General features: G+C 43.0%; 2 protein-coding genes across 4 annotated transcripts; both read left to right on the top strand.

Annotated features, from left to right (window-relative positions):
* The first annotated feature begins 10868 nt into the window (after positions 1 to 10868).
* On the top strand, positions 10869 to 28947 carry LOC311125680 (period circadian protein homolog 1-like). 3 transcript variants are annotated; one of them, XM_084199708.1, is made up of 12 exons: positions 10869 to 10948; positions 11083 to 11519; positions 19294 to 20810; positions 20976 to 21558; positions 21745 to 22160; positions 22451 to 22716; positions 23004 to 23119; positions 24945 to 25217; positions 25355 to 26184; positions 26357 to 26552; positions 26757 to 27115; positions 27294 to 28947. In XM_084199708.1, the coding sequence occupies exons 3-12, from the start codon at positions 20037 to 20039 to the stop codon at positions 27573 to 27575; spliced, it is 4095 nt and encodes a 1364-aa protein (XP_084055834.1). In that variant the 5' UTR covers positions 10869 to 10948; positions 11083 to 11519; positions 19294 to 20036; the 3' UTR covers positions 27576 to 28947. The 3 variants fall into 3 exon arrangements, with proteins under 3 accessions (XP_084055834.1, XP_084055836.1, XP_084055835.1); XM_084199710.1 differs by lacking the exon at positions 11083 to 11519 and having other exon boundaries at positions 10877 to 10948; XM_084199709.1 differs by lacking the exons at positions 10869 to 10948; positions 11083 to 11519 and adding an exon at positions 14271 to 14926.
* An 8170-nt stretch (positions 28948 to 37117) lies between these two features.
* Positions 37118 to 55064, top strand: LOC311125679 (procollagen C-endopeptidase enhancer 2-like; the record flags this gene model as incomplete). The annotated part of the gene is made up of 4 exons (XM_084199707.1): positions 37118 to 37215; positions 43195 to 43303; positions 43911 to 44169; positions 54940 to 55064. Coding segments are annotated over 4 exons (591 nt in total), but the record flags the coding sequence as incomplete, so codon positions are not given.
* Between the last annotated feature and the right edge of the window lie 6968 nt (positions 55065 to 62032).

The following is a 62032-nucleotide window of genomic DNA, read 5'->3' as shown; positions in this document are numbered from 1 at the left end:
ATGCAAATTAAGTGATGACGTCATTTAACGACTTTTAGGACAGCCAATAGCTACTTTCCTTACTGAGGAGTTGGCAACACTGAGTGCTACTGGAACAAGCATAACGGAGTATATAAAAAACGGAAGTCAGGGAAACCGGAAAGAGGTATCCTGCATGTTTTCAAGTGAAGTCTCCATTCTCTATTACTCCTGTTGAGTTTACTTCACATTTAGGTAGCTAATGTAATGGATTTGTTTGCCAGCGCAAGTCTAGATAGCACTAGCTGTATTATGCCTACAACAGTGAAGTTTCAGTCTGCTAGGTGTATCTCTACAGCATGGGCATATCTCTGGGTGACGTGGACATCCCCATGCATGATATGACTAATTCAATATTGCACCATCCCATTCTCTGGGCTCTGTCTGCAATCATAAACAGTAGTATACACCAGGAATAATGAAACAGAATAATAATATATGTTTGGTGAATATATGAATGATGTATGACCACTGGAGTCTTTGCCACTCAAAATATTTGTTTATAGAATATTTTTATATTTATTTCATCACTCAAAATCTTGCCAAAGCATATTCTGTAGGAGATGTTAACATGAATGTAAAATAATTTGACATGATTTATATGAATCGGGTCATGAACATATGGACTTAAATGAACAAGGGAGAGGTTAAACGCAGGCTAAGTCTGGCATAAGCTTATTCCCACACTTTACAATAACTCTGTTGGTCTTAGGTAGTCTCCGTATAGGCTATTCCCTCCATCGCGACACCGCTGCCCAGTTGAAGAGCTTGTGATCTCCATGCAGCGCCACAGCACCATGCGCCTTCTGAAAAGCCCTCAGCCTCAGAAGATGCCCTTCTGGAGGCATGCAGTCATAGAGTCATTATACCCTAATGTAGGCCTGTTTGCCTACCAGCCCAATAAAGTGCAGAGCATGATGCGTGCAACTCATCAGTTCAGTCAGTCAGTATGTCATTCATTCTGTCATTTGTCTAAGTTGCAATAGGAACTAAATCAAATAGAATAGAACAGTCTTATCCATTTGTTTTATTGAAATTCATGTGTGTCCAAAATTATCTACATTCTCCAAAGTTCTTCAGCCTATCACTTTAATAATTCAATGTTGAATTTAGGCCTATCCAAATAAAAATAATTGGAGGCATTGCAATTTAGGATATCATTTTTTTGCGTTCTGGTGTCTTGCGGAATAATTTTAGAACTCCATTTGTGTTTTATAACTGTTTTTATTGTAGAACTCCCCTTAAAAAGAGACCCCAGCTCACAGGCCTCTAAATATAGCCTCTAAATACAGGTCTCTAAATATAGCCTCTAAATATAGCCTCTAAATACAGGCCTCTAAATATAGCCTCTAAATACAGGCCTCTAAATACAGGCCTCTAAATACAGCCTCTAAATACAGGCCTCTAAATATAGCCTCTAAATACAGGCCTCTAAATACAGGCCTCTAAATACAGGCCTTTAAATACAGGCCTTTAAATACAGGCCTCTAAATACAGGCCTCTAAATATAGCCTCTAAATATAGGCCTCTAAATATAGCCTCTAAATACAGCCTCTAAATACAGCCTCTAAATACAGGCCTCTAAATACAGCCTCTAAATAAATGTTAAACAAAATATTTGAAGAAGCACATGCAGTGGCTGATAGGGAAAACAGATCTGGCAATAAGAACAGGCTATAGATAGTCTTGACCCCTTGGTTATTTCGCTCGGGACAGGTTCCAGCTTGGGCTGTGGCGGTCACGAAATTTGATTGTCAAGCAAATAACTGTCTGTCTCACGGTAATTGACCGTTAATTAACATAACCACATTTAGCACCTCCTGGGTTCCACACATAGCCACCAAGCCACTGATGCAGACCTTTGGAACATCTATATTTTAAAAAGTTGAATAAATCCATGTAATATAGCCTACACCTTCACAATAAATCCATTATTTATTTTAGACAGGTCTAAAGAAACATGATATGAAGACAATGTAGTCTATTTCAGATGAACAGAATAGCATACTCTTAATTGTCCTTATGTTAGGTCCTGATCTGGCTATGCCAAATGGCTGTGGGCTACACTAGTTCATTTAGCAGGCAAGATTTGCTTAGAATTCCGTGGCATTATTTTATAGTATGAAGAATACAATTGAACAAAGCTGAATAAATTAGAAAGGATATTTTCTCCAAACGATTTGAGGGAGTGCACACATGCGGCTATTCTGTGTTGAGCGGTTAACAAAGAAATAGGTATTCCTATATGCTTAATTTAGAGTTATTCATGTGACTTTAGTTGTTCTACAAACGTTGGGCTGTATGTTTTGATTTTTAATACATTGTAAGGATGCATGATGCAACTCTAATGATGATTAGAAAAAATTAGCTTGAAAGGCATGAGCTGTGCTTTGATTTTTGCGCAGGCTGTAAACACTACATCAGTCACTCATTCACAATTTGACAAGCACTTGATAATGCCTAGAATTTCACGGTGGCATCTCCTTTATATGCCAGTGGCTGTTGTGCGCTTCTCCCGGAGTGCTGCGAGCTCCGTCACGTGATCGGGTCTTTCTCACAGGCTACAAGTGAAGACAGACATATCGGGGACGCAACTGCGCACGTCCTTATCCAATTCCGAGGTGCATATTGAAGATATTGGAAGAACTGTCCACATTTACTTTTCGTCAGCCAACAAGATGAGTAGGCCTAACGAACAGCAAAAGCACTAGCCTATGTCAATCTACTAAGGTTATTACAGGTGTGCTGAGTTGCGGCTGATGATGGTGGGCGTGGCTTCGGTCCGGAGTCCTGGCAGCTGTGGTTGAGTGACTGATTGACTAGAGTATATAAACTGTTTGCAGAGAGAGAGAGAGAGAGAGAGGGAGAGAGAGAGAGAGAGAGAGAGAGAGAGAGAGAGAGAGAGAGAGAGAGAGAGAGAGAGAGAGAGAGAGAGAGAGAGAGAGAGAGAGAGAGAGAGAGAGAGAGAGAGAGAGAGAGAGAGAGAGAGAGAGAGAGAGAGAGAGAGAGAGAGAGAGAGAGAGAGAGAGAGAGAGAGAGAGAGAGAGAAGGTAGTTCTGCCCATGGGAAAGCGGGTTAAGGCTTAGAGTGTGTTAGGAAGGATTAGGTGTGTAGAAGAGGAGGGACATTTTGTTTATTTTCATTACTTGGACCCCGTTCCCAAACATTCCCTTCTCTTACCATCCCTGGTTTGTTTGATTGGTCTTTGTTTTACTACTGTTTCTTTATGGGTGTTGTATATTTCGTTCAGTACCTTACTAAATGTCCCCAGAGGGCTAACATTGAGTTCTGGTTATTGTCTGGTTATTTTAGTTAGTTACACCCCACATTTCTTCCCCATCCATCTAGTTTACATTGTGTGGGTAGGCACAGGCATTTACGTCTCCTCCTCAGACGAACTACACCCATTTTTACATACATTTTAGTAATTTAGCAGACGCTCTTAACCAGAGCGACTTACAGGAGCAATTAGGGTTAAGTGCCTTGCTCAAGGGCACATTTACGTCATTTAGCAGACGCTCTTATCCAGAATGACTCACCAATTGGTGCGTTCACCCTATAGCCAGTGGGATAGGGGAGGGAGAACGTAACACTCCTCCTGACATACTGCTCGTTCTGTGCGTGCTTTCCCGGCAAGACAGGAATGTCAGCGTTCTGCCATGGCTAGCGAAGAGCCCGGATCTCAATCCCATTGAGCACGTCTGGGACCTGTTGGATCGGAGGGTGAGGGCGAGGGCCATTCCCCCCAGAAATGTCCGGGAACTTGCAAGTGCCTTGGTGGAAGAGTGGGGAAACATCTCACAGCAAGAACTGGCAAATCTGGTGCAGTCCATGAGGAGGAGATGCACTGCAGTACTTAATGCAGCTGGTGGCCACACCAGATACTGACTGTTACTTTTGATTTTGACCCCCCCTTTGTTCAGGGACACATTATTCAATTTATTTTAGTCACATGTCTGTGGAACTTGTTCAGTTTACAGTTGAAGTCGGAAGTTTACGTACACTTAGGTTGGAGTCATTAAAACTTGTTTTTCAACCACTCCACAAATTTCTTGTTAACAAACTATAGTTTTGGCAAGTCGGTTAGGACATCTACTTTGTGCATGTAATTTTTCCAACAATTGTTTACAGACAGATTATTTCACTTATAATTCACAGACAGATTATTTCACTTATAATTCACCGTATCACAATTCCAGTTCACATACACTAAGTTGACTGCCTTTAAACAGCTTGGAAAATTCCAGAAAATTATGTCATGGCTTTAGAAGCTTCTGATTGACTCAAATTATGTCAATTAGCCTATTGGAGGTGTAGCTGTGGATGTATTTCAAGGCCTACCTTCAAACTCAGTGCCTCTTTGCTTGACATCATGGGGAAATCAAAATAAATCAGCCAAGACCTCAGAAGAAAAAAAGATTGTAGACCTCCACAAGTCTGGTACATCCTTGGGAGCAATTTCCAAATGCCTGTACAAACAATAGTACGCAAGTAAACACCATGGGACCACACAGCCATCATACCGCTCAGGAAGGAGACGCTTTCTGTCTCCTAGAGATGAACGTACTTTGGTGCGAAAAGTACAAATCAATCGCAGAACAACAGCAAATGACATTGTGAAGATGCTGAAGGAAACCGGTACAAAAGTAACTATATCCACAGTAAAATAAGTCCTATATCGACATAACCTGAAAGGCCACTCAGCAAGGAAGAAGCCACTTCTCCAAAACTGCCATAAAAAAGCCAAACTACGGTTTGCAACTGCACATGGGGACAAAGATTGTACTTTTTGGAGAAATGTCCTCTGGTCTGATTAAACAAAAACAGAACTGTTTGGCCATAATGACCATTGTTATGTTTGGAGGAAAAAAGGGGTTGGCTTGCAAGCCGAAGAACACCATCCCAACCGTGAAGCACGGGGGTGGCAACATCATGCTGTGGGGTGCTTTGCTGCAGGAGGGACTAGTGCACTTCACAAAATAGATGGCATCATGAGGAAGGAACATTATGTGGATATATTGAAGCAACATCTCAAGACATCAGTCAGGAAGTTAAAGCTTGGTCGGAAATGGGTCTTCCAAATGGACCATGACCCCAAGCATACTTCCAAAGTTGTGGCAAAATGGCTTAAGGACAACAAAGTCAAGGTATTGGAGTGGCCATCACAAAGCCCTGACCTCAATCCTATAGAAAATGTGTGGGCAGAACTGAAAAAGCGTGTGCGAGCAAGGAGGCCTACAAACCTGACTCAGTTACACCAGATCTGTCAGGAGGAATGAGCCAAAATTCACCCAACTTATTGTGGGAAGCTTGTGGAAGGCTACCCGAAACATTTGACCCAAGTTAAACAATTTAAAGGCAATGCTACCAAATACTAATTGAGTGTATGTAAACTTCTGACTCACTGGGAATGTGATGAAAGAAATAAAAGCTGAAATAAATCGTTCTCTCTACTATTATTCTGACATTTCACATTCCTAAAATAAAGTGGTGATTCTAACTGACCTAAGACAGGGAATATTTACTAGGATTAAATGTCAGGAAATGTGAAAAACTGAGTTTAAATGTATTTGGCTAAGATGTAAACTTCAGACTTCAGCTGTATGTCTCAGTTGTTGAATCTTGTCATGTTCATACAAATATTTACACATGTTAAGTTTGCTGAAAATAAACGCAGTTGACAGTGAGAGGACGTTTCTTTTTTTTGCTGAGTTTAGATGTTGAAGAGATGAAAAATATTCCTGGAGTAATTGATGTGTGGTGAATGAAGAAAAAGTGAAGTCTCTGTTCTTTTGTTTTTTGATACTCAAGTACAGTTGTGGTATATTAACTACAGATTCAGAGCATATATCCCAAGACCAATGCAGTGTGATCATTGTAAAGCATTTGGTCATGTTTCAAGTGTTTGCAGAAGGGAGAGGCCGAGATATCCAAGTTGTGGAAAATATCATATTACAGTATGTGTTATAAAAGTGATGAAAGTGACATGTTGCAATTGTGGTGGGAACCATGAAGTCACGTCTTTTGAACGCCCCACCAAGGTTAAAGAGAAGGAGGTGGCCAAAGTCAGGGCTATCCAGAGCATATCATATGCAGCAGCTGTTAAAATGGTTGAGGGTTTGAATGGTGCACCTGAAGAGTCCATGGTGGTGGATAGGACTTCACTGCAGGCTGCAGGGGTTGCCTTTCACCAAGATGATCCTGACATTTTAAAGGTTAAGAAGGTTGACTTTGTGGCCTTTATAGCTATGGTGATAAATGTCACTGCCAAGGTGGAGAGAAGGTCCAGGAAGATAGAAATCATAAATAAATAAATAAATAAATATGCCATTTACCAGACGCTTTTATCCAAAGCGACTTACAGTCATGTGTGCATACATTTTACATAAAACCCACAGAAGAAGAACGAGAGACGACTAGTTAGATGTAAAATTGGGCAACTAAGATCTCCTCTGCAAAAACATACAAATTAATGACAGATTTCTTGAGTTACCTTAGATTAATTCTGACTATTTTAAGGAAGACCCTATAGCTTAAATTATGCCTCATTTGTAGCCTTTTTTTATTTTTTATTTTTTTTATTTGCTTTTGTATTTTGGTTTGTTTATTTAGCTATGTTACCCTTTTGTGCTCTGTTTCCCACTGACACTATTTGAACGTATGTTATGCCTTATTGTATTTGATTTTGTACATTGGCAATAAAAACATTAATTAAAACAAACTATTTTGAGGAAGTGTATACTGGCTACGGCGTCTCAAGATGGACAAAAAGTGCTATTGCCGCTTTTTTCTTGTTTTTTCAAGCAAAGGTCTAAGGAATGCACCCCACCTGTTTTCGTGGTGATTTGATAGTGAGGAAATTGACAGGGCACGGTAAGAAGAACACTGACGCTGTGGACATGTCATTTCTGACTGCAAACTAAAGATCAATACATCAAACTAACCCTAGGTGGTGCCCTATCCTTTCCTAACAAGCAGCCCAACGTGGTCTATGAGGGTCTGCACATGCACAGCCACTGCTGCAAGTTGTGGTGCTTTACAGTCGTTGTCAAACATTTTGAGAATGACACAAATATTAATTTTCACAAAGTCTGCTGCCTCAGTTTTTATGCTAGGTACAGGAACTGAAGCAGTCAAATATTTTAGATGCCGGTACTCAGTTCCGGTGAGCTCCTTTCCAAGTCAAGTACTGCTTATAGTTCAATTATCTGAATGAAAGGTGACCTAATCAAGTTTAATCCATTTAAAGGTAGACTCCACGACATGATGTTGCCACGAGCAGCACCGGAGATATTGAGATGAGCGAGATGCAACACTTTGCTCTCACACAATCACACACAGTATCTGAGCACGGGTTAGCTTCACGCTGTTCACAGCCTGGTAGCCGGGGCACCAAAACAGCAGAGAAGTTGAGCCTCACACTTCAACGCTCTTAGTTGTTGCGGAAATTTACCCACTATGCTGTTTACTTTCTGCATCTACGTCATATCGCTGAGTCTACCTTTAAAATGACCTTGTAGGGAAGACACCCTGAGACACTGTTGTGGGCTCTGGCATAGGGGTCTTACTGTTCTCACACCTGTTGTCATGGAGACATGATAGTGAGGAAATTTACATAATTTAATTTTGTCATGAATGATTACCAAACAATTTAGATCACACTTTTTAACATCCTGTCCGGGTGAGACATGTTCATCCGGCCTGTGTGCTCATAATAATAATAATAATAATAATATGCCATTTAGCAGACGCTTTTATCCAAAGCGACTTACAGTCATGCGTGCATAATTTTTTTTTGTGTATGGGTGCTTGGCTAGGGCCAGAACACACTGGTACTAAAGTAGTACCTATGAATACCTCAAATACATAATTTTACTGCTTGAATACTGGTACCGTACCTCTTATAGAATAATGGCTTAATTACGGAGTTCCGGCACCTATTTTCAGTCCATTTCAAGCCTCACAGTCCTATGGTCTATTGGATCATGTTTAGTCAGTGAAGTGAAGAATGTACAAGTAGCTGTCACTTTTCTATTCATGATAAAAGGTATGATAACACGCATCACGATTACCTCTGCACGTTGTTTGTTGCCAGTTCCTTTCAAACAGTATGAAAGTATACCATGATCACCTGTGTGTGACTTGGTCAAATATGTATCAACTTGGGTTGCCCTGCACTCCTTGTTCAAAAGTCAATAGGTGACACTTGACCCGAAAATATAGCTTCAGGTTTGGGGGGCCACTTTCAAGGTCACGCAGGCAAACTACGTCTGTACATGAACCAATTGTCACTTCATTTAGTATTCTAGTAACACATTTGACTTAAAACCCGTAAAATGTGTTACTAGAATGTGTTACTAGAAAAATGCATTATGATGCCGTTATAATGCATTATGATGCCAATTATGATGCCGTTATAATGCATTACGATGCTGTTGTAATGCATTATGATGCCAATTATGATGCCGTTATAATGCATTACGATGCTGTTGTAATGCATTATGATGCCAATTATGATGCCGTTATAATGCATTACGATGCTGTTGTAATGAATTATGATGCCAACTATGATGCCGTTATAATGCATTACGATGCTGTTGTAATGCATTGCGGGGGGGGGCCATTTACACCTAAACCGCTACAGTTAATTCTATTGAATTGATTGATTAATAGTGCACAAGCTCTGCCTGTTACTGTACACATTTACATTTACATCGTTTAGCAGACGCTCTTTTCACAGGTGTGTCACAACTGTTTGATTACATCCAGCACAAAGTGAAGCTAGCCTCTGTTTTAGAGCTCTGTTGCTTATCACCGACTAAAGCAAACTGATTGATTTATAAATACAACTACTCATTATGATTTCTAGGTCAGTCTGATCAGTCGTGTGCAAAGTCGGTGATCAGCGACAAAAGCAGAATTGATCCTCAACATGGTTTCTGTGTTGTTTTGCTCACAAACATGACCTACAATCTAAGTAACCTCTAGGTAACCTCTAAGTAACCTCTAGGTAACCTCTAGGTAACCTCTAGGTCACCCTCACAGGTTCTGTCACTGTCCTCATCTCCTACTGGGCCTGCCCCAGACCGTAATCACAGCCAATTACCCACAGTAAATATCAGCCAAATAATCATTCTACCCGACTTCCAAGGAATATAAAGAAATAAGTAGGACGTGACCTGCATTACTTTTTGCCACACTCAACATAAACAAAAAAAACTCCAATAACAGGTCAATTACAGTAGATGTTGCAAAGATCTAAGGGTAGGTTTGTGGCAGCCCTTTCATTTATTTTTTAATTTAATTAATTAAAATAATTTTTATTTATTATTTAACATTTTTTTAAAGGTGTTTGAATGTAATCATGTTGGGTTCATAATAAAATGTATTCACACCAAAATAGTCGTTATGGGCATGAGTGTTGTACAAAAAAAATACAATAAAAATAAAGGTATTTACACGTCATTTAACCTCCATCAAATGGTATTATGGCAGCCATATTGGATTTCAGACAAAATCCAGGGTGGCCCCAAAGATCATCAGTGGTGGCCCCCTTACAAAAAAAATGTAATTTTGATGTCTGAGCCCACTAGTTTTCCTTAGAGCGATTAAAATAGTCACAACATCAAAAGACGTGTAACTATGTATTTTTGTCACATAGGACCATACAGCACTGAATGGGAGGACATTTGACTTGGAAAGTTGTGTATTAATAATCAGCTAACAAAAAGTGAAGCTTACATTCATCATAAATATTCATAGGTCTATATTTCCAAGATGCATTAAGATGTCCTAATGCTGTTTGTTTGTGTACGTAGGGCAGACAACTAACTATTTTTATTCCACATTTTAGCAATATCGGAGCTTGTAATATTGGCTTACATGAGCCTATGTGGCCCATCCCCCTCAGCCAGGAATTATTCTACACTGTTTGAGTTTAGGGGGTGTGTCATAATATTGTGATGATCTGACTAGATCATAAAAGAACAACTGTCCAGACAGAGGATTGAGTTTACGAATGGACGGTTTATTAAACCAACTTTACACAGGCTACTGTTTGGCCGTAGCCCACGCCAAATAAATGAAAGATAACCCACAAGCCAATCGTGACCTTCTCTTGTGAAGCCCAGACGTAAAAAGAGAGAGAACAAAGGCTAAACCTGATCTTAACTTCCAATGCTCCATCCCTCTGCCCAACCCCCCTCCACGCCACTCCGCCAACCGCCAGGATGCCCGGCATCAGAACATTCCAGGCATTCCCGTGATTGGCAGATAGCAGGTTGATTGACATGTCGGACCCCGCGAACACTGGGTACTGGTAGGTACAACACAACCATCTACTAGCCTAACACATAACACACAGCTGTCTGTGCGGGTCGCTACAATATCTATCAATCTAACCACTTTTGCAGTAAAATATGTTTTCACAACCATCCATTTCATAAATGGGAGACATTAGAGATGTGAAAAACATGGTTGTGTTTTGTTCTAACTCAGGTAGGGGTATTTGTTTTTATATATATATACCTTTTTGAGGATAGGCCACTAGCCTATATGTGACTTGTCTGTCTAGAACATATGGGCAAAGATCTAGTAATAGTCTATAGTCTACAAAATAATTGAAAATTATTTGATGACCTCATATCAGTGCCCTGATCAGGACATGGGGGCTATTCTGCAGAATTCTAGCTCTAATTCACGGTCACATGTCCTTGTTCCTTTCGCACTGCCCTAGTTTTGAGGACTGTTTACCAGAAATACCAGGTCTCTCTCAACCACCCAGCCAGCCGCGTGATTTTCGAGGTGGGTTGGGACAACATTCAACGTCACCATGCTCGTCTTGCAGAGGCACGTTGCCTTGTGCATGGAAAGCCTTCCAGCAGCTGCAAATAATTGTATAGTGGCGCACGTGGAGCAAAACAATTGAGAGGTAAACAAATTACAATGCCACTGTTTTTAACGTACCCGTTTACTACTCATTATACGACGCTTTTTCAGTCAATTCTATTTTTTCAGGATTGCATTCAACAGAATTAATAACAGTTGTGTTTTCGTTGTTTTAAGATGTTATGTGTGCGCCGATATTTGAGACAGTTTGGTCCATAGAAGAGCAGTGAGGGCACTGCGCCTATCTACAAGTCTGTTTTTGAGTTTCCGAGAGCAGGCACCATGCAACGTGAGAGTGGAGAGCAGCAGAGTCCCGTGCAGCAAGCGCCGCTCTCCTCGACCAATGAAAACATTCCTGGGCGTAACTGGGCGGGGTTGTTGCTAACTGGGAGCCAATGAGTTTGTTCAATAAAAATTACCATGGAACCGATACAGGGCACGTGTACCTATGCGTGTAGACTGACTTGGGTGAAGCGAAATGTGTGCCATACAATAGAACCGAAACGGAGCAGGGGAGTGAAGTCAAGCATCTCTATGGTCCATACCGTTTGAATTAAGATATTACTTATTAAAAAGGACATTACACTTTTGAAAGGACAAAATATAAATTAAAGGTAAGGTTTATTTTTATTTGTATACATTAACAGTGCTCGCGCTTTGGGAGTAGCGTTTGAATGAAACGTCAGCCAATACCAACTAGCTATGTAGACCCTTGACACAAAATACTATTTCAAATATTGAATTTTTCCGGTTTGTTTACAGTTTTTGTTGATAATTGATACCTTGCCATATATTTATTTATAGGTAGTCGCATATTGTGTATTTATTGCTCGTGTTATTTTATTATTATTGTATTTTTTCTGTCTGCATTGTTGAGAAGGGCTGGTAAACGCATTCAACTGTTAGTCAACACCAGCTGTTCACAAAGCATATGACAAAAACTAACTAAATAATCTAATCAAAATGTATCTAAAGATCACCCGGCAGCTAACATGACCACGCGGGCTCAAATACATCCACTGAGCAATGAAGACTTGCTGCTTTTGGCTCGTTGACTGTGACTTTGATTGACCCAAAAGAATAACAACGTTCTAACTAATTATGCATGGGGATAGGGTCTATGCGCATGTGCGAAGTTTACTCTTAAGTGTTGAAAATGTGACGTATTATAACTTTGTTGTAACGTTAACTTTATCGTGTTACTGTATTTCAAACACATTACATTTTCACTTGCAAGAGTGTCCTGTAGCTAGTCCCCCCTCTATCCTAAAAAAAAAAAAAACATTTGTTCCAACAGTTCTGTTTCATGGTAACAACAATGTAATTGTAATATGATTTAGGTAGATCTCTGGACGTGGTTCAAATGAACGATATACTATTACTTTTCCGCTGGTCTAACCCTGATGAAATGTTCACGAACTCCCAAATGTCGCTTGTTGTTGAAAACGAATACATTGTATCTATAATTGTCGCATATTTTTAAGTCGAACCCTATTGCCCCCCCCCCCCCCCCCACCTCTCTGGAATCATCTCCCATATTTGAAGAAATCCTGTCTGGCCTAATGTTTCTAAAATGATGGATGTGCACTTGCCTTGTGCATGGCAGCAATGGTCACCTAATAACTTTAGAATGACCAGCTTTGCTGAACATGCCAGCCATCAGGCTTTTACAAAGGGGAGAGGGAGACGAGTAGGTGGGAGAACATATGCAGAATAGAGGGGGACTGTGTCTTATTGATAGTGGCCATGAAGACACAACGGAACAGATAACACTCAGCACTTTCAAAATAAACCACAGTTAGCCTAACCGAAACTTACTGTCCTGACCTGGCCGAAATAAGAGGACACCCAAAACCAACGGATTAGGATAGACACAGGTCACGATCACTAGAGGGGGGACGGGGAGAGCCAAGGACTCGTACACCACTGTGACTCGGACTCAGCCTAATGGTATCTGTCTGAGAAAACAACGTAATCCTTTGGAAGCAGGTGTCCTCGTTAGCAAACGGCTACAGCAGCGTTGCTGGGTAAAGGCCACGCACCTCTCCAGGCGAGACAGTGAAAAGGCCCGTGTCGATGGCGCTGGGCTGTAGGGTTGCGTTAGAGCTTGGATGTGTTTTCTAGACGGGTCACTGTTGGTGGCCTCTTCTAAGAAACAGCACGTTATCCTAGAGGAATACGTTTGGTTTACCTCAGAGAGGTGTGTGTGGTTCATTGGGCGTAAACAACAATGGTCTGTTCACGTGTACCTATTTTCTCGCTTTAATATTTTACACGAAACCGGAGAGACTTCTGGAACCTGTTGGTGACATCCATTATCGCATTATGCCCCGTGGTTGTTTCTTGCATGGCATCAACAAGTCACTGGCGGGACAGTCTGTGTGTTAGAGGAGCCAGTGCCACCTGGCTAACAAAGCATGCTGGGAGATTTCATTGGAAGTTTAGTAGGTAGGTTGCATATCAGTGAGTGACTGGCGTAGAAGGTTGAGGAAATAACTTTTATAGATTGTAACATTACGTTTCTGTACTTGTTACATTCACAGTTTCTCCAGTGTTATGGGTGTCATTACCAGCTCAATCAACTGTTTCACAACTGTAATGCCACTTTGCAGTCGCCTTTTTTACAGATCACGTCTTATCGCAATAGTCAAGTAAGTCCACACCAATTATGTTGTCAGGTCACACTGTAAGTGGCAGTTTCTAAGGAAACGAACAACTTCACTGTGGCTCTTGACAGCGGCCCTCAAGTAAAAGCGTTTTGATGCAGGCTAAAGGCTTGTGTGGAAAAAGTCGGCCAATCGGTCTAATATGCTAGGTTTTGAGAAGAAAGCTGCTTGGGAAATGGATTTGACAGTTTCTCATGAGCTTGAACATTTGGGTCATTTACAGTTTTCTATTGAGCATGGCTCTCTCTGATGGCCATTGTGGTCATTGAATGGTTTGCTTGGGCACATTGCATTTATATGTGGCGTCAGTGCTGATGAGCCTACGTCTCGGTCAGCTCTGACAACTACTGTTACTTGGAATGTATTGATTGAATGATTGGAAATGTACAATCATGTCTCCAGTTCTTCTCTTTTGGTGGCTGTTTTTTAATCCATTATTTAGTGTAGTCTATGACGACTCGTGGTTTTAATGCGCAAGTCTATTAAAACCACAACACTTGAGCCTTAGGCCTAATAATAATAATATCATGATGATATATAAATGGCTCCTGTAATTACAGTGTGATGGCACACAAAATTACTTTCCCCTGCTGAAATAAATCGATTTAGTTACTCGTCGGTACTGGGTCATTCAAAATCCTATACATTGGCCTACTAAATATGGGTCCGACTTGGGCTGCATCAGTTGAGTTGATGAGGTTAGTCTCCTAAGGTGTGAGGGAGGGGTAGGTAACCTGTCGTCATATCGTGACAATTTTTATATCAGGATGTCATTATTTTGAAGAAGGCATAGTTAATGTATTTTTTTTCTTAATAAATATGTTTATCACTACTGTGGGAAATACATTTTTTTAAATCGCTATTTAGAAAAAAAACAGACTCTTAGCAGGCCCATTTGGTATTTCATCAGAGTGGTGCGGCCACTGTGAGAAACATGCACAGTACTGAGTTCTCTGTCATTGGCTGGGCGCTCTTGTCCAATGAGCAGCCTGCAAGGCTCGGGTAAAGCACAGCAGAGTACACGTGCATCATGTGTTCACACAGAGCAACAGAAGGGAGCGCTGACGGGCCAATAAAATCCCAGTAGACTCCGGGAGTTATATGCAAGGGACAGAATTTACAGGCGCGCATAGAGAAACCAACGGACCCGCCCGCCTCAAACCTATGACTGTGAATGATTTCATATTTAATGCACATATGATCACGCATAACTTTAATCGTTTTGAGTAGTTTGAGCCATATGCCATCTTCTCTGCTACCTCTTAGCAACATTAGTAGAGGATAATTGTACACATGTTTCTGATTCATCGACATGCGCCAGCCACATGCCTCTGCAACCCCATCTGCACATTGTGGTAGGAATTTAATTTATTAGCCATTTCTAGATGTATTGTAGTTACATTGATGCTCTGTAATGCATGCATTTCTCAATATGGGACATAATGTTATTGTTCTTGCCTTTTTTAGATTCTTTACAAGAATTCTCGGCTATTTTACTGCTGTTTATAAAAAATGAGGGGTAAAATAACCCCCAAAAAAGGTTGATTTCGTCGACCGCTGGATGCACTTGAACTTCAGCTCTTAATCGTTTGTTACATAACAGGAATAGACCACAGTTGTAAACGCTTTTGTGAGTCTACAACTGTAAAACTGGGGCTGGAGGGAGGGACAATTATTTGAACAAAGCATGTGTATTGAACTGTGTAGTTGGCGTCATCTGTAAGCAGGAAGTTGCCACTTATATTGAGAAGTTGTATTTATGTACACAATGCTGCAATATTGTTGTATTAGGGTGGCACAATGCCATGTTGAGAAACTCATCTGGGTACATCCCGGCTTTTTCACAACATTTCCCCCCGTTTCCCCACTGGCTTTCGCACTCTGACGCACTCCTCGTCGGATTTCCTGTCATTATTACACAGCTTTGAACAGTCAATATATTTCCTGCCAATATTTCTTCATTCAGAGAAAAAGCTTTTTTTTTTAGCTTGAATCAGGATCCAGTTAGCCCAAGTTTGGATAGAGCACACCCTAACGGCAATAAATGGGTAAAAGCCAGGCACCGTTAGGCCCGTAGTTAATATTATCCTAATAATACTGAGTTATAATGACTCTGTCATATCATGGTTGGGGTTAGGTTTAGGGTTAGGCTAGGTGAGTGTAGGAATGGGGTACTGGGACTGCGTGGCTGGCTGGGTGTGACTGCTTCAGGCGTTAGCGGTTGGGCCCGGGAGGTGATATGGATGGGGCCCAGGAGGTGATATGGATGGGGCCCGGGAGGTGATATGGATGGGGCCCGGGAGGTGATATGGATGGGGCCCGGGAGGTGATATGGATGGGGCCCGGGAGGTGATATGGATGGGGCCCGGGAGGTGATATGGATGGGGCCCTGGGTCATGGCAGCTGTATCCATGTACCACAGTAGCCTGAGAACAGTTACCCAGTCTGGGAAGTATGCATGAATGTATCCATCTCCCAGTTGAGGCAGTGACTGTGTTGTGCTGTTGTGTGTCATCCGTATGTCTACTGACCAGGTCTGTCTGCCACCCAGACCAACAGTTTAACATGGTGACACAGGGTTTGGTCCAACATGGCTATTGTAGTGTATATCGATGGTGTCTTGTCTATCAAATTAGTATGAGTCGATTCATCCAATCTACTTGCATTCACTTTATAAGATAATGTGTTTTACCATGTACCGGTAATCCAAGGTGATGTTCTTTCCTTGTTGTTGTTTTTAAAAAATGTAATCACATCCGGCCTTGTCACTCATCACACACTAATACACGCATTTACTAAATTAGGCTTATCCTTCCCGAGTCATCAGCTTCTTTCTGAGCCCTTTCACTCAGACTGAGAACTAAGACGGCTCTTCGGTGACGGTGCGCTGCTGGATTTAAAACCTGGCTGCTGTCGACACTGCCTGCGTCACCCCAATTACAGGCCACCGGATGTGGGAGAGAGAGCTTCTAGTTCTAAATATTTGTGGGATTAGGGGGAGATGTCTCTGGGGAATGACTAGAGAAGGAACATTACCTGGGTACAGGACCGGCCTGCCGGTGATCCGGCGAAGGACCATTCAGGAATAACCGGTGATCTTTATGGCGCCAACCCAGGGAGAGTGATGTTCTTAATTGAACAGACTTAATTTTGTTTTTTAACTTGTTCTGCAAGAGAATCAGAGCTGAAATGACAAGTTTGCTGGCAGCAATTGGGATTTTGTTCCATTTTTCGTTTATCGGTACTGGGGTGCATATTGACAGCAGATGGGCTGCAGATGGGCGTCTTTCTATTGCAAGCTGGAGGGAGGCCTGGTTTGCACAGGTTGTCTGGGAAATGGACCAACAGTTGGGTGCTGTTCACATGTGCAGACACACACACAGACAGACAGACACACACACACAGACACACACACACACAGACACACACACACACACAGACACACACAGACACACACACACACACACAGACACACACACACAGCCAGACTCATCCATGCTGGGCAGCTTGGAACCAGCTTTAACTGCATGCTGCTCTCAAAGACAGACCAGCTGACAGAGACTCAGGGGTAGTGTTGTACCCACACAGATGGACAGATGGGGAGCTAGACAGAAGGAAGAACAAAATGATGTATACTATTAATAGTAAAGGTATTGACAGGTGTGGAGACACACACACACACACAGAGAGAGAGATACAAGTCAGCTGTCTGCAATGGGTTTATTTGATATTCCCTTTTGCTTTCAACTGAAAAGGTGGCCTCCATTTCAACTGAAAAGGTGGCCTCCATTTCAACTGAAAAGGTGGCCTCCATTTGAGGCCTTGAAGCTTCCGGAACCCCATGGTACATCAAAGGAGCTTCAGTATGTTGTTTTTTATAGCCACTATCAAAGGGTTATGGAGTTGGCACCGCAAGTATTGACTAGGAGACCCCCTCACTATATATACAGTGAGGGGGAAAAAGTATTTGATCACCTGCTGATTTTGTACGTTTGCCCACACAAAAACATGATCAGTCTATACTTTTAATGGTAGGTTTATTTGAACAGTGAGAGACAGATTAACAACAAAAAAATCCAGAAAAACGCATGTCAAAAATGTTATAAATTGATTTGCATTATAATGATGGAAATAAGTATTTGACCCCTCTGCAAAACATGACTTAGTACTTGGTGGCAAAACCCTTGTTGGCAATTACAGAGGTCAGACGTTTCTTGTAGTTGGCCACCAGGTTTGCACACATCTCAGGAGGGATTTTGTTCCACTCCTCTTTGCAGATCTTCTCCAAGTCATTAAGGTTTCGAGGCTGACGTTTGGCAACTCGAACCTTCAGATTTTCTATGCGATTAAGGTCTGGAGACTGGCTAGGCCACTCCAGGACCTTAATGTGCTTCTTCTTGAGCCACTCCTTTGTTGCCATGGCCGTGTGTTTTGGGTCATTGTCATGCTGGAATACCCATCCATGACCCATTTTCAATGCCCTGGCTGAGGGAAGGAGGTTCTCACCCAAGATTTGATGGTACATGGCCCCGTCCATCGTCCCTTTGATGGGATGAAGTTGTCCTGTCCCCTTAGCAGAAAAACACCCCCAAAGCATAATGTTCCACCTCCATGTTTGACGGTGGGGATGGTGTTCTTGGGGTCATAGGCAGCATTCCTCCTCCTCCAAACACGGCGAGTTGAGTTGATACCAAAGAGCTCGATTTTGGTCTCATCTGACCACAACACTTTCACCCAGTTCTCCTCTGAATCATTCAGATGTTCATTGGCAAACTTCAGACGGCCCTGTATATGTGCTTTCTTGAGCAGGGGGACCTTGCGGGCGCTGCAGGATTTCAGTCCTTTACGGCGTAGTGTGTTACCAATTGTTTTCTTGGTGACTATGGTCCCAGCTGCCTTGAGATCATTGACAAGATCCTCCTGTGTAGTTCTGGGCTGATTCCTCACCGTTCATGATCATTGCAACTCCACGAGGTGAGATCTTGCATGGAGCTCCAGGCCGAGGGAGATTGACAGTCTTTTGTGTTTTTTCCATTTGCGAATAATCGCACCAACTGTTGTCACCTTCTCACCAAGCTGCTTGGCAATGGTCTTGTAGCCCATTCCAGCCTTGTGTAGGTCTACAATCTTGTCCCTGACATCCTTGGAGAGCTCTTTGGTCTTGGCCATGGTGGAGAGTTTGGAATCTGATTGATTGATTGCTTCTGTGGACAGGTGTCTTTTTATACAGGTAACAAGCTGAGATTAGGAGCACTCCCTTTAAGAGTGTGCTCCTAATCTCAACTCGTTACCTGTATAAAAGACACCTGGAGGCCAGAAATCTTTCTGATTGAGAGGGGGTCAAATACTTATTTCCCTCATTAAAATGCTAATCATTTTTGACATGCGTTTTTCTGGATTTTGTTGTTGTTATTCTGTCTCTCACTGTTCAAATAAACCTACCATTAAAATTATAGACTGATCATTTCTTTGTCAGTGGGCAAACTTACAAAATCAGCAGGGGATCAAATACTTTTTCCCCCTCACTGTATCTGTAGGCCAAACCTCACACAAAGCCCACTGTACTGCAGTTTGGACAAAGCAAGATACTATTGTACTGGTACAAAGCAGCCTAAGGTTGACACAATGCATAGACCAGCTTCAATACATCAGACTAATCCTATCTTAAGAGAAGACTTGAGCACAATGAAGTCTAACCTGTTGTTTTTCACCCCCTCACCAGGTGGCCTGTAGCACAGAGAGTAACGGCAACACGGCACCGAGAGTAACGGCGACACGGCACCGAGAGTAACGGCAACACGGCACCGAGAGTAACGGCAACACGGCACCGAGAGTAACGGCAACACGGCACCGAGAGTAACGGCAACACGGCACCGAGAGTAACGGCAACACGGCACCGAGAGTAACGGCGACACGGCACCGAGAGTAACGGCGACACGGCACCGAGAGTAACGGCGACACGGCACCGAGAGTAACGGCAACACGGCACAGAGAGTAACGGCAACACGGCACAGAGAGTTACGGCACAGAGCAGGCGAGACGCCAAGAGAGAAGTAGAGACTTGTTATTTTCTCTTTCCCAGTCAGTTTTGTCTTGAGCAGAAGCAGCAGCGTCTCTCTATCAGTCCATCTGTGACAGTCGTGTTTGGCTACTCCGTTTCATAAGCAAAATATTATCTCTCCCTTCGGTTCCAAATCCGCGGGTGTATCTCCTCACCCTTCAGCACTTTAAAGGAGGGTTTCAGCAAAAACAAATATTTCATATTTTTTTTTACATTTTCAGGAGAAACAATGTTTTCTCTCCTTAGTGTTTTATCAACCAATCAACCAATCATGATTCACAACTACAGTCACACTAGTCCCACCTAATCAACTGGAAAATATAATTTTCTATAATTATCTTACATTACACTTGGTGAGAGAGCTTTATCTCAACCAAGCCTAACCAGCCTCTTTCTAACCTATTATGAGTTATGACAACTCAAACTCCGCCCCTGGCAATGACACTCGGGGGCGAGTGGGAAGCACCAATGAGGAGGAGGCGGGAACAGGAGTGAGCTCCCCCGGGAGCAACAACAACAGTGGCAGCCAATCGGGAACGTCGGACTCGGCCAATCGGGAGCGAGGATCCTCTCCAAGTGGATCCGGCTCCGGTGGCTCGTCCGGAAGGGACCAGAGGGGTCCCAGCTCAGATGACGGGGACACTTTATCCAGCGGGAACGACTCCGGGGAGAGGGACCCGAGTGAAGGAGGGAGCGGGTCCAGGGGACATCAGTCCAGGAGTTCCCACTGCTCCTCCAGCCAGAAGGACTCGGGCATGATGCTGGAGAACACAGAGAGCAACAAGAGCTCTAACTCCCAGTCCCAGAGCCCGTCTCCCCCTAGCAGTTCCCTGGCCTACAGCCTGCTGTCAGCCAGCTCAGAGCAGGACCCTCCTTCCACCTCCGGCTGCAGCAGCAATGAGCAGCACCAGACGGCCCGTGTCCAGACCCAGAAGGAGATGCTGAAAGCCCTGAAGGAGCTCAAGGTCCGCCTGCCGGCCGAGTGCAAGGGCAAAGGTCGCTCCAGCACCCTGGATGCCCTCAAGTACGCCCTGAACTGTGTGAAGCAGGTTCGGGCCAACCAGGAGTACTACCACCAGTGGAGCGTGGAGGAGTGCCACGGCTGCAGCCTGGATCTGTCCTCATACACCGTTGAGGAGCTGGACAACATCACCTCCGAGTACACCCTAAAAAACACAGTACGTCAACATCCTCAAAACAATGACTAAGCATTTCACACACATTCAAATTCACTTTGTTTTTTTAAAAGTAACATTCTGTAATGCAGTCGAATCTCACAGTACGAAAGCAATCATTCCTGACTCACACTCTTCCTCCCTCCTCCTCTCTACTCCTCCCTCTAGGACACCTTCTCCATGGCGGTGTCCTTCCTGACAGGCAAGGTGGTGTACATCTCCCCCCAGGGCTCGTCCCTGCTGCGCTGCAAGCCAGAGAGGCTCCATGGGGCCATCTTCTCTGAGCTGCTGGCTCCCCAAGACGTCAGCACCTTCTACAGCAGCACGGCCCCCTGCCGCCTGCCCCCCTGGGCCACCTGCATGGGCTCTGTCTCCCCACCGACAGACTGCACCCAGGAGAAGTTCATGTACTGTCGCATCAGCGCCGACCGGGCACAGGGAGGTGAGATGAAATACCACCCCTTCCGCATGACCCCCTACCAGCTAACCCTGAGGGACTTTGACACGTCAGACCCCCAGCCCTGCTGTCTGCTCATCGCTGAGCGGGTACACTCCGGATACGAAGCTCCCAGGATCCCTGCGGACAAGAGGATTTTTTCCACCAGTCATACTCCCAGCTGTCTCTTCCAGGAAGTAGATGAAAGGGCTGTGCCGTTGCTGGGATACCTCCCCCAGGACCTGGTGGGAACCCCCGTGCTGCTCTACCTCCACCCAGAGGACAGACCCATCATGGTGGCCATACACAGGAAGAGTAAGTACACACATCTTTTATTCTGTCTTTCTCCACATCTTTCAATCTTATTTGACTCTTTTTACTATTTTAGTCTCATTCTGTCTGGTTTACTGAATCCTGTCGTCTCTGTCTCTCTCACTCTCTCTCTTTCTGTAAAGCTTGCAGTGTTCTTGCATTCTAACCCCTTTTCTCTCCATCTTCCAGTCCTCCAGTCTGCGGGCCAGCCCTTCGACAGCTCTCCGCTGAGGATGTGTGCCCGCAGCGGGGAGTACGTGACCATCGACACCAGCTGGTCCTCCTTCATCAACCCCTGGAGCAGGAAGGTGGCCTTCATCGTGGGGCGCCACAAAGTTCGAACCAGCCCCCTGAACGAGGACGTGTTCACCCCTCTGCGGGGGTGCGAGGGCCGGCCCGTGGCCCCGGAGGTCGTGCAGCTGAGCGAGCAGATCCACCGTCTCCTGGTGCAGCCGGTGCACAGCGGTGGGTCGCAGGGTTACAGCAGCCTGGGCTCAAATGGATCCCACTCCCATGAGCAGCGGTACCGCAGCGCCGCGTCCGACAGCAAGTCCACCAACGCCATGGAGGCCATGGAAGCAGCCGTGGTCGCCCTGCACAAACCGGTGAGTGGAATGGAGACACACAGAGACGCACCAAAAACCTACACGCACACACAGGTCTTCATATTTTACGTTAGTCATTTAGCAGACTCTTATCCAGAGCGACTTACAGGCGCAATTAGTTAAGTGCCTTGCTCAAGGGCACATCAACAGATTTTTCACCTATTTGGCTCGGGGATTCAAACCAGCGACCTTTTGGTTACTGGCACAACGCTCTTAACCGCTAGGCTACCTGCCGCCCCGTATATTCACCCCACTGACGTCTGACCATCGTTGTCCTCTCGTTCCCCAAGATGACGTTCCAGCAGATCTGCAAGAACGTGCACATGGTCAAGACCAGCGGGCAGCAGGTCTTCATCGACTCTCGCAACCGAGCCCCGCCCCGGCGACACGCCGTAACCACGCTACGAGCCATTGGAGAAGTGGACCCCATCAAGAGTCTGATCCCGGAGGTGGTGTGCCCACCCAAAACCCCGGTGCCCAACACCCAGCAGCTGGTGAAGGAGACCCCCGGTGACTACAGCTACCAACAGATCAACAGTCTGGACAGCATCATAAGGTATTTACTGGTGTGCATAATGATGGTATTAATAGTGATTTTATTGTGAATAATGATGGTATTAATAGTGATTTTATTATGAATAATGATGGTATTAATAGTGATTTTAGTGTGAATAATTATGGTATTAGTAGTGATTTTATTGTGAATAATTATGGTATTTTATTGCGAATAGTGAAGTGATTAATAATGATTCAATTTATGGGCTGAATCCTAAATTGAAATCAAGTGCACTTCATAAACTGAACCAAATTGACTTACGCTGTCACTTCCTCTTCCCCTCCCAGGTACTTGGACGGCTGTAACGTTCCCAACACGGTTAAGAGGAAGTTTGGCTCGTCCTCTGGCCCGTCCACATCGGACGAAGACATACAGCAGCAGGAAACCGCTGGGAACGCAAAAGGTACATTCACACTACAGCCCCTGTTAGATAGACTCTGTGTTCCAGGTCACACTACAGCCCCTGTTAGATAGACTCTGTGTTCCAGGTCACACTACAGCCCCTGTTAGATAGACTCTGTGTTCCAGGTCACACTACAGCCCCTGTTAGATAGACTCTGTGTTCCAGGCTACACTACAGCCCCTGTTAGATAGACTCTGTGTTCCAGGTCACACTACAGCCCCTGTTAGATAGACTCTGTGTTCCAGGTCACACTACAGCCCCTGTTAGATAGACTCTGTGTTCCAGGTCACACTACAGCCCCTGTTAGATAGACTCTGTGTTCCAGGTCACACTACAGCCCCTGTTAGATAGACTCTGTGTTCCAGGTCACACTACAGCCCCTGTTAGATAGACTCTGTGTTCCAGGTTACACTACAGCCCCTGTTAGATAGACTCTGTGTTCCAGGCTACACTACAGCCCCTGTTAGATAGACTCTGTGTTCCAGGTCACACTACAGCCCCTGTTAGATAGACTCTGTGTTCCAGGTCACACTACAGCCCCTGTTAGATAGACTCTGTGTTCCAGGTTACACTACAGCCCCTGTTAGATAGACTCTGTGTTCCAGGTCACACTACAGCCCCTGTTAGATAGACTCTGTGTTCCAGGTTACACTACAGCCCCTGTTAGATAGACTCTGTGTTCCAGGTTACACTACAGCCCCTGTTAGATAGACTCTGTGTTCCAGGTCACACTACAGCCCCTGTTAGATAGACTCTGTGTTCCAGGTCACACTACAGCCCCTGTTAGATAGACTCTGTGTTCCAGGTCACACTACAGCCCCTGTTAGATAGACTCTGTGTTCCAGGTCACACTACAGCCCCTGTTAGATAGACTCTGTGTTCCAGGTTACACTACAGCCCCTGTTAGATAGACTCTGTGTTCCAGGTCACACTACAGCCCCTGTTAGATAGACTCTGTGTTCCAGGTCACACTACAGCCCCTGTTAGATAGACTCTGTGTTCCAGGTCACACTAGTCTGTATACCACGTGTCTCTATATTAGACTTTGACTAGACCACTGGTCTCTGCAGTCCACACACCACAGGAGAAACAGGACACACGAGTGCGAGAGAGTGTGAAAGAGTGTGTCGAGAGCGAGGGGACTCTTAAAGAGAACTTCCGTCTGTTCTATAAAGGCCTGCTTGTTGTGACACGCTTGAAATAAACTGGGGAGGGGGGGGCGGGGTTTACCATGAGAGCAATCCGTAGGATTGACTCACCTAGGTCTGTACGTTGGTCTGTGTGTGTGTGTGTGTGTGTGTTGGGTGCTTGTTGCTGCGTGTGCATGGCGCTGCAGGTGGTCCAGCGACTACAGTCACCTTGGTTGGGGACTCAGCGGGGGTACCCCCCCTGGCCTTGCGCAGCCACAAGGCGGAGAGCGTAGCCTCAGTCAACTCTCAGTGCAGCTTCAGCAGTACCATCGTCCACGTGGGAGACAAGAAGCCCCCCGAGTCAGGTGGGCTAGACAACATGGCGGCCACGCTTGTCTTCTTGCCTGGACTCCTATTAAACTAGTGTTCTGTCACTGGAGTCTGTCAACTATCTGCCACCAGTGTCTGTCCGTGGAATCTCTCGCAGTTACTTGATAGTAACTCGTAGTTGCTTGTCGTTGCTCTGTCTTGTCTTTTTGTGGTAATTGTTTTCCATCTATCTCTCGCTTCATTGCTTGTTTTTAGCTCTTTTGTGTCTCTTCTGTCTCCTTCTGTCTCTCAAGCCACAGAGTCCAGCCTGTGTTTCTGAAACTGTCTCTTAACGTCTCCTCATTCTCTCTCTGTCTCCTGCACAGACGTTGTCATGGAAGGTGCTCCTCCCACTCCTACGCCAGCCACTCCCACGACCAAGTCTCCTCCCACCGCCATCATCGCCCCTCCCCCGCCCAAAACGACCTCTCCACCCAGCCGGAGAGGAGTTGGCCTGACCAAGGAGCTGCTCTCTGCCCACACGCAGCAGGAGGAGCAGGCCTTCCTCTGTCGCTTCAGTGACCTGAGCCAGCTGAGGGTGTTCGAGCCAGCCTCGGCCCTGCGCTGCCCGCTCCCCACCGGCAACACCCGCGCCAGAGGTAAAAATGCATTTTGTCAACAACACTCTTTTCAACAACTAGGTTTTTTAACTCGGGCCACCTATCCAACTGCACTGAACTCCATACTATACTGTTCCTGTTCCTTTATAACTTATGCATCTTTCTCTCTCTCTCAGGAGTGCATTGTTCTCCTGACTACCCTGCAGCTGGAGGAAGCAGTGGCCGCCGTGGAGCCAAGAGGCTGAAGCAGCAGGAGTCCTCAGAACAGAGGGGCCCTCTGGCTCTGGGCCTGACCGGACTCCTCAGGGGCCCCAACGTCGGCCCCAGGAACTCCACCTACACCCTCCCAATGATGCCCCTGGGGCCTCCCACCACCACCTCCTCCTCCTGGCCCGCCTCCGTGGGATCCCAGGCCAGCCTGCCTTCCGTGCCCTACCTCCCGGGCACGCTTCCCCTCTACCCCATCTACCCTCCTCTCTCCCAGCCCATGCAGAACCAGATGGTACCTCCTATGATGACCCTGGTGCTGCCCAACTACATGTTCCCACAGCTCAACCCCAACATGCCCCAGATGGCCACAGCCATGAACACGATGGGATGCCCCATGCCCCAGCCGGGAGCCAGCATGGTTACCCCCGGCCCACAGCAATTCTTCAACCCCAGCGCGGGTTTCCCCTTCCCCGGTACCAACGCCACGCCATGCCCCATGCCTACGATGCCCTCAATGCTCTCACTCATGCAAACCGCTGTGCCCATCCAGGCCCAACGGCCAGTCTCTAGCCCCAGCACCCCCCAGTCATGTAGTCAAGTACCGGCCGACCGTGAGGGTGCAGAGTCGCCCCTCTTCCACTCTCGCTGCTCCTCCCCGCTCAACCTGCTGCAGCTGGTGGAGGAGTCGCCCAGCAACCGGTTGGAGGTCGCCACGGCGCTGGCTGCTGCCGCGCAACAGGCCACGCCTCCCGCACAAGGGACTCGGGGGAGATCGGCAGATAACTCCAAGGAGAACGTGAGTTGAAAAGATGTCTCTAAATGTACATTGTGTTCATTATAGTTTGAACTCGATACGTTTTGCTAAGGTGTTACATTTTACATTTACATCATTTAGCAGACGCTCTTATCCAGAGCGACTTACAAATTGGATTACTTAAGACTAATCTCTCTCTCCTTCCTCTCTTCAGGCCAATTCCAACCAGGATGCTGAGTCCACCTCCAGTGGCCTACTGGACCTGCTCCTGCAGGAGGACTCCCGCTCACGCACCGGCTCAGCTGCCTCAGGCTCCGGGTCCTCTGGCTCTGGGTTAGGGTCTTCTGGATCCGGATCTGGGTCCTTGGGCACTGGGTCCAACGGCTGCAGCTCCTCAGGCAGTGGAACTAGTGAGTATCCCCTCAATACAGCCTGACATGGTAGATAGAGTAGAACACGGTGACATTCAAATGGCGTTCTAATATCACCTAGAACCTTTTGAAATGTCAAATCTTCTAGCTGTCACTCAAACATAAAGTGTTCACACTGACAACTCCAGCTGGTTAAGATCTTGACCCCTAACAACCTCTTCCAATCGTCTCCCCCCCCCCCAGGTCGCAGTCGGAGTAGCCACACCAGCAAGTACTTCGGCAGCATCGACTCGTCAGAGAACGAGCACTCCCGCAGGCAGCCAGCAGGTGGCAGCAGAACAGGGGGAGACGGAGAAGAGCAGTTCATCAGGTGTGTCCTGCAGGACCCCATCTGGCTCCTCATGGCCAACACTGACCGCAAGGTGATGATGACCTACCAGCTGCCCACCAAGGACAGGGAGACGGTTCTGCGGCAGGACCGCGAGGCCCTGAGGGCCATGCACAAACACCAGCCCCGCTTCAGTGAGGACCAGAAGAGAGAACTGAGCCAGGTCCACCCCTGGATATGCACCGGTCGCCTTCCCCGCGCCATCAACATCTCGGTATGCACCCCCCCACAACAACCATGTCCCCTCAAACGTAACTTTTTATTTGGTTTGTTTTATGTGATCATTTTAACATAGACCTACAGCCATATGACCTGTTTCATCCATAAGTGATCATACTGGAAATGTTTTGGCCGTCAGCTAACCCTCCTCTACACCTCTCTCTCTCTCTCAGGCATGTGTGGGGTGCAAGTCTCCCCCCGCCATCGCAGCCGCCGCCCCGTTTGACATGGAGATCCGCGACATGGAGCAGTGCACCGCTACTCAGGAGAAGGCCCCCTTACCAGAGACCGCCATGGACCAGGGAGGAGAGGCTCACAGAGAGGAGCGGGAGGGGCATGCGGCGCACTCCGAAACGCAAGGCAACGTCCAGGAAATGACAACAGAGGAGCAGGAAGTGACCTCGCCAACGGAGGAGGAGAAAGCGAGGGCTGGCGAAACCGACATGACCCACTGAAGGGTTGAGAATAGCTCAAGAACACAAATTTGTTGTGACTTTTCCTTCCAACTGACAGACGCCACGCTAAGAGATGCAAATTCCAGGCCCAAATGTCCAACGCTAATCCGAGAGACTCAAGACTTTTGTTCACAGGCGGTTGCGAGTAATCAAAGTGCATTCTTTTCATATTATCTGGGACTACTGCCATGTCAGTGTCCCTATTGGCTGGTGGTCAGATCATTTGGGACTCTGGGTCCAATCAGTCACTGCACTTTGTGGATCCCATCACCAGTGTGACTGTGGTTGTGACAGAGGCCGTCATCATGACAGAAAGCCTTGGAAGCACGGGGGACACAGCACACCGTTTGAATCAGCGTACCGTTGTATTGTACACACCGATATATATTTTTCCTTGTGTATTTATTGAACATGTTAATTTAATAAGAAACGCTAAAGTTGAAAGTGGAGAGGTATGAATGTGTTACTAAATGGATTTTATTTCACACGAAGTCCACTCCCGTTTTGGGATAGAATGGTTTCTCCTGTACAGTTCTAATTCCTGTTGGGAGGATTCATTTCACAGAGAGAGGGAGGGAGTTTAGCGGCTAGACCCCTTGGTTATTTTTCTCTGTTGGAAGGTTTTCGCTGATAACCTGGGATTGTTGTAAATTGATTTGTTTTCTGCATAATTTTTTCCAAACAAACTTTTGGAAATTGTTATTTTTTCAGGTTTACTTTATTTTGTAAGCAGTATGTATATTTTTATATTTTATATCACTGTCAATTCTGTTCCGAGAAGAAATTGAAATTGTCTGTGTTTGTGACGTGTTTGGTCAAAAAACAAAACATTTAGAAAATCAAAGTACCCTCTGATTTCAAGGGAGTAGATATGGGTGTTTCCGTGGTAACACAATCCAATGCGGTGTCACTCTGGACAACAGAGTGACAGTTGAACATCTGGGACCCCTGTCGCCATTCCTGATTGGCTGGGCATTATGGTCACCCTGCAGTGAAACGGTCCATGAAACTTTTGCTGCAAACCTTTCCCTCTGAAAACAGTCCAGGATACTGAACAAGGTAAAAGCTTCCATAACAACAAAGAGAACAGACTTTTGATTGGAGGCATCTATCACAAGGATTCGGAATACTGAAAACCAGATTGGCTGGTTATGGACGGTACACGCCGATGGCAAAGGCTCTGATTGGTTTGAAAGGAGTTTGAACAACACTTCAGAACATTGTTCAGCTCTGAGAGTTTTTAGAGAATATATTTGTTTGACTGTCTCTCCTCTCCTCACTGTACTAGTGATGTGATATTCAGCTTAATTTCCTAATTATTATTTTGTGAATTTGTATAAAAAAAAGTTAATAAATGCAATATCCAATGTTTCATGACTTGTCTTCTGTACTGCACCTGACTCAGGGAATGTAGCCAGTTAACCCAAACTGTATGTACAGTTCCTTTAGATAAGGTATGATAAACCCACAGTTTCAACATCTTTCCTTTAGGTAAATTTTTAGTCATTTAGCAGACGCTCTTATCCAGAGCGACTTACAGTTAGTGAGTGCATACATTTTTTTCATACTGGCCCTCCCCGTGGGAAACGAACCCACAACCCTGGCGTTGCAAGCGCCATGCTCTACCAGCTGAGCTACAGGGGACAGGTAAGGTATGATGAAACCACAGTTTCAACATCTCGGGCAGCAACGAGCTAGTACAATACATCATAGTATTTGTATCCACGTGTTTGGAGGATATATTGGCACGGGTGTTGTTAGGCCTGAGACCAAGTCGAGTGCCGGCAAACCGTGCCAACATATCCTCCAAACACCAGCTCCGAGGGCATTATCGCTTTTATACAACGGGTTACCGACATATTAAAATAATGATTGACATATTGTAATGATGTCATGTCATAGTATCGTGGGGACCAGGTTAGAGTTACTAGATAAGTGGCTTGGTGCCACGGAGTCTACATTCTGTTATGTCAAAGGAGATTACTGATGTTTATGATGGCATGATTGATGGACGGGGTATACTGACTTGGGGTAAAGAGTGATAACATAAAATAATTGGAGTGCCCATGGAGGTTTACCAGATGTTCGTGGAGAGACTTGTAACAGAGTGTATATATAGAGAGAGTGGATCTTTGTTCTGGAGTTAGGGAGATGGTAGAGGCGAAGCTCTGTCCTTCTGTTATAACTAACCATGTTACCATATTAAATATCTAATATGATATAATATCCCCATCAAAAGGGTCTAAGTATATTCTTATATTCTTATAATATAATTCTTATCTTATAATCTTATATCCTTGATTACTTGATATCCTAGAAACTCATAACACACATTTTCATTAAAAACATTATTTTTATAAACTTATTCATACTATTTCCTCCTTCCACAAGATATACAGTGCATTCGGAAAGTATTCAGACCCCTTGACTTTTTCCACATTTTGTTACATTACAGCCTTATTCTAAAATTGATTAAATGTACCCCCCCCTCATCAATCTACACACAATACCCCACAATGACAATACAAAAACAGGTTTTTAGACATTTTTGAAAAAATGTATTAATAAATGAAATATCACATTTACATAAGTATTCAGACCCTTTACTTAACCTTTAATACCACCTTTGGTAGCAATTACAACCTCAAGTCTTATTGGGTATGATGCTACAAGCTTGGCACACCTGTATTTGGGGAGCTTCTCCCATTCTTCTCTGCAGAACCTCTCAAGCTCTGTCAGGATGGATGGGGAACGTCGCTGCACAGATTTTTCAGGTTTCTCCAGAGATGTTAGATCGGGTTTTCATCAAGGATCTATTTGTACTTTGCTCCATTCATCCTTCCCTCGATCCTGACTAGTCTCCCAGTCCCTGCCGCTGAAAAATATCCCCACAATATGATCATGCCACCACCGTGCTTCACCGTAGGGATGGTGCCAGGTTTCCTCCAGACATGACCCTTGGCATTCAGGCCAAAGAGTTCAATCTTGGTTTCATCAGACCAGAGAATCTTGTTTCTCATGGTCTGAGAGTCCTTTAGGTGCCTTTTGGCAAACTCCAAGCGGGCTGTCATGTGCCTTTTACTGAGGAGTGACTTCCATCTGGCCACTCTACCATAAAGGCCTGATTGGTGGAGTGCTGCAGAGATGGTTGTCCTTCTGGAAGTTTTCCCATCTCCACAGAGGAACTCTAGAGCTCTGTCAGAGTGACCATCGGGTTCTTGGTCACCCTCCTGACCAAGGCCCTTCTCCCCCGATTGCTCAGTTTGGCCGGGCGGCCAGCTCTAGGAAGAGTCTTGGTGGTTCCAAACTTGGTGGTTCCAAAACTTCCTGTTTTCTTGGGGACCTTCAATGCTGCAGAAATGTTTTGGTACCCTTCCCCAGATCTGTGCCTCGACACAATCCTGTCTCGGAGCTCTACGGACAATTCCTTCGAACTTATGGCTTGGTTTTAGCTCTGACATGCAGTGTCAACTGTGGGACCTTATTTAAACAACTTTGTGCCTTTACAAATCATGTCCAATCAAATGAATTTACCACAGGTGGACTCCAATCAAGTTGTAGACACATCTCAAGGATGATCAATGGAAACAGGATGCACCTGAGCTCGATTTCGAGTCTCATAGCAAAGGGTCTGAATACCTGTGTAAATAAGCTATTTTAATGCAAAAAAATGATAAAAACCTGTTTTCGCTTTATGGGGTATTGTTTGTAGATTGATGAGGGGGAAAAAACGATTTAATACATTTTAGATTAAGGCTGTAACTTAACAAAATGTGGAAAAGGGGAAGGGGTCTGAATACTTTCCAAATGCACTGTAGACCCGACACAAATATAGGGTTGCTACCCAAGCCGGGCTGGTCGTTCGTTCTATCGGTTCGGTTGCCAGAGACGCAACCCAGTCGTTCAGTCTTTCTGTTCTGTATCTATGGATGCAGCACAGTTGTTCATTCTAAATGTTCCATTGCCATACTGGCTGGCAACATTCTTATCCCTTGCTTGCTAGCTAGCCAACTAAGGCTAACTTAAAGTCACGTCAAAAAGTGCAGCCAGAATAACAGCAAAGTAGCTGCATTTGCGTTTGTTTAAGCTGTTTTCTAGTGACATTTACACTGGCTTGCAAAAGTATTCACCCCCCTTGGCATTTTTCCTATTTTGTTGCCTTACAACCTGGAATTAAAATTGTTTTTTTTGTGGTTTGTATCATTTGATTTACACAACATGCCTAGCACTTTGAAGATGCAAAATATTTTTGTGTGTGAAACAAACAAAAAAACAGAAAACTTGAGCGTGCATAACTATTCACCCCCCCAAAGTCAATACTTTGTAGAGCCACCTTTTGCAGCAATTACAGCTGCAAGTCTCTTGGGGTATGTCTCTATAAGCTTGGAACATCTAGCCACTGGGATTTTTGCCCATTCTTCAAGGCAAAACTGCTCCAGCTCCTTCAAGTTGGATGGGTTCCGCTGGTGTACAGCAATCTTTAAGTCATACCACAGATTCTCAATTGGATTGAGGTCTGGGCTTTGACCAGAACATTCCAAGACATTTAAATGTTTCCCCTTAAACCACTCGAGTGTTGCTTTAGCAGTATGCTTAGGGTGAACCTCCGTCCCAGTCTCAAATCTCCGGAAGACTGAAACAGGTTTCCCTCAAGAATTTCCCTGTACTTAGCGCCATCCATCATTCCTTCAATTCTGACCAGTTTCCCAATCCCTGCCGATGAAAAACATGATGGTGTTCTCGGGGTGATGAGAGGTGTTGGGTTTGCGCCAGACATAGCATTTTCCTTGATGGCCAAAAAGCTCAATTTTAGTCTCATCGGACCAGAGTACCTTCTTCCATATGTTTGGGGAGTCTCCCACATGCCTTTTGGTGAACACCAAACATGTTTGCTTATTTTTTTATTTAAGCAATGGCTTTTTTCTGGCCACTCTTCCGTAAAGCCAAGCTCTGTGGAGTGTACGGCTTAAAGTGGTCCTATGGACAGATACTCCAATCTCTGCTGTGGATCTTTGCATCTCCTTCAGGGTTATCTTTGGTCTCTTTGTTGGCTCTCTGATTAATGCCCTCCTTGCCTGGTCCGGGAGTTTTGGTGGGCGACCCTCTCTTGGCAGGTTTGTTGTGGTGTCATATTCTTTCCATTTTTTAATAATAGATTTAATGGTGCTCCGTGGGATTTTCAAAGTTTCTGATATTTTTTTTATAACCCAACCCTGATCTGTACTTCTCTACAACTTTGTCCCTGACCTGTTTGGAGAGCTCCTTGGTCTTCATGGTGCCGCTTGCTTGGTGGTGCCCCTTGCTTAGTGGTGTTGCAGACTCTGGGGCCTTTCAGAACAGGTGTATAAATACTGAGATCATGTGACACTTATATTGCACACAGGTGGACTTTATTTAACTAATTTTGTGACTTCTGAAGGTAATTGGTTGCACCAGATCTTATTTAGGGGCTTCATAGCAAAGGGGGTGAATACATATGCACGCACCACTTTTCCGTTATTTATTTTTTCGAATTTTCTGAAACAAGTAATTTTTTTCATTTCACTTCACCAATTTGGACTATTTTGTGTATGTCCATTACATGAAATCCAAATAAAAATCCATTTAAATTACAGGTTGTAATGCAACAAAATAGGAAAAACACCAAGAGGGATGAATACTTTTGAAAGGCACTGTATTTGGATACATCCATAACAATGAGCTTGATTTCGCTTGGCATAGAAAATGTGCTCACTTGTCAGGACACTGTTGTTCAGAGGAGCTAGCCAACAACACAGCTAACACAATCACTTCAAGCTGAAGCTGGAAAGACTGCAAACTAACTACCTTTTTTCAATTGACATTTCTTTGTATATATCCATAAAAAGTATGCCAGCTCATTCATGATTTCGACTGGCTGAGAAACGCTGCCTGCCTGTCTGTCTCCTCCCGACTCCCGACACGTTCATTACTATGGGACAGCTGGAGATCGAATTTGAATATTGAAACAATGTTGCAAATGTCAGAGAGACAGACAGCAAGGTTTATACAAATCTCTGCTGTTGAAAGCTAAATGTTAGTCTAAAAGAAATGTGAGCTAATGTCTAGATGCTTTTTATAGTGGAGATCAAGTTTATAAATTGCCTGGCTGGGCTGAGTAAAAAGGCATTTTAACGTCATAGCCAGGGGTAACTTGTGGAGTAGACACCGTCTGGAATGCGGTTGTAACCAACCAGCATTCAGGATTAGACCCACCTGTTTTATAAAGATATTTAGAAGTGAATACTGTGTTGTTAATCAACAATGGTTGATAGGAATTTTTGTGACAAGATGTCAAACATCAGACAAAGAGCTTGATACAGACTATAGCCTACAGCAGTTATCAATATGTTTTTAATTTGCAGTTATCAAAATACCGTTAGTTATCAAGCATACAGGACAGTGAACAATACACCCTACTTGTCTAATTTTGTGAGTTATGACAAATGTTGGTATTGTATAAATATTGAAATTGAGCATGAATCAATAAATCATCAGAATGTATTCCTTAATTAATTTATATTATTAGTTTACATCTAACTGCTAGTGCCGAAATGATTGTTTTAAATGTTTGTGTTTGTTGTATCTATGTACTGTATTTACCGTGTCTCAAATGTGCCCAAAATGTGCTATGTCAGATGTATGAAATGCATAGTGTGATTTTAAATGTCACTGTACAGTATTCTGTATTCAACCAAATTAGATTGGCTTACAACAGCCATGTCCTCAATGCGTGGGTGTAAGTTTGGTTGTTTGAGAGTGAGAGACATAGAAAGAGAAATAGAGATAAAGTGGTAACTATATGTCCTGTACAGTAATATACAGTACCAGTCAAAAGTTTGGACCCACCTACTCATTCCAGGGTTTTTCTTTATTTTTACTATTTTCTACATTGTATAATAATAGTGAAGACATCACAACTATGAAATAACACATATGGAATCATGTAGTAACCCAAAAAGTCTTAAACAATTCAAAATATATTTTATATTTGAGATTCTTCAAATAGCCACCCTTTTGCCTTGATGACAGCTTTGCACACTCTATATTTACTGTGTGCTATTGTGATTACTGTGAAAAGACATGATGCCTGTGAGCGTATTTCTCCACACATTCACATTTGACCTGAAGATGGAGTGAGGAGTTGAGCTGACTGAAGAGAGTCTGTCCAGAGACTGAATAAGATGACTTGGTGGGGGCGGCTGTTTATATACTGAACCACACAGCCTCTTCATATTCTACATTCAATGTGGTTTCTGCCCAGTGGCCACCACAGCTTTAAAAAGACCAAGGAATGCCTGCCTTGTGTTCTACTCTTATTGCCACGAACACACAAACACTCACAGGCACGCACAAACACACACCAGTGGAGGCTGGTGAGGGGGAGGACGTCTCATAATAATGTCTGGAACGGAGTGAAACGAAATGGCATCAAACACCTGGAAACCATGGAAACCATGTCTTTGATGTTTTTTGATACCATTCCACTATTCCACTCCAGCCATTACCCCGAGGCGGTCCTCTCCATTTAAGGTGCCCACGCACGCACACACACACACACACACACACACACACACACACACACACGGATGTTGATATTAACTTACCCACAGACAGACTAACACAACTTCATTATGAACTCTCACACAAGGGTGGGACTAAAAATAAATAACAAATAAAAACAAAAAAAAAGATAACTAATGTAAAATGTACTGTGTCTGTAAAATGTATATAGTATGTATAAACTGGAAGTAGAAGCCTAAGTATTGTCGTCAATTAGTTTACTCCAATTAGGGGAGGGGTGGCAGGGTTAAGGGGGAAATAATAAAGAAGGAAAAAAATATATATATATGGGGGATTGGAAATGATGCAGACAATTTCATTGATAGAGCCCACAATCTATCTGCAATTTTAAAGCTGATCTACCCCCTTAAAAAAATAACTATAACACACTCCAAACACAATTATGATGGTAATGATGATGGCAATGATGATGGTAATGATGATGATGGTAATGATGATGATGGTAATGATTATGTTGATGATGATTATGATCACATAGCAGTGTGTTTCTCCCAATGGGACTTAATGACAGGCCTTCCCATTCCAAAGCCTGTTCAGAGTTTTAAATTCCTACACAAAGGGTGCTCATGTTGATACTATATATTTAGGCAATATCATATGCAGTCATTTCATCCCATTCAAATCTATTTCAAGACTATTTATTTTCACATCCACAGATCAAACCATTTGAGACAGAATCCAGTTTTAACTACCAGCCACATGAAATATAATGATTCTGTGCCCTATCTTTTTGACCAGAGTGCCCTCGGGTTACCAATGGAAACAGGTTTCCCACCCAGCATATCCCATAATAATCCTCAATGACATTGGCTCTCACTCTGTAGAAGGAAATGGTGTGCGTGGTTCAAGCAGGCTTGAGTTAGAGTTTGTTTTTCATGATTGTGTGCTGTGCCTGTAGGAGTAGTGAAGCAGTCATTCATTATATACATCTACAGTAACACTGGCACTTTGTCTGTGACACATATACACACACCTTATATCCAACATATTTCACTTCTGTAGCTACCTGTTTTCCAAGAATACGTAATATAAAACTCATAGGACTCCTCATTCAAACCAGAGTCAACAAAAGTTAATTTGACGTCGTTTAGATATTTGTTTACTTGTCACATGACACCACAGACACACCACGAAATAAAACGCGGAATCCCCATCTGGGACACGTTAAACTCTCCTTCTTTTGCCCCTCTTTCGTTTCCTCACTTCCTCCCCCCCTCGTACCCCTGCCTCCTATATCCCTCTGTATCTCTCTCTCTCTCTCTCTCTCTCTCTCTCTCTCTCTCTCTCTCTCTCTCTCTATCCCTCTCTCTCTCTCTCTCTCTCTCTCTCTCTCTCTCTCTCTCTCCTCTCTCTCAACCCTCCTCACTTCCTCCCCTCCTCGTACCCCTGCCTCCTATATCCCTCTCTCTCTCCTCTCTCTCAATCCTCCTCACTTCCTCCCCTCCTCGTACCCCTGCCTCCTATATCCCTCTCTCTCTCCTCTCTCTCAATCCTCCTCACTTCCTCCCCTCCTCGTACCCCTGCCTCCTATATCTCTCTCTCTCTCTCTCTCTCTCTCTCTCTCTCTCTCTCTCTCTCTCTCTCTCCTCTCTCTCAACCCTCCTCACTTCCTCCCCTCCTCGTACCCCTGCCTCCTATATCCCTCTCTCTCTCTCTCTCTCTCTCTCTCTCTCTCTCTCCTCTCTCTCAATCCTCCTCACTTCCTCCCTCCTCGTACCCCTGCATTCCATATCCCTCTCTCTCTCCTCTCTCTCAATCCTCCTCACTTCCTCCCCTCCTCGTACCCCTGCCTCCTATATCCCTCTCTCTCTCCTCTCTCTCAATCCTCCTCACTTTCTCCACGCCTCTACTCTGCCTCTTCCTCCCTCCTTTCTGTCTTCCTCTACTCGCCCTCTCTCTGGTCTGTTCCCTCTCTTGGTTTGGGTGGGCATCAGAGCAGGATGCAGGGCAGGGTGTGTGGTGTGTGGAGTGTGTGTGTCCTGCTGTCGCTGACACTGGGATGGATCCAGGCTCAAAGCCAGACTACCAACTTTACCAGGTGAGTCAGAAAAGGAGTGTGCGCTCACTTGAGGGTGCATTTGTGTGTTTAAACAATGTGTGTGTGATAGTGTCAACGTGTCTTTGGTCAGTGTGTACCCAGTGTGCATGTGTGTGCATATGAAAACGTGTATATGTGAAGGAAGTTTTTCTATCAATCAACCAGTTTATTTGCCTGTTTGTCTTTAAGCTACTGCTTTTTGCATCTGTTCCTGTCTCTCTGCACTCTCTCTGCACTGTTTTCATCTGTTCCTGTCTCTCTGCACTCTCTCTGCACTGTTTTAATCTGTTCCTGTCTCTCTGCACTCTCTCTGCACTGTTTTAATCTGTTCCTGTCTCTCTGCACTCTCTATGCACTGTTTTCATCTGTTCCTGTCTCTCTGCACTCTCTATGCACTGTTTTCATCTGTTCCTGTCTCTCTGCACTCTCTATGCACTGTTTTCATCTGTTCCTGTCTCTCTGCACTCTCTCTGCACTGTTTTCATCTGTTCCTGTCTCTCTGCACTCTCTATGCACTGTTTTCATCTGTTCCTGTCTCTCTGCACTCTCTCTGCACTGTTTTCATCTGTTCCTGTCTCTCTGCACTCTCTCTGCACTGTTTTCATCTGTTCCTGTCTCTCTGCACTCTCTCTGCACTGTTTTAATCTGTTCCTGTCTCTCTGCACTCTCTCTGCACTGTTTTCATCTGTTCCTGTCTCTCTGTACTCTCTATGCACTGTTTTAATCTGTTCCTGTCTCTCTGCACTCTCTCTGCACTGTTTTCTTCCTAAAACTCAATTATTTCCCCTAGTGTAGTTAGAAATAGCATGCAGGCGGTTAGGCGGAGCCACAGGAGGAGATGATGTGGTTAGTATAGAGACTAGCTAACCCTGCTGTGTGTCTGTGGAGACTAGCTAACCCTGCTGTGTGTCTGTGGCACCATATTTCCTAGTGCACCACTTTTGATCAGATCCCTTTCAGACACAGCCTCGACGGTCCAAGATGGAACGGTGGGATTTTGATCTTTAATATCAGAATGAGATACAATGCAGTGGAACGTTAGCGCAGGTTTGACAAGCAGATACTTGTGGACTGTTTTATTTAGCTTGGCCAGTGGGTTAGAAGGGAGGGCCAAGACTACTTGAGATGTTTAAGACATTTGGACCATGCAGTGTGGCTTTTCAGTACCACTCTGAACACAAAGCAACCCCTGTCAGGACCTGTGTGTGGAAGTGGAACATGGTTGGAGAAGGGGGTGGGGTCAGGGATGGAAAGGTTCTACCAGAGGACAGAACTATGAATTGAGCTATGGGTGTTGACTGGGAGATAGTGTTGTATATCCAGTACTGTATGTTGGAACCTTTTACAACAGTTCGGGACCGTTAAAGTTGTTTGAATTAAATATTTATGTCGACCCAGAAACTGAATTAATAAGCCTGAGGGCTTGCTGTAAAATGTATCAGTGTGTGTGTGTGTGTGTGTGTGTGTGTGTGTGTGTGTGTGTGTGCGAGCGTGTCTGAGTGTGCATGTGTATGCGTGTCTGTTTCCTAAAACATATTATATAACAGGCTATGTGTAGTGCCCACTGTTTTCAGTTTTTCAAAGTGCCAATGTCTGCCTTCGCCCCCATGCCAAAGTAAAGTGTGCATTGTGTCTGGTGACAATTTTCTAGTGTGGCACCGTTTTAACCTGTACCTGTCCCAGGCTGTAGTCCCCACCTGCTTTAAGAAGACCACCATCGTCCCAGTGCCCAAGAAAAACAAGGTGACATGCCCAAATGACTATCGCCCCGTCGCGCTCACCTCGGTCGTCATGAAGTGCTTGGAGAGGCTGGTCGTGACCCACATCAAGGGCAGCATACCAGGCAAAACGTCCGGTCACACTTTTAACATCACGTTTATTCTTATACCTGTGTAGTAACACTGTAATCACTTTGGTAACAAAAGTGTTGTTACACATAATTATATACGCATGCCAGGCACACTGGACCCACTCCAATCTGCCTACCACTCCAACCACTCCACGAAAGATGCCATTTCCATCCCTATTCATACAGCTGTAACACATATGGATAAGAGGAAGACCTATGTGAGAATGCTGTTCATTGACTACAGTTCAGCATTCAACACCATTTGTCCCTCCCAGCTCGACAACAAGCTCAGAGCCCTGGGTCTGGACACCACCCTGGATCCTGGACTTCATGACGGTCAGACCACAGGCTGTGAGGATTGGCAACAACACCTCCTCCACACTGACTCTTAACACAGGGGCCCCTCAGGGGTGTGTCCTCAGTCCTCTGCTATACTCCCTGTTCACCCACCACTGCGTGGCTTTGCACGACACCAACTCCATCATCAAGTTTGCTGAGGACACCACGGTTGTAGGCCTGGTAACCAACAACGACGAGTCAGCCTATAGGGAGGAGGTAAGTGAACTGGCATTGTGGTGTCATGACAACAAACTCTCCCTCAACAACAGCAAAACAAAGGAGTTGATTGCTGACTTCAGGAACCAGAGGAGGGAACATGCCCCGATCCACATCAATGGGACTGCAGTAGAGAGAGTCACGAGTTTTAAGTTCCTCTCAGTCCACAGCACCTATGACTTGACATGGACCAACAACACCACCAGGGTGCAACAGTGTCTCTACTTCCTAGGCCTTTCCTGCAGTTGAATGACCAAAGCGCCCTCATGGGTGGAATGTTATTAATATTTTTCATAATTTCATAATGAATGCGCTTTATTTATAATATATTTTTAAAAAAACTGGCGTTTCTATGTCAAACGGTTTTGTTATATTTCAGTCTTCTTTGATGTACAGCTGAAGTCGGAAGTTTAAATAATAATAATAATATGCCATTTAGCAGACGCTTTTATCCAAAGCGACTTACAGTCATGCGTGCATACATTTTTTGTGTATGGGTGGTCCTGGGGATCGAACCCACTACCTTGGCGTTACAAGCGCCGTGCTCTACCAGCTGAGCTACAGAGGACCACCTTTTACATACACTTAGGTTGGAGTCATTAAAACTTGTTTTTCAACCACTCCACAAATTTCTTGTTAACAAACTATAGTTTTGGCAAGTCGGTTAGGACATCTACTATTTTTCCATCAATTGTTTACAGACAGATTATTTCACTTATAATTCACTGTATCACAATTCCAGTGGGTCAGAAGTTTACATGACTGTGCCTTTAAACAGCTTGGAAAATTCCAAGAAAATGATGTCATGGCTTTAGAAGCTTCTGATAGGCTAATTTATATAATTTGAGTCAATTGGAGGTGTACCTGTGGATGTATTTCAAGGACTACCTTCAAACTCAGTGCCTCTTTGCTTGACATCATGGGAAAATGAAAAGAAATCAGCCAAAACCTCAGAAAAAAAATTGTAGACCTCCACAAGTCTGGTTCATCCTTGGGAGCAATTTCCAAACACCTGAAGGTACCACGTTCATCTGTACAAACAATAGTATGCAAGTATAAACACCATGGGACCACGCAGCCGTCATACTGCTCAGGAAGGAGACGCGTTCTGTCTCCTAGAGATGAACGTACTTTGGTGCGAAAAGTGCAAATCAATCCCAGAACAACAGCAAAGGACCTTGTGAAGATGCTGGAGGAAACAGGTACAAAAGTATCTATATCCACAGTAAAACGAGTCCTATATCGACATAACCTGAAAAGTCACTGCTCCAAAACTGCCATAAAGAAGCCCCTGCACATGGGGACAAAGATCATACTTTTTGGAGAAATGTCCTCTGGTCTGATGAAACCAAAATAGAACTGTTTGGCCATAATGACCATCGTTATGTTTGGAGGAAAAAGGGGGTTGGCTTGCAAGCCGAAGAACACCATCCCAACCGTGAAGCACGGGGGTGGCAGCATCATGCTGTGGGGGTGCTTTGCTGCAGGAGGGACTGGTGCACTTATCAAAATAGATGGCATCATGAGGAAGGAAAATTATGTGGATATATTGAAGCAACATCTCAAGACATCAATCAGGAAGTTAAAGCTTGGTCGCAAATGGGTCTTCCAAAAGAACAATGACCCAAAGCATACTTCCAAAGTTGTGGCAAAATGGCTTAAGGACAACAAAGTCAAGGTATTTGAGTGGCCATCACAAAGCCCTGACCTCCATCCTATAGAAAATGTGTGGGCAGAACTGAAAAAGTGTGGGCGAGCAAGGAGGCCTACAAACCTGACTCAGTTACACCAGCTCTGTCAGGAGGAATGGGCCAAAATTCACCCAACTTATTGTGGGAAGCTTGTGGAAGGCTACCCGAAACGTTTCACCCAAGTTAAACAATTTAAAGGCAATGCTACCAAATACTAATTGAGTGTACATAAACTTCTGATCCACTGGGAATGTGCTGAAAGAAATAAAAGCTGAAATAAATCATTCTCTCTACTATTATTCTGACATTTCACATTCTTAAAATAAAGTGGTGATCCTAACTGACCTACGACAGGGAATTTTTACGAGGATTAAACGTCAAGAATTGTGAAAAAACTGAGTTTAAATGTATTTGGCTAAGTTGGATGTAAACCTCCGACTTCAACTGTATATAAAGTGTAATTTGGGATGCAAACTCAAAATGGAATACATTTCCACTCTGTATCTGACATGTTACCGGTGTCTTCTTTTTTTAAGCCCATAACCATGTGTGTGAGGTATATACTTTTATTTCAAAGTAGATTTGCTTGAGACTACCAAGAATCCCTCTGTGTGACCCTGATTTATCCCACCGCAGTAAAAGACTACCAAGAATCCCTCTGTGTGACCCTGATTTATCCCACCGCAGTAAAAGGTTAAGGCGGCTGAAGAAATTCGGCAAATTCGGTCCTCTCCAAATACTACCGTTGCACCAAGAGCTACCGGTTGCATCACGGTACGGGAATTGCTCCATCCATCACTGGGACGTGCTCCAACCCCATCCAGGACATCTACACGAAACAGCAGCATCATTAAGGACCCCACATACCCCAGCCACGAGCTGTTCTCTCCCTTACCGTCGGGCAGACGGTATCGTAACATGAGGTCTGATATCAACAGGCTCAGAGACAGTTTCTGTCTACAAGCCATCAGACTGCTGAACACTTGAGCTGGACTGACCACCTGCAATGACTCTCTGAACCTTAGCACACATGCACTCACTCACTCACACACCCACACAGACACACACACACAGACACACACACACACACATACAGTATACATTCATGCTCAACTGTATACATTCATGCTCAACTGTTTATTCTACTCTACTGAGCCATTTACTTTATGTTCGTATTCTTTATCTTTTATTATTTCTCATTGGTGTTGCATTGTCGAGAAGGAAGCTGCAAGTTAGCATTTAGTTGGACTATGTATAAATGTTTTACATTTTTTACATTTTAGTCATTTAGCAGACGCTCTTATCCAGAGCGACTTACAGGAGCAATTAGGGTTAAGTGCCTTGCTCAAGGGCACATTTACGTCATTTAGCAGACGCTCTTATCCAGAGCGACTCACCAATTGGTGCGTTCACCCTACGGAGGAATGGGCCAAAATACCAGGCGTATCCCGTACATCCCGTACATACAAATAATAAAACTTAAAACTTGAGTGCGCGTGTGTGTATGTATGCTTGACTATGCTACACTGTACATATGATCAGTGTTACTGCCCAGGGTTGGACCTACCTTTATAAAAACACACACTATGACAGTTCACTGGCCCTTCCCAGCTTCAGAGAACAGAGCGGGTCTGTGCGCCTGGGGTTTCGGTGTGTGTGTAGAGAGGGGTTCTGCCCCCAGAATGTTGATGGTTAAAGGAGTGCATTACATTAGTAGTAGAAGCAAGATTCCTGTGACTTCTGAAACTGAAAAAATTATAAAACATGCCATGGATTAGTTCATTTCTACTCACAAAAAAAAGAGACAGTATAATGCATCAATTTCTCTCTCTCTCTCCCTCTCTCTCTCTGTCTCCTCTCTGTCTCCTCCTGCCTCTCTCTCAGGCCTGTCTTCCACTGCGGAGGTCACCTGGTGACTGACTCAGGCTTCGTGGGCAGTGAGGGTTTCCCCAGCCACTACAAACCCAACCGCAAATGCACCTGGTACATCACTGTGAGTACCAAACAGAAGATATACCACAACACTGTATAACCACTAAACAAAATACTCAACCCTCCAGCTACAGTGGTGGAAAAAGTACCCAATTGTCATACTTGAGTAAAAGTAAATATACTTTAAAAGAAAATTAATCAAGAAAAAGTGAAAACCACCCAGTAAAATCCTACTTGAATAAAAGTCTAAAAGTATTTGGTTTGGAATATACTTAAGTATCAAAAGTAAATGTAAAAGCATAACATAATTTTAAATTCCTTACATTAAGCAAACCAGACGGCAAGATTTTCTTGTTTTTATTTTATTTACGGATAGCCAGGGGGCACGCTCCAACACTCAGACATAATTTACAAATGAAGCATGTGTGTTTAGTGAGTCCACCAGATCAGAGGCAGTAGGGATGACCAGGGATGTTCTTTTGATAAGTGCGTGAATTAGACCATTTTCCTGTCCTGCTAAGCATTCAAAATGTAACGAGTACTTTTGGGGTGCCAGGGAAAATTTATGGTCATTCACACTAGCCTCCAATAGGCTAACTACACACTTGACCCTCTAAGGCTTAACCTCTGACCTTTAACCCCTCTCATCTACATCCCATAATACCCAGGTCCCCGAGGGCCACGTGGTCATGCTCTCCTTCCGCATGTTTGACCTGGAGGCCGACCCCACCTGTCGCTATGACTACCTGGACGTGTACAACGGCCACTCGCACACGGTGCAGAAGCTGGGGAGGTTCTGTGGGACGTTCCGACCAGGGGCTCTCATCTCTACCTCCAACACCATGATGCTGGAGATGGTGTCCGATAGTAGCACCGGAGGACGGGGGTTCGTGGTTCACTACCAAGGAGGGAAACCACACATGGACGGTGAGGTTTGATTATTGATACTGTGGTTTCATGGACGGTGAGGATTTAAAAGAAAACATGAATCATCAGCGTACAATGACACCTTTGTTTTTAAGCCCTGGATTTCTAATCCCTTGATATTATTGTTGGATCTGATTTTAATAGCTAACATCTTGATGGCCATAATAAATAGATATGCCGATAGTGGACAACCTTGTTTTACTCCTCGTGACAGTTTCGGAGAAATAGCCATTATTTACTATTTTACACCTAGGGTTACTATACATGATTTTAACCCATTTTATAAGAGATTCTCCAAAATTGAAATGCTCCAGGCATTTATATATAAACTCCAGTCGTACTTTATCAAATGCCTTTTCAAAGTCTGCTATGAATAGCAGGCCTGGTTTCCCATATTTTTCATAGTGTTCTATTGTTTCCAGTACTTACCTTATATTATCTCCAATGTATCGTCCATGTTAAAAACCTGTCTGATTAGAATGAATAATGTCCGACAATACCTTTTTAATTCTATGCGCTATACATTTTGCTAGAAGTTTTGCATCACAACACTGAAGTGTAAGGGGCCCCCAATATTTTTATGGACTGGATCTTTATATTTCCCACTTGTATCCTGTTTCAGTAATAATGAAATCAGACCTTCTTCTTGAGTGTCTGATAATCTACCATTTACATAGGAGTGGTTAAAACATGCTAATAACGGTCCTCTGAGTATATCAAAAAAGGTTTGGTATACCTCGACTGGTATGCAATCCAACCCTGGAGTTTTCCCAGACTTAAAGTCTTTAATTGCATCCAGAAGTTCCTCCTCTGTAATTTCACCTTCACATGAGTCTTTCTGTATGGCTGTTGATTTTACATTATCAATAGAAAAAAATCCCTACAATTAGCTTTAGTTAGAGGAGATGGAGGCGACTGAAACGAATATATGCTTAAAGTACTTTGCTTAGTCCTTCAAAATATAATTTGGTGAATCATGGGTGACTCCATCATTTGTAACCAGTTTCAGTAAATTATTTTTGGTAGCATTTCTATGTTTAAAAGATTAAAACATAATTTGGTGCATTTTTCCCCATATTCCATTCAGTTTGCTTTATTTTTATAATATATTACACTTGATCTTTCTTGAATAAGGTTCTCCATTTATTTTTGTTTTTCCTCTAATTTATTCTGAGCCTCTATGTTACAGTTTTTATTGCTATCTATCTGTTCTGTTAGACCTTCTATTTCCTTTGTTAGTATGGACTCTTTTGACATAAATTGCTTTTGTTTTCGAGATGAGTACTGAATTGCGTGGCCTCTAAAGGCACATTTAAAAGTGTCCCATACAATAACGGGATTTGCTCTACCTATGTTATGTCGGAAAAAATCTGTTATAAATTCCTCTGTCTATTTAAACAAGTTATCATCCAATAGGCTTTGATTAAATTTCCAACATCCTCGCCCACGTGGAAATTCAGTAAGAGTAATGTATATGCCAATTATATGATGGTCCGACCGCACTCTGTCCCCTATCAACACTTTTTAAACTTTTGGTGCCAACGAGAATGACATAAGAAAGAAGTCAAGACGACTAGCTTGATTGAGTCTCCGCCATGTATATTTATTTATTTTATTATTATTATTATTTTTTTTTTTTTGTCATTTAGCAGACGCTCTTATTATATCTCACTAGGTCAGGATATTTAAGCCTCCATATATCTACTAATTCTAATGTATCCATGACATTCATGATTTCCTTAAGAGCATGAGGGTGATAGTTTATAGTGTGATTTCCTTTATGGTCCATTGAGCTACAGTGGGGGAAAAAAGTATTTAGTCAGCCACCAATTGTGCATGTTCTCCCACTTAAAAAGATGAGAGAGGCCTGTAATTTTCATCATAGGTACACGTCAACTATGACAAACAAAATGAGGAAAAAAATTCCAGAAAATCACATTGTAGGATTTTTAATGAATTGATTTGCAAATTATGGTGGAAAATAAGTATTTGGTCAATAACAAAAGTTTCTCAATACTTTGTTATATACTCTTTGTTGGCAATGACACAGGTCAAACGTTTTCTGTAAGTCTTCACAAGGTTTTTACACACTGTTGCTGGTATTTTGGCCCATTCCTCCATGCAGATCTCCTCTAGAGCAGTGATGTTTTGGGGCTATCGCTGGACAACACAGACTTTCAACTCCCTCCAAAGATTTTCTATGGGGTTGAGATCTGGAGACTGGCTAGGCCACTCCAGGACCTTGAAATGCTTCTTACGAAGCCACTCCTTTGTTGCCCGGGCGGTGTGTTTGGGATCATTGTCATGCTGAAAGACCCAGCCACGTTTCATCTTCAATGCCCTTGCTGATGGAAGGAGGTTTTCACTAAAAATCTCACGATACATGGCCCCATTAATTATTTCCTTTACACGGATCAGTCGTCCTGGTCCCTTTGCAGAAAAACTGCCCCAAAGCATGATGTTTCCACCCCCATGCTTCACAGTAGGCATGGTGTTCTTTGGATGCAACTCAGCATTCTTTGTCCTCCAAACACGACGAGTTGAGTATTTACCAAAAAGTTCTATTTTGGTTTCATCTGACCATATGACATTCTCCCAATCCTCTTCTGGATCATCCAAATGCACTCTAGCAAACTTCAGATGGGCCTGGACATGTACTGGCTTAAGCAGGGGGACACGTCTGGCACTGCAGGATTTGAGTCCCTGGCGGCGTAGTGTGTTACTTATGGTAGGCTTTGTTACTTTGGTCCCAGCTCTCTGCAGGTCATTCACTAGGTCCCCCTGTGTGGTTCTGGGATTTTTGCTCACTGTTCTTGTGATCATTTTGACCCCATGGGGTGAGATCTTGCGTGGAGCCCCAGATCGAGGGAGATTATCAGTGGTCTTGTATGTCTTCCATTTCCTAATAATTGCTCCCACAGTTGATTTATTCAAACCAAGCTGCTTACCTGTTGCAGATTCAGTCTTCCCAGCCTGGTGTAGGTCTACAATTTTGTTTCTGGTGTCCTTTGACAGCTCTTTGGTCTTGGCCATAGTGGAGTTTGGAGTGTGACTGTTTGAGGTTGTGGACAGGTGTCTTTTATACTGATAACAAGTTCAAACAGGTGCCATTAATACAGGTAACGAGTGGAGGACAGAGGAGCCTCTTAAAGAAGAAGTTACAGGTCTGTGAGAGCCAGAAATCTTGCTTGTTTGTAGGTGACCAAATACTTATTTTCCACCATAATTTGCAAATAAATTCATTAAAAATCCTACAGTGTGATTTTCTGGATTTTTTTTCCTCAATTTGTCTGTCATAGTTGACGTGTACCTATGATGAAAATTACAGGCCTCTCTCATCTTTTTAAGTGGGAGAACTTGCACAATTGGTGGCTGACTAAATACTTTTTTTCCCCACTGTATATAAAACACTATTATGATCTCCCACCATAATAATAGAGTCTTGTATTCGTTGCAGGGTTGATAATTTATTATATATTGTCAAAGAATTGTGGATCATCATTATTTGGTCCGTAAAGGTTAATGAGCCATACTGTATCTGTGTCAGTAGGTGCTGTAGGTGGGTGTGGTGTGGAATCAGGCGCAGGACGCAGAAGTTAAGTCCAACAAAGACTTTTAGTAGAGCACACAAAATACAATCCAAACAGCCCGGAGGCGAGAAAATGCGCACACAGGCGTAAACAAACGGGCGCACTAAACATGTGCGAAAATCCTCTCCTAAAAATACAAGGAGGCAAGCTACAAATAGCGCACCGAAACGGGTAGCGCACCAACACGACAATGGGAACAATCACACACAACACCTGACAAACACAACGAGAACTTATAGGACACTAATGACACTAAACGACAACAGGTGTACAATACCAGACCAGACCAAACGAACATAGAAACATACAACGGTGGCAGCTAGTATTCCGGAGACGACGAACGCCGAAGCCTGCCCGAGCAAGGAAGAGAGGCAGCCTCGGCCGAAACCGTGACAGTACCCCCCCCTTGACGCGCGGCTCCAGACGTGCGCCGACTCCGGCCTCGGGGACGACCAGGAGGACGCGGAGCAGGGTGCGTCGGGTGACCACGATGGAATTCCGTCAGGAGAGACGGGTCCAAAATGTCTCTCCTCGGCACCCAGCACCGCTCCTCCGGGCCGTACCCCTCCCACTCCACTAGATATTGGAGACACCCCATCCGACGTCTCGAATCCAAGATGGACCGCACGGAGTACGCCGGTGCCCCCTCGATGTCCAATGGGGGCGGAGGAGTCTCCCTGATCTCATTTTCTTGGAGTGGGCCAGCTACCACCGGCCTGAGAAGAGACACATGGAACGAGGGGTTAATACTTTTATACTCAACAGGTAGTTGTAATCTGTAACACACCTCGTTCAATCTTCTCAGGACTTTAAATGGCCCTACAAACCGCCGACCCAGTTTCCGACAGGGCAGGCGGAGGGGCAGGTTTCTGGTAGAGAGCCAGACTCGATCACCAGGTGCGTACACCGGTCCCTCACTGCGGTGGAGATCGGCGCTCGCCTTTTGACGACGGAGGGCCCGCTGCAGGTGGACGTGTGCAGCGTTCCATGTCTCCTCCGAGCGCCGCACCCACTCATCCACCGCAGGAGCCTCGATCTGGCTCTGCTGCCAAGGTGCCAGAACCGGCTGGTAACCTAACACACATTGGAAAGGGGTTAGGTTAGTGGAGGAATGGCGTAGGGAATTCTGGGCCATTTCGGCCCAGGGAACGTACCTTGCCCACTCCTCCGGCCGGTCCTGGCAGTATGTTCTAAGAAACCTACCCACATCCTGGTTCACACGTTCCACCTGCCCATTACTGTCCGGATGGTAACCCGAGGTGAGGCTCACCGAGACCCCCAACCGCTCCATAAAGGCTCTCCAGACTCTGGAGGTAAATTGGGGACCTTGATCAGACACAATATCCTCGGGTACCCCGTAGTGCCGGAACACATGGGTGAATAGCGCTTCGGCGGTCTGCAGGGCAGTAGGAAGGCCCGGCATAGGGAGCAAACGACAGGCCTTAGAAAACCGGTCCACAACGACCAGTATAGTGGTATTCCCCTGTGAAGGAGGAAGGTCAGTGATGAAATCCACCGAGAGGTGATACCATGGTCGTTGTGGAACGGGCAGGGGTAGTAACTTACCCCTAGGCAACGTGGGCCACCAGTACTTAGCACTAAGGCAGTGCACTGTCCGGCCGATACCAGGGTGTCCAGAGGAGGGTGACGTGTGAGCCCAATAGATCAATCGATCCCGAACCTCGAGCGGAACGTACTTCCGACCCTCCGGGCATTGAGGTGGACTAGGGTCGGTGCGCAACGCCCGCTCGATCTCAGCATCGACCTCCCACACTACCGGTGCCACCAGACAAGACTCCGGCAGTATGGGAGTGGGCTCCACGGACCTCTCCTCCATGTCATACCGCCGAGACAGTGCGTCTGCCTTGCCGTTCTGTGACCCAGGGATGTACGTGATCTTAAATGTGAATCGGGTCAAAAACATATTCCACCGCGCCTGGTGAGGGTTCAGTCTCCTCGCTGCCCGGATGTACTCCAGGTTACGGTGGTCCGTCAAAATGAGGAAAGGGTGTTGAGCCCCCTCAAGCCAGTGCCTCCACACCTTTAGGGCCTGTACCACGGCTAACATCTCCCTGTCCCCTACGTCATATAATTTCGCTCCGCCGGACTGAGCTTCTTGCAATAAAAAGCACAGGGGCGGAGTTTAGGTGGCGTGCCGGACCGTTGCGAAAGCACGGCTCCTATACCGGCCTCTGACGCGTCCACCTCTACCTGAAATGGTAAAGAGGGATCCGGATGCGCCAGCACCGGAGCCGAGGTAAACAGGTCCATCAGCCTCCCAAACGCCCTGTCCGCCTCGGCTGACCACTGCAGACGCACCGGACCCCCCTTCAAAAGAGACGTTATGGGAGCTGCCACCTGTCCAAAACCCCGGATAAACCTCCGGTAGTAATTCGCAAACCCCAAAACTGCTGCACCTCCTTCACAGTGGTTGGCGTTTGCCAATTACGCACGGCTGACACCCGGTCTACCTCCATCTTCACCCCTGACGCAGACAACTGATAACCCAAAAAGGAGACCGACTCCTGGAAAAACAGACACTTCTCTGCCTTGACATACAGGTCGTGCTCCAACAGCCTCCGCAACACTCGGCGCACCAGGGCCACATGCTCGACTCGGGTAGACGAGTACACGAGAATGTCATCTATGTACACGACCACCCCCTGCCCCTGCATGTCCCTGAAGATCTCATCCACGAATGATTGGAAAACTGAAGGAGCGTTCATCAACCCGTATGGCATGACAAGATACTCGCAATGGCCCGAGGTGGTACTAAAGGCTGTCTTCCATTCATCGCCCCCCCTAATGCGCACCAAGTTGTACGCGCTCCTGAGATCTAATTTAGTGAAGAAACGCGCCCCGTGCAATGACTCCGTCATGGTCGCAATCAGCGGGAGTGGATAACTGTACTTCACCGTGATCTGATTGAGACCACGGTAATCTATGCACGGGCGTAACCCACCATCCTTTTTCTTCACAAAAAAGAAACTCGAGGACGCAGGGGAAGTGGAGGGCCGTATGTATCCTTGTCTCAGAGATTCGTCTATGTAAGTCTCCATAGCTCTCTTCTCCTCCTGAGAAAGAGGATACACATGGCTCCGTGGGAGCGCAGCTCCTGCCTGGAGGTCTATCGCACAATCTCCCTGCCTATGGGGAGGCAACTGCGTCGCCCTCGACTTACTGAACACAATAGCCAAATCCCCATACTCAGGGGGAACGTGCGATGCGGGCACCTGGTTTGGACTCTCCACCGAGGTAGCCCCTACGGAAACGCCTAAACATCGACCCACACACTGGGCAGACCACTCCATCAGAGCCCTCTCCTGCCACGAAATAGACGGGTTATGGGTACTCAACCAGGGCATGCCCAGCACCACCGGATACGCAGGCGAGTCGATCAGAAATAGCTGGATCATCTCCTGATGACCCCCCTGCGCACACATCCTAAGTGGCGCCGTGACCTCCCTGATCAAGCCCGCACCCAACGGACGGCTATCTAGGGCATGAACGGGGAAGGGGACGTCAACAGGGAGAAGGGGAATCCCTAAGGCTAAACAAAATTTCTTATCCACAAAATTCCCAGCCGCGCCTGAATCTACCAGCGCCTTATGCTGGGAATGAGGTGCTACCTGTGGAAAACGCACAGGTATACAGAAGTGTGCAACAGAGAGCTCTGGGTGAGTGGGGCGCCTACTCACCTGGAAGGACTCCCCAGTGCGGGGCCTGTCGTCTTCTCCCCTAGGAGGCCATCCCCAGCACCTAGCCGCGGTGTGTCCTCCCCGACCACAGTTGGTGCAGGAGATGGACCCCCTCGTACTCCGACCCCTCCTCTCTCTAGCGCCAGCGCCCCCGAGCTCCATGGGGCACGGCTCGGAGGCGCTGGAGGGTGAAATGGACGGACCCCCCTCGGGACGTCCGCGGGTAGCTAGCAGGGTATCCAGCCTGATGGACATGTCGACTAACTGGTCGAACGAGAGGCTGGTGTCCCGACAGGCCAGCTCCCTACAGACGTCCTCACGTAGACTACAGCGATAGTGATCGATGAGGGCCCGCTCATTCCACCCTGCATCCGCCGCTAGAGTACGGAATTCCAAAGCGAACTCCTGGGCACTCCTCTTCCCCTGCCGGAGGCAGAACAGACGCTCCCCCGCCGCTTTCCCCTCCGGGGGATGGTCAAACACCGCCCTGAAGCGGCGGGAGAACTCAGCATACGTGATGGTGGTAGCGTCTATTCTCCTCCACTCGGCGTTGGCCCATTCTAACGCCTTGCCGGAAAGGCAGGAGATCAGGGCGGACACGCTCTCGTGTCCCGAGGGCGCCGGGTGCACGGTGGCCAGGTAAAGCTCCACCTGGAGAAGGAAGCCCTGACACCCGGCAGCGGTCCCATCATAGGCCCTCGGGAGCGAGAGTCGAACTCCTCTGGGTTCCGGAGCGGGAATGGGCTGACTTGCCGATGGTGAGGGCAGGGAAGATGGCGTTGGGGGTGTCCCTCGGGTCTCCCAGCGTTGGAGGGTGGTGATCACCTCCTGCAGGGCGGACCCCATCCGCAGGATCTGGTCATTCTGCTCCCGGACCCTGTCCTCCAACGTCGCCTGTGCTGCTGCGGCTCCTGCTGATTCCATTCCGAAGGTGTGTGATTCTGTCAGTAGGTGCTGTAGGTGGGTGTGGTGTGGAATCAGGCGCAGGACGCAGAAGTTAAGTCCAACAAAGACTTTTAGTAGAGCACACAAAATACAATCCAAACAGCCCGGAGGCGAGAAAATGCGCACACAGGCGTAAACAAACGGGCGCACTAAACATGTGCGAAAATCCTCTCCTAAAAATACAAGGAGGCAAGCTACAAATAGCGCACCGAAACGGGTAGCGCACCAACACGACAATGGGAACAATCACACACAACACCTGACAAACACAACGAGAACTTTTAGGACACTAATGACACTAAACGACAACAGGTGTACAATACCAGACCAGACCAAACGAACATAGAAACATACAACGGTGGCAGCTAGTATTCCGGAGACGACGAACGCCGAAGCCTGCCTGAGCAAGGAAGAGAGGCAGCCTCGGCCGAAACCGTGACAATCTGTTTATGGTCCAATAACATATTTAAAATCCATCTACCTTGCAGATCTGTTTGGACAATTTGCACATTTGGTTCGAAATTACTGTTAATTAATATCATCACCCCTTTTGAGTTTCTTTGCCCATGGGAGAAGTATATCCCCCCCCCCCCCCCCAGTCCTTTTTCCACACAACTTCATCTGGAATTGTTGAATGAGTTTCTGTAAACAATAGATATTATATTCCTTCTCTTTGAGCCATGTAAATATTGTTCTTCTTTTGTTATTATCTGCTAAGCCATTACAATTATAACTGGCTATACTTATTTCACCACTTACCATAATGAGATAAAGGTTTCAAATCTATTTATCATAATATATGTTTGTAAATATACCAATAAAAAATACCATATTGTTTGATTATTGATACTGTGGTTTCATGGACGGTGAGGTTTGATTATTGATACTGTGGTTTCATGGACGGTGAGGTTTGATTATTGATACTCTGTTTTCATGGACGGTGAGGTTTGATTATTGATACTGTGGTTTCATGGACGGTGAGGTTTGATTATTGATACTGTGGTTTCATGGATGTTAAGGTTTGATTATTGATACTGTGGTTTCATGGACGGTGAGGTTTGATTATTGATACTGTGGTTTCATGGACGGTGAGGTTTGATTATTGATACTGTGGTTTCATGGACGGTGAGGTTTGATTATTGATACTGTGGTTTCATGGACGGTGAGGTTTGATTATTGATACTGTGGTTTCATGGACGGTGAGGTTTGATTATTGATACTGTGGTTTCATGGACGGTGAGGTTTGATTATTGATACTGTGGTTTCATGGACGGTGAGGTTTGATTATTGATACTGTGGTTTCATGGACGGTGAGGTTTGATTATTGATACTGTGGTTTCATGGACGGTGAGGTTTGATTATTGATACTGTGGTTTCATGGACGGTGAGGTTTGATTATTGATACTGTGGTTTCATGGACGGTGAGGTTTGATTATTGATACTGTGGTTTCATGGACGGTGAGGTTTGATTATTGATACTGTGGTTTCATGGACGGTGAGGTTTGATTATTGATACTGTGGTTTCATGGACGGTGAGGTTTGATTATTGATACTGTGGTTTCATGGACGGTGAGGTTTGATTATTGATACTGTGGTTTCATGGACGGTGAGGTTTGATTATTGATACTGTGGTTTCATGGACGGTGAGGTTTGATTATTGATACTGTGGTTTCATGGACGGTGAGGTTTGATTATTGATACTGTGGTTTCATGGACGGTGAGGTTTGATTATTGATACTGTGGTTTCATGGACGGTGAGGTTTGATTATTGATACTGTGGTTTCATGGACGGTGAGGTTTGATTATTGATACTCTGTTTTCATGGACGGTAAGGTTTGATTATTGATACTCTAGTTTCAGGGACGTTGAGGTTTGATTATTGATACTCTGTTTTCATGGACGGTAAGTTTTGATTATTGATACTGTGGTTTCATGGACGGTGAGGTTTGATTATTGATACTGTGGTTTCATGGACGGTGAGGTTTGATTATTGATACTGTGGTTTCATGGACGGTGAGGTTTGATTATTGATACTCTGTTTTCATGGACGGTAAGGTTTGATTATTGATACTCTAGTTTCAGGGACGTTGAGGTTTGATTATTGATACTCTGTTTTCATGGACGGTAAGTTTTGATTATTGATACTGTGGTTTCATGGACGGTGAGGTTTGTTTATTGATACTCTGGTTTCATGCTCTTCAGTCTGTCTCTCTATTTACACTTGTACTGTATTTACAGTCTCTCTCATGAACCTGCTGTCCACACGCACATTCTGATATGCCTCTCTTTCTCTCTCTCTCGCGCGTTCTCTCTCTCCCCATGCAGAGAACCAGTTCTGTGGGGGTAGACTAACGAAGGCTCTCTCTCTCCCCATGCAGAGAACCAGTTCTGTGGGGGTAGACTAACGAAGGCTCTCTCTCTCCCCATGCAGAGAACCAGTTCTGTGGGGGTAGACTAACGAAGGCTCTCTCTCTCCCCATGCAGAGAACCAGTTCTGTGGGGGTAGACTAACGAAGGCTCTCTCTCTCCCCATGCAGAGAACCAGTTCTGTGGGGGTAGACTAACGAAGGCTCAAGGTTCCATCAAGACGCCCAACTGGCCCAACTCAGATTACCCAGCAGGCATCAGCTGCTCCTGGCACATCTCCGTGGAGCCCAGCAATGTCAGGCCTCAACCAATCACAACACAGCATCAGCACACCTCCACCAATGATAACACAGCATCAGCAAACCTCCACCAATCACAACACAGCATCAGCACACGTCTACCAATCACAACACAGCATCAGCACACCTCCACCAATCACAACACAGCATCATCAGCACACCACCAATCACAACACAGCATCAGCAGCACACCTCCACCAAAAAACAAAACCCAGCATCAGCACACCTCCACCAATCACAACACAGCATCAGCAGCATACAACCACCAATCAGAACACAGCATCAACACACCTCCACCAATCACAACACAGCATCAGCACACACCTGTTATACCTCTTCATTGGATCACTTTATTTGAGATTCTAAAAGGTTGTAGTTATTAGAGACTTCTCTAAAAATGTATGCGCTCACTAACTGTAAGTCGCTCTGGATAAGAGCATCTGCTAAATGACTAAAATGTTAAATGTAAATGTAAATGCTCTGGAAGCTTGATACAGGTCCTCAAGTTATGGGAGTAGATCTGTGTGTGTAAGTGTGTGTGTGTGTGTGTGTCTTGTGTGTGTGTGTGTTTGTGTGTGTGTATGTGTGTGTGTGTGTGTGTGTGTGTGTGTGTGTGTGTGTGCCACCTGACTGTGGTCCTGTGATGTGTGTTAATGAAAGGCTTCATTGAAGGAGTAGGGCGTGTACATGTGTGAGAGAGTGGAGAGAGAGAGAGAGAGAGAGAGAAGAGAAGAGAGAGAGAGAGAGAGAGAGAGAGAGAGAGAGAGAGAGAGAGAGAGAGAGAGAGAGAGAGAGAGAGAGAGAGAGAGAGAGAGAGAGAGAGAGAGAGAGAGAGAGAGAGAGAGAGAGAGAGAGAGAGAGAGAGAGAGAGAGAGAGAGAGAGAGAGAGAAGGTAAATGCCCCTCTGTATTCTAAATGTCAGCACCGACCAGCTCCCTTCACTCTACATTACAGTAAAATAATTATGAATAACAAGATGCGACTACAGTGACGCATAACTAAAACCTATCATGACCTTAGAATTCTAAGGTTATATCTGTCAAAAGATGATTCTGAGATTAATGGCTTCGAAGTTCCATCCCCTCATTGGTTTGAATGGTGTGAGCAATTTCCATTTTGTGTAACTTAATATGATTTGGGTTATGTAAGAATGGTTAATGTTATAACACCGGTTAATGTAACAGCATATCACTGTACTTTATGTTACTGTAACAACATATTACTGTACTTTATGTTATTGTAACAACATATCACTGTACTTTATGTTAATGTACAACATATTACTGTACTTTATGTTACTGTAACAACATATTACTGTACTTTATGTTATTGTAACAACATATTACTGTACTTTATGTTATTGTAACAACATATTACTGTACTTTATGTTAATGTAACAACATATTACTGTACTTTATGTTAATGTAACAACATATTACTGTACTTTATGTTAATGTAACAACATATTACTGTACTTTATGTTACTGTAACAACATATTACTGTAATTTATGTTATTGTAACAACATATTACTGTACTTTATGTTATTGTAACAACATATTACTGTACTTTATGTTATTGTAACAACATATTACTGTACTTTATGTTATTGTAACAACATATTACTGTACTTTATGTTACTGTAACAACATATTACTGTACTTTATGTTATTGTAACAACATATTACTGTACTTTATGTTAATGTAACAACATATTACTGTACTTTATGTTACTGTAACAACATATTACTGTACTTTATGTTAATGTAACAACATATTACTGTACTTTATGTTAATGTAACAACATATTACTGTACTTTATGTTAATGTAACAACATATTACTGTACTTTATGTTATTGTAACAACATATCACTGTACTCTATGTTACTGTAACAACATATTACTGTACTTTATGTTACTGTAACAACATATTACTGTACTTTATGTTATTGTAACAACATATTACTGTACTTTATGTTATTGTAACAACATATTACTGTACTTTATGTTATTGTAACAACATATTACTGTACTTTATGTTAATGTAACAACATATTACTGTACTTTATGTTATTGTAACAACATATTACTGTACTTTATGTTAATGTAACAACATATTACTGTACTTTATGTTACTGTAACAACATATTACTGTACTTTATGTTATTGTAACAACATATTACTGTACTTTATGTTATTGTAACAACATATTACTGTACTTTATGTTATTGTAACAACATATTACTGTACTTTATGTTATTGTAACAACATATTACTGTACTTTATGTTACTGTAACAACATATTACTGTACTTTATGTATTGTAAGAACATATTACTGTACTTAATGTTATTGTAACAACATATTACTGTACTTTATGTTAATGTAACAACATATTACTGTACTTTATGTTACTGTGACAACATATTACTGTACTTTATGTTAATGTAACAACATATTACTGTACTTTATGTTATTGTAACAACATATTACTGTACTTTATGTTAATGTAACAACATATTACTGTACTTTATGTTATTGTAACAACATATTACTGTACTTTATGTTACTGTAACAACATATTACTGTACTTTATGTTAATGTAACAACATATTACTGTACTTTATGTTACTGTAACAACATATTACTGTACTTTATGTTAATGTAACAACATATTACTGTACTTTATGTTATTGTAACAACATATTACTGTACTTTATGTTACTGTAACAACATATTACTGTACTTTATGTTATGTAACAACATATTACTGTACTTTATGTTAATGTAACAACATATTACTGTACTTTATGTTACTGTAACAACATATTACTGTACTTTATGTTAATGTAACAACATATTACTGTACTTTATGTTACTGTAACAACATATTACTGTACTTTATGTTAATGTAACAACATTTTACTGTACTTTATGTTAATGTAACAACATATTACTGTACTTTATGTTACTGTAACAACATATTACTGTACTTTATGTTATTGTAACAACATATTACTGTACTTATGTTACTGTAACAACATATTACTGTACTTTATGTTATTGTAACAACATATTACTGTACTTTATGTTAATGTAACAACATATTACTGTACTTTATGTTATTGTAACAACATATTACTGTACTTTGTATAATGTAACAACATATTACTGTACTTTATGTTATTGTAACAACATATTACTATACTTTATGTTATTGTAACAACATATACTGTACTTTATGTTATTGTAACAACATATTACTGTACTTTATGTTAATGTAACAACATATTACTGTACTTTATGTTAATGTAACAACATATTACTGTACTTTATGTTATTGTAACAACATATTACTGTACTTTATGTTATTGTAACAACATATTACTGTACTTTATGATATTGTAACAACATATTACTGTACTTTATGTTAATGTAACAACATATTACTGTACTTTATGTTATTGTAACAACATATTACTGTACTTTATGTATTGTAACAACAAATTACTGTACTTATGTTATTGTAACAACATATTACTGTACTTTATGTTATTGTAACAACATATTACTGTACTTTATGTTATTGTAACAACATATTACTGTACTTTATGTTATTGTAACAACATATTACTGTACTTTATGTTAATGTAACAACATATTACTGTACTTTATGTTATTGTAACAACATATTACTGTACTTTATGTTATTGTAACAACATATTACTGTACTTTATGTTAATGTAACAACATATTACTGTACTTTATGTTATTGTAACAACATATTACTGTACTTTATGTTAATGTAACAACATATTACTGTACTTTATGTTACTGTAACAACATATTACTGTACTTTATGTTATTGTAACAACATATTACTGTACTTGTATGTACAACATATTACTGTACTTTATGTTATTGTAACAACATATTACTGTACTTTATGTTATTGTAACAACATATTACTGTACTTTATGTTAATGTAACAACATATTACTGTACTTTATGTTATTGTAACAACATATTACTGTACTTTATGTTATCTGTAACAACATATTACTGTACTTTATGTTACTGTAACAACATATTACTGTACTTTATGTTAATGTAACAACATATTACTGTACTTTATGTTATTGTAACAACATATTACTGTACTTTATGTTACTGTAACAACATATTACTGTACTTTATGTTACTGTAACAACATATTACTGTACTTTATGTTATTGTAACAACATATTACTGTACTTTATGTTATTGTAACAACATATTACTGTACTTTATGTTATTGTAACAACATATTACTGTACTTTATGTTACTGTAACAACATATTACTGTACTTTATGTTATTGTAACAACATATTACTGTACTTAATGTTATTGTAACAACATATTACTGTACTTTATGTTAATGTAACAACATATTACTGTACTTTATGTTACTGTGACAACATATTACTGTACTTTATGTTAATGTAACAACATATTACTGTACTTTATGTTAATGTAACAACATATTACTGTACTTTATGTTATTGTAACAACATATTACTGTACTTTATGTTAATGTAACAACATATTACTGTACTTTATGTTATTGTAACAACATATTACTGTACTTTATGTTACTGTAACAACATATTACTGTACTTTATGTTAATGTAACAACATATTACTGTACTTTATGTTACTGTAACAACATATTACTGTACTTTATGTTATGTAACAACATTTTACTGTACTTTATGTTAATGTAACAACATATTACTGTACTTTATGTTACTGTAACAACATATTACTGTACTTTATGTTATTGTAACAACATATTACTGTACTTTATGTTACTGTAACAACATATTACTGTACTTTATGTTATTGTAACAACATATTACTGTACTTTATGTTAATGTAACAACATATTACTGTACTTTATGTTATTGTAACAACATATTACTGTACTTTATGTTAATGTAACAACATATTACTGTACTTTATGTTATTGTAACAACATATTACTGTACTTTATGTTATTGTAACAACATATTACTGTACTTTATGTTAATGTAACAACATATTACTGTACTTTATGTTATTGTAACAACATATTACTGTACTTTATGTTAATGTAACAACATATTACTGTACTTTATGTTAATGTAACAACATATTACTGTACTTTATGTTATTGTAACAACATATTACTGTACTTTATGTTAATGTAACAACATATTACTGTACTTTATGTTAATGTAACAACATATTACTGTACTTTATGTTATTGTAACAACATATTACTGTACTTTATGTTAATGTAACAACATATTACTGTACTTTATGTTATTGTAACAACATATTACTGTACTTTATGTTATTGTAACAACATATTACTGTACTTTATGTTACTGTAACAACATATTACTGTACTTTATGTTATTGTAACAACATATTACTGTACTTTATGTTAATGTAACAACATATTACTGTACTTTATGTTAATGTAACAACATATTACTGTACTTTATGTTATTGTAACAACATACTACTGTACTTTATGTTATGTAACAACATATTACTGTACTTTATGTTATTGTAACAACATATTACTGTACTAGGTTATTGTAACAACATATTACTGTACTTTATGTTATTGTAACAACATATTACTGTACTTTATGTTAATGTAACAACATATTACTGTACTTTATGTTATTGTAACAACATATTACTGTACTTTATGTTATGTAACAACATATTACTGTACTTTATGTTATTGTAACAACATATTACTGTACTTTATGTTAATGTAACAACATATTACTGTACTTTATGTTAATGTAACAACATATTACTGTACTTTATGTTAATGTAACAACATATTACTGTACTTTATGTTACTGTAACAACATATTACTGTACTTTATGTTATTGTAACAACATATTACTGTACTTTATGTTAATGTAACAACATATTACTGTACTTTATGTTAATGTAACAACATATTACTGTACTTTATGTTAATGTAACAACATATTACTGTACTTTATGTTACTGTAACAACATATTACTGTACTTTATGTTACTGTAACAACATATTACTGTACTTTATGTTAATGTAACAACATATTACTGTACTTTATGTTATGTAACAACATATTACTGTACTTTATGTTACTGTAACAACATATTACTGTACTTTATGTTAATGTAACAACATATTACTGTACTTTATGTTACTGTAACAACATATTACTGTACTTTATGTTATTGTAACAACATATTACTGTACTTTATGTTAATGTAACAACATATTACTGTACTTTATGTTATATGTAACAACATATTACTGTACTTTATGTTAATGTAACAACATATTACTGTACTTTATGTTATTGTAACAACATATTACTGTACTTTATGTTATTGTAACAACATATTACTGTACTTTATGTTATTGTAACAACATATTACTGTACTTTATGTTAATGTAACAACATATTACTGTACTTTATGTTATTGTAACAACATATTACTGTACTTTATGTTAATGTAACAACATATTACTGTAACTTTATGTTAATGTAACAACATATTACTGTACTTTATGTTATTGTAACAACATATTACTGTACTTTATGTTATTGTAACAACATATTACTGTACTTTATGTTATTGTAACAACATATTACTGTACTTTATGTTATTGTAACAACATATTACTGTACTTTATGTTATTGTAACAACATATTACTGTACTTTATGTTATGTAACAACATATTACTGTACTTTATGTTATTGTAACAACATATTACTGTACTTTATGTTAATGTAACAACATATTACTGTACTTTATGTTAATGTAACAACATATTACTGTACTTTATGTTATTGTAACAACATACTACTGTACTTTATGTTACTGTAACAACATTATTACTGTACTTTATGTTATTGTAACAC

This window comes from Coregonus lavaretus (assembly GCF_964263955.1).
Source record: "Coregonus lavaretus genome assembly, contig: HAP1_SCAFFOLD_623, whole genome shotgun sequence".
NCBI lineage: Eukaryota > Metazoa > Chordata > Actinopteri > Salmoniformes > Salmonidae > Coregonus > Coregonus lavaretus.
Note: the sequence above shows the minus strand (reverse complement) of the source record. Positions and strands in the feature narration are given on the sequence as shown.

Bases quoted from the DNA above. Each gene is read 5' to 3' on its own strand.
- LOC311125680 (XM_084199708.1), top strand. From the start codon at position 20,037: ATGAGTTATGACAACTCAAACTCCGCCCCTGGCAATGACACTCGGGGG. The intron at 21,559-21,744 runs GTAAGTACACAC...TCCATCTTCCAG, and splicing joins GGTGGCCATACACAGGAAGA to TCCTCCAGTCTGCGGGCCAG. The intron at 27,116-27,293 runs GTATGCACCCCC...TCTCTCTCTCAG, and splicing joins CCCGCGCCATCAACATCTCG to GCATGTGTGGGGTGCAAGTC.